General features: G+C 45.1%; 1 protein-coding gene across 3 annotated transcripts; it reads right to left on the reverse strand.

The window, feature by feature from the left end:
- Positions 1-16,563: 16,563 nt before the first annotated feature.
- RNF19B (ring finger protein 19B) lies at positions 16,564-40,375 on the reverse strand. 3 transcript variants are annotated; one of them, XM_059918384.1, is made up of 9 exons: positions 39,598-40,369; positions 27,403-27,608; positions 25,689-25,833; positions 24,160-24,322; positions 23,595-23,709; positions 22,475-22,615; positions 21,322-21,529; positions 18,412-18,543; positions 16,564-17,379 (listed from the first exon to the last, which is right to left on the reverse strand). In XM_059918384.1, the coding sequence occupies exons 1-9, from the start codon at positions 40,227-40,229 to the stop codon at positions 16,923-16,925; spliced, it is 2,199 nt and encodes a 732-aa protein (XP_059774367.1). In that variant the 5' UTR covers positions 40,230-40,369; the 3' UTR covers positions 16,564-16,922. The 3 variants fall into 3 exon arrangements, with proteins under 3 accessions (XP_059774367.1, XP_059774376.1, XP_059774383.1); XM_059918393.1 differs by having other exon boundaries at positions 25,689-25,830; positions 39,598-40,361; XM_059918400.1 differs by having other exon boundaries at positions 17,341-17,429; positions 25,689-25,830; positions 39,598-40,375.
- Between the last annotated feature and the right edge of the window lie 31,714 nt (positions 40,376-72,089).

Raw genomic sequence — 72,089 nt, forward strand, 5'->3', positions numbered from 1 at the left:
ATGCAGCCTAGTGGTCAGGGACAGCCAGCTGTGCCTTGCCCCCATGCCTGGTGTTCACAATTGCCTCAAGGCAGAGGTGAAGCTGGAGGCCCTGAGCTGAGGACTGGGAGTTCCTGTTGCTAAGACCCCACATGGTAGTTTTCAACTACCCATTCTAAGGTCAAACCCTTGACCTTGCCATCTTCAGTAACTATACTACCTCTAAGACCTTAACGTTTCAGCACCCTACTCCCTGACACCTATCTCCTATCTTTCCAGATTACTTTCTCTATTACCTTCTCAATTCTTCAGCTTCTTAAGAGCCTCCACTCTCTTGACCCTTCATGATGGCATGCCTAAGAATTTGGGCAAAGGTCTTTTCTCCATCTGCACCCTCTTTCTGAGTGATCTCATCCAGTCTCTTGGCTTTTATACTATCAACATGTCAATGATAATGTCAGTAACAACAATATATATCTCCATCTCTGACCACTTGTGTACCCAAATGCCAAACTTGTGTACCCAAATGCCTCCTTGTCATCTAATGGCCATCTAAACTGAATATACCCAAGAAGAGCCCTTAGTTCCACTCCCCTGAATTCATTCTTCCTCCAGTATTCCCCATCTCAATAAATGGCACCATCATCTACCTAGTTGCTCAAGCCAACAACATAAAACGCATTTCCGATTCCTCCCTTTTTCTCATTCTCCATATTCTCTCCATCGACAAGTCCTGTCATCCTATCTCCAAAATATATCTTAAATCAAACAGCCTCTTTCCATCTCCACAGTCACTCCCTGCATCTAGTAGCCTCCTAACTGGCCCCTCTACATCTACGCCTAAAATCTATTTTCTACACTGCAAAGAGAGTGATCTTTCAAAAACATAAATCAGGTCATATCAACACCTCCCTGGGAATTCCCTGGTGGTGCTCTCACTGCCAAGGGCCCGGGTTCAATCCCTGGGCAGGGAACTAAGATCCTGCAAGCCATGCAGCATGGCCAAAAATAAATTAAAAACAAAACAAAATAAACACCTCCTTTTAGTGGCCTATGTAGGGCTTCACCACAGCTTACAATGTCCAACATGCCGAGGTCCCCCCACTCATCTCTCTGATACCACATCCTACCACTCTCCTCTCAATCACTGCACTTCAGCCACCTGCTCTTCTTCCTTTTCTTTCAAGGCACTAAAGTAGATCTTTGCTCTTGCTGGTCCCTCTGCCTTCAATACTCTGTCCTCAAATCTTCAAATCTTTTCTCTGTCTGTCTAAATCAGTGCTGTCTAGTAGAACTTTCTGTAATCATGGAAATGCTCTATACCTGCATGGTCCAATAGGGTGGCCACTAGCCACATGTGGTTACCGAACACTTAAAATGTGGCTAGTATGACTGAGAAACTAAGTTATTTAATTTACATAATTAAAATTTAAAGTTAAATAGACACAGGGTTTAGTGGACACCATATTGAACCGTGAATGTAAATTACCCCAAAGCCTCCTTCTATTAAATTATCCAGTTTTCTTTTCTTTTTCCCCCTAAGTTTTATTGAGAAATAATTGACATTCATTACTATATAATGTTCAAGGAGTACAGAGTTTTATTTTTCCAAGGTACTTTTCTCTAGGTGAAATAACCTTGTTCATTTATATATTAATTTTCTGCTCTGTCTACAAGAATGTAGGCCATATGAGAGCAGAGGCATTAAGTAACTCATATAAAGCTCACTACTCAAAACTCAGGGCCTGGAATGGTGTTATTTAGGGACATGGTAGATGCATGATACATATTTGTTAACTGATGAATAAAGCATTGGTAGTGGTTCTCCAAGTGTGGTCTGCAAACCTCTGAGGATCCCCAAGACCTTATCGGGGAGTCTGTGAAGTCAAAACTATTTTTATCATAATTCTAAGATGTTATTTTCCAGTTTTGATGGTGGAAAAGCAATGGTGGGTCAAACAGCCGTCCCCTTAGCACTATGAAAGGTAGGGACTCCAGGATACCCTCGTAGTCATTGTATCCGTCACTGCTGTGCACACACAGCAAAAAAATTAAATATACCAGATTCACTTAAGAATGACTTGATGAAACAGTAAATATTATTAACTTTATTAACTCTCTACCCTTGAGTATACTTCTTTTAAATATTTTGACAAAATGGGAAGAATTCTGCCGTCTGCCTAAGTACCATGGTTGTCTCCAGGAAAAGCACCTGTGCAACTGTTTGAGTTACAAGATGAGCTAGCTGCTTTTTTTCATGAGCACCATTTCTACTTGAAAGAAGGATTGAAAGACATACTGTGGTTATGGAAATGTAGGTTTTTTTGCAGGCATTTTCTCTAAAATGAAGGAAGTGAGCCTGTCAATTCAAGGGAAAAAAATTGACAATATTTGCTGCCAAAGATAAAATTTGAGCTTTTGAGTGAAAATTAGATGTTTGGAAAATTGGTCTCCACTGCCGTGAGCTTAGCAGCTTCCCAATATTAAAGACTTTTAGTGGTGACATTAACATATATGATTTTTATATTGTATAATGAAATGTGTCAACATTTGGAAGATCTGTATAACTCAGTGAACCAATCAATACTTTCCAAGTGACCAACACACGACTGTACAAAATCATGCACAGGTTAAGGATGAATTCAAAGTGCAAGATAGACCAATGTATTTTAATGTAATGGAAAGTTGACAGATATGGTTTCAGATTCCACATTGAAACTAAATTTTACAAAACTATGACTTGTCAAGTTTAGGTAGAGTATCAAAGAGGAATATCCACAATTATCTGAAAATCCTTTTAACATACGCCTCCTTTTCCCAGTTATATACCTGTGTGAGGCTGAATTTTCTTTCTGTACTTCAACCAAAACAACATATCTCAACATATTGAATAAAGAAGCAGATATGGGAATTTAGCTGCCTTTTATTAAGTCAGACATTAAAGAGATTTGCAAAAATGTCAAACAATGTCATTCTTTTCACTCATGTTTTCGATTTGCAAAATGTAATTATTTTTCATTGAAAAGGGTATTATTTACTTTAACATTGATGGGTTTATTATTTTTTAATAAATAATTATTTTTAATTCTTAATTTTAGTTTATAATATTGCAAATATCAATAATGTAATCCACATAAACAAAATCTCTTTCAGGTCTTCAATTTTTCAGAGTGTACAGGGATCCTGAGACCAAAAAGTTTGGGAAACACTGCTATAGATAAACAATAAAGTTAATCAGCCCCTAATACCTTGGTGCATTGATGAAGGGAACACAAGGTAATTATAAATAAGCAATCCCATTTGGAACAGGAGAGGAGGGGAAAAAACACCCAGTGGTCCGTGGTGTGTATTGTATCCTGCAGAGTGAGAACAGCAAGGATTCCCTGCTTTGATAAAATGAGGCCAGTCTGGCTGCTCTGCCAGGTTGGGGGAATCTCATCTAACCATTGTAACTGTGGCCACATCTTGGAAGAATTTTGAGGATTTCCGATTGGTATTGTTTGGGGCCAAGACATTGCCCCCGGGGTTGATCAATTACAGGATTCCACGTGCCAGGATTGGGTTTCTCTCACAGAACCACTCCCTTAAAAGCTGTGTAAGTTTTCTGGCTATTCACATTTGGATAACTCCATGAGTTAATAACCAAGTCAGAAGAATGATGAATTATGGTCCCTAAATCTAGACCTTGATCTCGGTATGCAGGGTCTTAGCAACAGGACCTCCCAGTCCTCAGCTCAGGGCCTCCAGCTTCACCTCTGCCTTGAGGCAATTGTGAACACCAGGCATGGGGGCAAGGCACAGCTGGCTGTCCCTGACCACTAGGCTGCATCCCAGTGGGAGGCTCTTTACATAGGGTCACTGTCCTCTTAGTGGGAACAGGTAGGAAGGGTTTGGGAGGGGTTGGGCTTCCTACCTCCCTGCCTTTATTCCCACTCACTTTAGCTTTGACGTGAATAGATGAGTTTTTTCAATCTTGCAAAGCATGTGACCGTCAGACTCTGCATCAGCTTGGATTGCTGGCTACAGGCTATCTCTCTTAGCAAAGCTGTAGGTACATAAGCTCAGAGGTCATGTTGCCCGGATTCAAGCTCTATCCCTGTCTAGCTTTGTGATCTTGGGCAAATTCTTTCGCGCCTCAGTTCCTCAAATGTAAAATGGGGAATAACAATGGTACCCATTTCTTTGTGTTATTGTGAAGATTAAATGAGTTAATATGTGTAAAGCCCTGAGAGCCTGGCACATGATGAGTGCCTCAGATATGTTAGCTTTTATTCTTCATTATTCTTTCTGCAAAATTTATCCCTTTGACTCTGAACTCAAGGCTTGGGAAAATAGCCAACGCACACAACCCCCTGATGAATTTTTATCAAGTCCCCTAAGCATCCCACCTACGTCAGGTACATGGTCTGAGCTTCAGGAGACCCTGGCCTTGAAGCTGCATCTCAGGGAATGCTGACCTCCTAGCCTCCTGGGAATGGAAAATCCCAGGATTCTCGCAACAGTTGGAAAATCCTCACTGTTCTGTACCCCACCTCAACTCAGCCATTTCCACATGTTAGGGGCATCACTGGCAACACCCCACTTCTCATAGCAGTCAGAACTTCAGTTGCAGGTGACAGAATCCTAACAGAAATGGGCTTTGGGTAGCGGGAAGGAATTTGTTGGATGACGTTCTGGGAAAGTTTGGAGGCCTTAGGCGTGGTTAGATCCTGGCATTAATGTCACATAGGGAGTTCCCTGGTGGTCTAGTGGTTAGGATTCGATGCTTTCACTGCTGTGGCCCTGGTTCAATCCCTGGTCGGGTAACTGAGATCCCGCCAGCCACGTGGCGTGGCCAAACTACAACAAGAACAATAACAAAAAAAACCCCAATGTCATCTGGTATGTTCAAAGGTGCTCTGTCTCTTGTCTTCGCTCCATTTCTCAGCTCTGCCTTCGTCTGTGCTGGTTTCAGTATCAGGCAGTCTCTGTCCATGTAGAGGAAGAGCCATGCTTACAACTTCCCAGCTTTGGAACCTCAGGAGAAAGCAGCCTCTACTCCCCTAGAATTCCAGAAAAGCTTGGGATTGCGTTTAATTTCTCCAGCTGGAGCTGTGTTCTTTAGCCTTGAAACACCCCAGAGTGACGTCACATGTGGCCTCAGGGGACTGAAACCGCACCGCCAGGGAAGGGAGGAAAGGCTTGATATTTATCGACCATCTGTTCTGTGGCAGGCATTTTATATCTTCTCATGGTGAAGATTATCCCTTTTGGGGAAGGAGTCTAGATCTCATGGTGGTCTCCACCTCCCTCCAAGCTGAGAGCAGAGGGGGTCCTTCTCATGTCCACAGCCAGCCCCTCTGCCTGTGCCCTTGATCCCATCCCTCTATCTTCCTAGAGACAAAGCACCATCTAATAGCTTCCTTTCTCTTATATTGTCACTCTCTCCATTTCTACCCTATTTTCTCCTGAGCCTCCAAACATGCTTGAATCTCTTGTACTTAAAAAAAGACAAACTCCTCTTCTTAGCAGTACCTCCTTACTTTTCACTCACACCTCAACTAAACGAAATCAGTTTTCTATTGTTGCCATCTTTTGAAACTGCTGTCTCCAAAGTTACCAGTTACTTCCCCTGTGACAAATCCAGCCCTTGGCCAGCTTGACCTGTTTCACATGTCAGCTAACCCTGTTTTCCTTCCTGAAATCCTCACCCCATCATTTCCTTCATTCCCGGTTCTCCTCTTCCCTTTCCTGGCTGCTCCGTTCCTGCACTCACTGGTTAAAGGTTTATGAAAAGAGAAGGCCAATTTCCCTTTCATTCATATCTATGATTTCAAGAAGCGTTTTTTCATTGGTGATTTTCCATCTCCAGGGCCTGGGTCTGTCTCCGGGTGTCGGTTTCTGTGCCCTGACACAGAGCCTGAACAGAGCAGCTGTCCACATATGGTGAGCAATGAGTGGATTTCCTCAAAGGCTGGTGCCTAAGGAATGACAAAGCAGTATCCAGAGCTGGAACTATATCCCAAGCCACTCACAAAGGCAGACGCACAAAAGTAAGAGGAGGGGTGGTTATCCCGCCCTTGCTGGATCCTTGTGATGACAACTCAGGCCTGATAATTCAGCCACAAAGAACCAGCAGTCTTCTCTCTTTGTCACCCTCCACTCATGAAGCCCTCTCCCTCATGTCTGCATGAGGTACAGCCATATTGGAGTGGGAAGAGCATGAATTCCAGATCGGGGTTTGCGGACTGCTTCTTTTTCGAACAGGCTTCGATCTCCAGAAAATCAGTGGCCATGGCTGGGTACGTTCCTAGCTTCTTCAGGTGTTCAGATGACTTTCAGGAATGGGGGCCATGGTACGGACTCAGAGGATGTGAGGTATCAGGGGAAGCCATCTCAGGGGCCCCAAGCAGGTCCCTGGAGAACAGGAACAATGATCTGGCAACGTGCTCTGGATGTGCTCCTAGCACTTACGTCTCTCATACCAGACGGCCTCACACGGGTGTGTGGCCTCCATCACATCCATGTTGTTCACAGCAGCATTTGGCTTGGGCCCAAATCCTGTGTCCAATCAGCTGCAGTAAGGTTGGCAGGGCTGGCCTCATTGGATTTACGTGACCTAGATCCCGCTGATTTCATGAAGCAAGATCAGCTCAGGTCTGCTGGCCTTGGGAGATGGGAGAGGGAGGTGCAGGTCCTCAGCTTCATGGTTTTTGTGTCTTCCTCACTGTGCCTCCATTTCCTTCCTTCATTTGACAAATGAAGGGATTGGCAAAGGTGTGTCCAAATTTGACTTTCCAGGAATTTATTATTATTATAGTTTGGCTGCACATCAGCTCTAGCAAAATGACACGTCACATCCTTGCTCGAAGTTTTCAAGTTGTGCTGTTTACTAGTCAGGGATCAGTTGCAGGAAACAGAAACCACTCTATTTTAAGCAGAAAAGGATTTGATACAGGGAATCAGGTTTAAACAAAATAGTTGGGAGGGCTGGAGGAGTGGGCTCCAGGAATGACTTCCAGAACAAGACCCCAGAATAGCTGCTAACTGGCACAATCATGAAGGTGATGAGTTAGGCGGCTGCTACTAGAATTCTTGCATTAAAGAACACACCAAGTAAAAAGACAACCCACAGAATGCGAGAAAGTATTTGCAAATCATATATCTGTAAAGGGACTTATAACCAGAATATATAAGAAGTCTTTATAACTCAACCATAAAAAAGACAACCCAATTTAAAAATGAGCAAAGGATTTGACTAGATATTTCTTCAAAGAAGATATACAAATAGCCAAAGAGTACATGAAAAGATGCTCAACATCATTAGTCATTAGAGAAATGTAAATCAAAGCCACAATGAGGTACCACTTTATGCACAGTAGGATAACTATAATGAAAAAGACACAATAGCAAGTGTTGACAAGGATGTGGAGAAATTGGTACCCTTGTGTTTTGCTGGTAGGTAAAATGGTATAGCCTCTATGGAAGGAGGATGGTAGTTCCTCAAAAAATTAAACATAAAATTTCCATATGATCCAGCAACCCCACTCCTGGAGTATATACCCAAAAGAACTGAAACCAGGGACTTGAAGATATCTGTATATCAATATTCATAGCAGCATTATTCACAATAGCCAAAAAGTGGAAACAATCTAAATATCTATCAACTGACAAATGGATAAACAAAATGTAGTATATCCATACAAAATCCTTACAATATTCAATGGAATATTATTCATCCAAGAAAAAAGGAATGAAGTACTGATACATGCTACAACATGGATGAACCTTGAGAACCTTACGCCGAGTGAAAGAGGTCATATACAAAAGTCATTTTGTATGATTATACAAAATGTCCAGAATAGGCAAATTCCATAGAGAAAGTAGATTAGTGGTTGTCAGGGCTGGAGGGAGGGGGGAAATGGGACTGACTGATAATAGGTTTCTTTCGGGGGGGTGATGGCAATCATCTGGAATTAGACAGTAGTGATAGTTGCACAACTTTGTGAATACATCTAAAATCTACTGAGTTGCACACTTGAAAATGGTGAATTTCAGGACTTCCCTAGCAGTCCAGTGGTTAAGACTCCGCGCTTCCACTGCATGGGGGTACAGGTTCGATCCCTGGTCAGGGAAGTAAGATCCTGCATGCCGCACGGTGCGGCCAAAAAAAAAAGTAAAATGGTGAATTTCATGTTATGTGAGTTATATCTCCATAAAGAAAGAAGATGGTTAAAAAACACACACACCATGTGGCTGCCATCTAAGGACCAGGGATCAGAAATCTACCTCTGCTGCTGCCACCACTGCTTCTCAACCTCATGAAACTAGTGCTTGGACATTGGAATGCTGCTGAAGTAACTCAAGGTTGCCACAAACATGAAGCAACAACCACACAGCTGGGAGATGGCCTTTGCCTTACTTTCTCCTCCCAACTCTTATATAAATGGATGCAATTTATAGACCCTAATTTGCATGCAGAATGTTAACTGCAAGGGATTCTGGGAAGTGTAGCATTTAACTCTGGCCTTGGCACTATGAGAAAGAGATTGGAATGGATGCTGACAAGCAATTCACCACATCTACACAATTTCACCCTCCCTAAAAGGAGAGATCCAAAATCTCATTAGCCATGTATCCAGCTCTGGGTGATATTTATTCCAGTTCAGTTACCATCCTGTCTCAACAACCTGCAACCTAATGATTAACTGATCAACTTACCAACACACCTTATGATACTAGGGAAAATGTGGGAGGGGAAGAAATGGGATGATATCTATAAATATATACATACCAGAGCAAGGGAAAAATATGAAATGCTAATATAGTTCTCATCTCTCCACCTTTCAGGAATTACTTATATTCATAAATATCTTTCTCTACTACTTATGAAGTTCATTTTCACAGCCAGTATCTCAGCCAGATGAGGCTCTTTATCTGGTGTGGTGACCCAAATCTTCATTCCTAAAGGAATTAAGCCTTCCCTGGAATAGCCTTTTAACCTTGACTCCTGCATACAGCAGTACTAGAAGTAGCCCAGAGCACCCTTTAAGTTCCAGGCACACTCATTCTTGCCCCCATTGAGTAACAATAAACCTATCTCCCTTGATAATCAGGATCAATCTCTCCATCTAACACAATTGCCCCCTTTTAGGCTATTGGTTCAGTGGATGAGGAGCCCCAAGTGGCCAAAAACTTCCAGTTCAATGGACTCATTGTTATGTGCCCTGGTGGAAGTACTTCTCCTTTGGGTATTGAGACTTCTAAACTAACAAAGACCAAAGTCACAGGGGCAAGAAGCAAAACTTTTGTGAATGGGTTATATATAGGTCACTGTTTCAGAACGTATACCTCATCCTATAGGACAGAACTTCCACTGCATGAGATGCTGTCTTCCAATAGTGCCATTTGACTGTTGTGTGAGGCCAGCTGCTTTGGATGATCCCATGGGTCTTAGCCCATTGCCTCACTTGATGAGAGGCAGTGTTGTGTGGAATACTATAAGATGAATAGACATTCAGTAAGTTCATGGATAGTAACAATGATGATGAGCATGATAATAATAAATGAAAAGGATGACACTAGCTAATCCATATAGCTCTTACTACAGGCCAGGCACTGTCATATGTATTCATTTAATCCTCATAGTCCCAAATGAAGAAACGGAGACAGAAAGGTTAAATAATTTGCCCAAGGACATAGCTACTTAAATAAATGGTGGAGTTAGAATTCCTACTCAGGCATTCTGGTTCTGTTGTCTGCCCTCTTAACCACTATGCTTCTCAAAGTGAACATATAGTCAAATTTAGAATGGGGGGATGGATGTCTTTGGCTTGATAATTGTTATTTTTCTCATTTAAAGTTTATTCTTTATGAATATTTTAGGCTTGGCATACATGGAAACAATTCATATCTTGAGTGTCTTTTCCAGTGAGGACAAATCCCTGTCTTCTGTGTGGTGGGAGGGATCTGATCTGATATTAAGTGCCCAGCTGGTCCCTCCAGAACATGGAGCAGGGCTCAGCTGTAAGCCAACATCAGCTTCTCAAAAGAATTGCCAATGCCAAAAATAGCCTGGCTTGACTCCGAAATCTGATGGCCCTGTGCTGTTTTTCTCTTATGGATGTTTGCCACAGTGTGTGTACAGTAGCCTCATTTGCCAAGGGACTTTGCACACCACTGGATCTGCTAGGTCATAAAATTCCAACTGCTTACATTGCAGCCTGTACCAACTGGTGACCATTCTCTTTCTCTGGGCCCATCAAAGCTAGTAGCCCTTGTGGGTTACTTGGAAAACGGGTCAGTGCAGCATAATCAAATGGGGTATGCTACCTTCAAAATCAAGAAATCCACCAAATGCTCAGGATTTTTCTTAGTGGCGGGGGGTGTACAGCTCATCGATCACTTTAGATAAACTGCCATCCTCCAGACTCCTGCTCTGGATCCCGAAAAATTTCATGGAGCTGAAAGTTCCTTTAAGCTTCCGCAGGGACTATCCCCTATCCTCCAGAACACCTGTGTTTTACCAAGGCATTTAGATACCTGCTACTTCTTGCTTTTTATGTCCAAAAACATGCCATCACATATAGAGTGATGTTCTGGGAAATAGGAAATGACTGAAGTGCCTGCACATTAGATTTCAGCAGAGCTGGAGAGGTGATACCGCCCAGAGGTAGGACAGTAAGTGGTACTGTTGACCTCGACAGGTAAAAGTAATCTACTTTTCATGTTTTCTGCTATTTGGGTTAGAGAAAAAAAGCATATTCCAGGTCAGTAGTTGCATGGCTGCAGGTGCTGGGGCAGGTGTTGACTTGCTTCAAAGTGATTATATTTGAAATAACAGCTACATGTCAAGTCTTCTACCGGGCAAATAATTTAAATGTAGATATGATAGGGATCACCACTGTGGAATTTCTCAGTCTTGGATGGTGGCGGTAATATTTATCATGCCCTCAGGATGCACTATTTCTTCTGGCTTATGATTCTGGTGGAGGACTGTGCAAGGGGCTTTCCTCTGCTCTTCTTACCACAATAGCTTTCACTCTACCGGTCAATGTGAAGATTCTGCCAGGTGCCAAATACATCTATTACAACTGTGCTTACAGGAACTGGGAAATAACCACAGGATGAATATGTGAGATAGATACAGGCCAAGATTCCTTTTAAGTTACATGATCCCTGTGTATTAGTTTGCTAGGTATGCCATAACAAAGTACCACAAATTGGCTGGCTTAAGCATTACAAATTTATTGTCTCACAGTTCTGGAGACTAGAAGTCCAAGATCAACGTGTTGACAGGGTTGGTTCCTGTTGAGGGCTGTAAGGGAGAATCTGTTCCATGCCTCTCCCCTAGCTTCTGATGGTTTGCTGGCAATCTTTGGCATTCATTGGCTTCTGTTGCATCATCCCGATCTCTGCCTTCATCTTCACATGGCATTCTCCCTGTATGAGTGACTCTTTGTCCAAATTTCCCCTTTTTATATGGCACCAATCATATTGGATTAGGGGCCCACCCTACTCTGGTATAACCTCATCTTAATTACATCTGCAACAACCCAATTTCCAAATAAGGTAACATTCTGAGGTATTGGGGATTAGGACTCCAACATGTGAATTTTCAACCCATAACACCCCAAAGGCTTCTATTTTTAACTAGTGGTCCACAAAGACCTTTTAGGTCCCTTGAGATTAGTACTGGCTTAGGGTCAGTTTCCAAGTATTCCCTAAAGGCCTGGGTATTTCCATTTCCCTAAGCACAGGAACATAGTTAATTGACTTAAGATTCCTTTGGGGAAGATTAGAAAATTTACAATTTAGTTATGGTAATATTGCTGGGTGCTTTCTCCAGGGTACTCAGCATTCCTTTATTCAAGGGCTTTGGGTCTGAGAATTTAGTGAGTGTCCATAACTCTCCATTTTGGTGACTTAAAACAGGCTTCTCTTTGCCAGACCTGGAGTTTTGCTTTGTGTATACAAACCAAGTATTCCTGCTCTGTTGCCTTGGTACTGCCCCTTGGCCCCTGCCACTCCAGGATCTCCGTCATACCTACTGATATCAGGGATTCCATTTCAATGGCAGCACCTCTTAGCTTCACTTCCGACTATAGAGGACATACATTACAGCACTTTCAAGGTATGGTGTTCCCTTTATCTATGTACTTTCCAATTCCTTTGTGAGAGGAATGTCCTCTGAGCAATTTTAGAGGGCAAAATTAGGAGACGAGTAGGTCACACATATGATAAATCTACACCAACACTTCTATCTTCATATGTTTCTGGATTCATCTTCTAACTCTATACTAAGGAATTTCTAGCATTTCAATTTGAGTGTAGACCACTGTTAAGTCCAGGTTTCATCCAACCAACCAGCTAAGAGCTACTCTTAGCTGCTAAAGTCAGTATACTGATTCCAGAATCTCTATCATGCCCATATTAATAAGTTCAACCCAAATGAAAATAAAATTATGTTCTTTTCTTCCTGGTCTAATACCTTTAGAATCCAGTCCACATACATTCCCCAGGTTGCTGCTGATTCAAATTAGCAAAATCTCACAATTCTGTAACCTTTCTTTCTCTCAGGTCAGATTTTGTGGTTGCCTTTCTGAAGCATACTGGGATCTGACTCTAGTCACAGATTTGGTAGCAATAAGGGGTAGTGGGTGGGACATGAGAAGTACATGAGAAGGGACACAAAAGCCTTCCCTTTCAAGGCAACTACCGCAGGTAAGTTGCCCTATCAACGGGGGAAGACAGGACCAGCCCTATCAACGGGGGAAGGAGGGAGGAGGGCTGCTTCTGCTGGTAAGAGAAGCTAACTGTAGTCTGTGGGTTCAGAACACTAGGATTTACCCAAATCTACTCACATGTCCCCATTTCACATCTTACTCTTTCCTAAACAACATCCTAATTTTCATATAAGAGACCTGGTAAGCTAAGAATTTAACCCAGAATCTCTCCTTGATTTTCATGTACATCAGCCTTGTGGCTACAAGAGACAGCTTTGAGCTGAAAATTTTAAACTCTTGAGCCTTTCATTTTCTTTCTTTAACCTCTCTAGCATAAGCCACCACCATTTAAGTCTTCATTTCTTACACGATGGTCTGTTGTGGCAGCCACTTGGTCTATCAAAGTCTTTTATCCAAAAGACAATTCATTTAATGTGACCACAGATGTAAGTCATCTTTGCCTACTACCTTACCATTTTCAATGGCAACTAGATTCTCATTTCCTTCAAATCCAACTTAGTCATAACTAATCAAGAATCCCATCTTTGGGCTTCCCTGTGGCGCAGTGGTTAAGAACCCGCCTGCCAATGCAGGGGACACAGGTTTGAGCCCTGGTCCGGGAAGATCCCACATGCTGCGGAGCAACTAAGCCCGTGCGCCACAACTACTGAGCCTGCGCTCTAGAGCCTGCGAGCCACAACTACTGAGCCTGCGTGGTACACCTACTGAAGCCTGTGCGTCTAGAGCCTGCAACAAGAGAAGCCACCACAATGAGAACCCCGCGCACTGCAATGAAGAGTAGCCCCTGCTCGCCGCAACTAGAGAAAGCCCGCGCGCAGCAGCGAAGACCCAACGAAGTCAAAGATAAATTAAAAAAAAAAAAAAAAAATCCCATCTTTGAGGGCCTATTGTCTATAACCAAATTTGGAACCAAATACCATATCAGTTAGGGTTCAGTAACTGCAGGAAACAAAACCCTTCCACCTATTTTAAGTAGAAAAGAATTCAGTACATGTAAATTAGGTGCTTACAAAGGAGTTGGAAAGCTGGGCAAATGGGCTCTAGGCTGGACCTCCAGGAAAGACTCCCAGATCGGTCCACTATGGGAGACACTACCTCTGCCACCATCAGGAAGATGAGGAACCAGGAGGCCAGCAGAGGCTGACTACTAGAACATGTATCACGAACGGTTATTTATGGATCAGGAGTCCCTTCAACATCCACACAACTATTGATGGATACTGGAATACCACTGGAGGGAAACCTAAGGGCTCTATACTTTTGCAGGAACAACAAAGTTGCTGAAGATGACCCCTGAATCATTTCCTCCTTCCATATCCTTGTTTGTGCATCTGGCAAAATAAATTACATTCAGAACCTTGGTTGCAAGGAAGTGTGAGACATGTTGTTTTAACTTTCCAGCCTCTAGAGTATAAGACAGTACATTAGAAAGAGGTCAGAATGAATAAGTATCCATTTAGCACTTCCACAAATTTCTTTCCATTGGCCTATCTAAGTAGGACTGGTGACCAGACATGCCCTCTCCCAGTTTTAGCCACTTTTAAAGTTGACCACAACACCCCATCTGTCTGGCTTTGAAGATTACCTCTCTTCCTGGTCTCAGAGTAACCTAAAATGTCATTGTCTGCAGAGTTGTTTTGATAATCTACACAATCTTGTCCTCAGCCACCTCTTCAACCTGATCTACTACTCTCCTCCTTGGTCCACTCTGTTCCGGCCATTTAGGCCTCTATGCTGTGTGTGTGTGTTTAAACAGACTAAGGATGCTCCACCAAAGGGCCTTCATACTTTATTTTTCATGTCTGGTATGTTCTTGCCCTAGAAATCCACATGGCTCTCTCTCACTCCATCAAGACTCTAATAAAATGTTACCTTTATCAGAGAGGCCCATAGTACCCACCTAAAGCAGCTCTCTTTTCCACTTTCCCTGCTTTTCTTCATCGCACTTATCCTCATCCAGATTATACATCTGACCGTCTTTTCCCACTAGAGTGTGACTTTCACAGGAACAGGAATTTTGTGTTTTCCTTATTGCTGCGTCCTATACCTAAAACGTAGTAGGTATTTCAGAATGAATGAACGCTGTACAAGTAAGAAATTAAACTTTCCCCATTTTCTAAACGGAGAATCAACTTTTCCCACGCATTACTCATGTTCTCCTCCAGGTGGTGCTGACGGGCCTTTTCATCTAATGTCTAGGAGATACAACAGTGTTGCAAAGGATTAGAAGCAGCTTAGTTTTTCATAGCCTCTGGTCTAGAGCTCTGGGCTTTTTTTAGATGGCACCCATAACCTCCCTTATTTCTTCTTATTCCTGCAGGAGAAAAAAAAATATGGGCCTTTAACAAAAGCATTTTCAGTACGCCATCTCACTTAATCCTTACAACTCCATAATTAGGATTATGATCCCCACTTTGGCTAAGTGTAAACACACTCAGAGTAAGTAGCCCAACTCTCGCAGCAGTAAGAACTGGAGCCTAGATAAAAATACAGGTTTGGCTGCAAACTCCTGCCCCTCCAAAAGACTTCCTTGATTTTATCCAAGTTAATTGCTCTCTTCATGCTGCTTCAAGAGAAATACAAGTCTTGAGTTGATAATTTGCATTTCAGAGATTTCCATACAGTCTGCCCCTTTTCCCAACAAGTTCCCTTTTTCACACAAAGACACCCTCTTGGTCATTCTTCTCGAGACCACTTCAAAGGTCATTCTTCAAAGTCCACTAACAGCACCTCCTGTCCCAGGTGCAGGGCAATGTGCTAAGTCTGGTTGCAGTACCCAAGATATAAGAATCTTCCAAGATGGCTGTTGTCCAGACTCATCATCCTCATCGTAGTAAAGCACAGGCCAGGAAGACAAAGAGCAGGTGCATCTGTGAAAGGAAACAGAAAGCCATCTGGTCCTCAGGGAAAGGATGTTTTCAATTCTTCCTCTGGGCCCAGGCCTAAAGTGACAGAGAAGTTTGGCATTGGAAGCTCCTTAAATACTGTCTGAGAGTTGGGGATATTAGCGGCATGAGAGAGTAACTGACTCACACAGTCACAGAGTAAATTACTGCCAGATTTGGAATCTCAGATCAGGTTTCATGAATCTTTTAATTTTTCTGCTATACTATGTATGAGCTTTGATTTCTAAGGCCATTATTCTAGACACAGCCAAAACCCCAAATAGCACTAACTTAGCTCAATTCTGACAAAATTATAAGATCAGATAAAATTAAATATGTTGTGATTTTGATGGCATGCCTCCTCTCTCCTTTCATTACAAATCCTAGTCAGATTCCTTAGTCCCTCTTACTTAAACTAGATTGGCAAAACTAGAGAGTTTTTTGGAACAGGGAATGTGTACCCGGGAGCATAATAAACACCTAGGATATTGCTTGGTGATCATGCAGAATAAGTACATTTCTTTATCCAGTAAGAATACTCTGTTCCCCAACTTATAACCATGCAACATTCACTGGGATTTCTGAAGAGCCACTGGAACTGATACCCCTTCCCTCCTCTGAAGCACGTTTCTAATAGTGACTATAATGCAGAAAGGGGTAAATAAAGCTTTAATAGGAAAACTGCACAGCTGCCTCTAGAGGGCAAACAAGGCTCATTTTAATCTCCAGCTTCTCTATCTGGCTGACTCAGCTAATTCTTCAGTCTGACTACACAGTCCAAATTAAGCTTGGCTTTGCTTCCTGTCATACTAGGAGTCATTGGTTTACAGATGACTCCACTGCAGTCTGGTTAGAATACCATCCTTCTTCCCTGGGATTAGGAAAGCTTAGATCTAGAGACTGTTAAAGATGTAGTGGTCTGTTTCAAACACTTGGCTCTGGAGAACTATCCAAGCCAAGGAAAATGAGAGGAGTTGAATTACGACAGAAATCTTTATTAAAATGTGTCCTTCAGTAATATGTTAGCATACATACAATATACACACATACATCTGTACACTCTTTGACACACCTCACAGATTGCCACCATCAGTTTAACCAATAAATTAAAACTAAAAAAGGGTGGGGGGGCAAAGGGGACGGGGGATGGAACTAAGGGCAAAGTTTCCACGTTTCCTCTGGTAAGAAATTGCAAATTTCTCAGAATTTCCCTGGGGAAAACCTGTGACCAGAGAATCTTTGAAATAAAATACATAAATCCCTGCCCCCACAAAAAGATTCCAAAAGATGCAGTTACAAGTGTGCTTCTCAGAACAGGAGCATTTATTCCACTTCATACTCTGGCTTCTGCATCTTCCGGCTTCAAGACAGTCGTCCCCTCAGCTGGGGCAGAGAGGTTCATATGGGCACTTGGGCTTGGTGCACCTGGGGCTCTGGGTGTTGAGGGGCAGGCTGCAGCTTGGGAGTGAGGGGAGCCACACTCATCCGAGGTGATGTCTGGCACATCGTCGGACTGCGTATCAGAGCTCTCCAGGTCACTGCGGATGCTCTCGGGCTGGGCCAGGCTGATGTCCCAAGGTCTGCTGGCCTGGCAGTCTTTCTGTTCACAGCTTTGGTGTTTGCAGGGGGGATCCTCTTCATTGCTGCCGCCGCCACCACCACCGTCTTCTTCATTCTCCACCATCTGTGCGTGAACATGGAGTGAGTCCTCCGTGCTGCTTCCACTCACCAGCTGATAGTGGCTTGGTTTGGCTTCAATGTCCACTTGGATTTCCATATTGTTGCATTCTCTGTGGAGACAAAATCCACTTTGCTGAATCATGCATGGGTCATGCTATACCTGTTGGTAAAAGCAGTTTGTGGGTTCAGGATTAGAAAGTCCGAAAATATAGGTAAATAGTAGAATAGAGCTCACTTTTAGAGAAAATAAAATTTAACCTAACACTCAAATAAGATGGAGAAGAACAATTAGAGCTTTTCGTTGATTTAAAATACGCACACAAACACAAACATCTCTGCCAATTTCTGTATTTCTTTATTTTTTAATTTTCATTGGAGTATAGCTGATTTACAATGTTGTATCAGTTTCTGCTGTACAGCAAAATGAATCAGTTATACATATGTATACATATATCCACTCTTTTTTAGATTCTTTTCCCATATAGGTCATTACAGAGTACTGAGAAGAGTTCCCTGTGCTATACAGTAGGTCCTTAATAGTTATTCTGCCAATTTCTTTAAACAACTAAAAATGAGCTTCCAAAATTCAACTAAGGTTCAGAGCCTCACACTATCTTACTCAAAATATGAAAGTGAAAGAAGAGTCACAGCTCTTTACTTCTCTGCCACAATTAGAAGAAACCAGAATCTCTCCAGTAGGGAGTGCTGCAGTCACACCACACCAGATACACTAGCTTCTCAAATATAAAGAGAAATAGGCTACAGGAGCCACATCAAGCAAAGAGCAACATGAGAGCAGAAACCATAGAGCCACATACATACATCAGTGGACACCAATCTAGCTCTTCAGTTCCATGTGAATAATTACACTGTTGCAATAGCCAAGAAAAGAAAAGGAAAAAAAAAGGAAAAAGAAAAGGAAGAAAGAAACAACCTCTAAAAATCAAGTGCTAACAAGAAAAATCAATCAAGAGATGCCAAATACTCCCATACCAAGAACTTGCTTGATGAATTCACAGGGTATACACACTATGTATCACACTAGATGGTACACAGAGCCCTAACATGAGGCATTGAGCTTCTAAGGCCAAAACCCAACCAAAAAAATGCAACCTCTCCTAGGCTTCTGACTGTTCACATACCTGTCCTGTGGGTTGTAGGAACTGATTATGGAACCGGCCATAGCACGAGTGCTTGCGTTGTCACTAATTGCACCAAGACTGGCTGTGTCTTTGGGGAAAATTTCCTTTTGGACATCGGCTTGGACTTCTAACCTGTGTAAAGAGGGGACGTTTAAGTTAATGCGAGACCTGGGTATTCTGAGACAGTCTGCTTCCTGGCACATGCCTCTTCCATTATTCTCTTGCAAATTGAGTTGATCTGATCTTCTCCAAATGTCAAAGAGCTCAAACAGATGCCCACACATCTTCTCTCTTAAATTTATCTATTGAAATCGTCCCCTCCTTTCCATCCCCACTGCTACTGTTTAACTTCAGGCCCTCAACAGCTCCCGAGTGGGTAACTGCAATTGGGCTCTTTCCAGTAGCCCTAAGTCCAAGTCAAACAACTTCCAGATCAGTGCCAACGTGGACAAAAACCTGATCACTCTAACAGCCCTCTCTTGGCTCCCTCTTGCCAACAGGCATTTAAGGTCTACTGATATGCCTCCAAGCTCTCTCTCCAGTTCCATCTCTCACCATAGGTCCTAAATCATAATCACACTGAATTTTTTTCTTTCCTTACGCACCTATACACATTTTATACCTCTATGGCTTTGCATATGCTAGTCCCTCTCTCTGAAAGTTTCCTTTCTCTATGTGACAAACTCATACTCAGTCCTTAACAACAAAGGAAGTATCATCTCCCTTCATTCTTCTATCAAACCAGTCACTTCCTGCTAAGTGCTCCCACAGCACCTACCTATTTATTAAATCAATTTATGTACCTCTTTCCCACTCATCTGTGAACTCCAAAAAAGGAGAGACCACACCTCATTCACACTTTACCCTCCATGTCTTGCACATACTAGGAACTTAAACATTTAGCAATCAAATTACCCCCAGCCTATGAGCTTAAAGGACATAATAAGAGTCAACCTCCGACAAGAGCAGCAAACTTTCCCAATGGTGTCTCAGAGGACCCATAGCTTTTCCTTTCTTGACTCCAATATCATTTGGTTGCACACTTAAGTATTTCCTCATAATGGGTTTCACAGTCAAACCCATCTGACTCATTCACTTCCTATAAAAGGCTTTCACAGAACTGGAACAGCTGGACTGGCTAAGTTGCAGTTTCAGCAAGTCAGTCTCCAATTATGTCTGCTTATTTACAGGGGTGTTGGTTTTAAGAAAGCACAGCAGTGAATTCTCCAGCATGTGCAGGCGGCATCCCCTAACAAGAGACAACCAGAGTCATGAAACGCAGATAAGTCGGCAGCAGCCTGCAGCTGCACATTCAATCAACCTCCATCCTGCTGCCTGAGTCTTTGCTCTGCTGCTCCAGTCTTAGATGCCCTTCAAAAATGTGCCATGGCTCAGGAAAATGAGGCAGTGCAATGGAAAGTACATTGAGTCAGAGACCTGGGTCCTAGTTTCAGCTCTGCCATAGAATCACAGTTAGAATTGGAAGAGGCCTTTTACAAAGGCCATCTATCACCTTAGGTGGTTTGCAGATGCTAGTCTGTGCAATGGCTATGCTAAAATCACCTGGGGAACCTTTTCAAAACACAGATCCCTAGGAGATTAGGAGAGAATCTGGGAGATTTTAATTTATTAATTCTGGGATAGGGTGCTGACATCTATTTTTAAAAGGCTCCCAAGTAACTGACAAGCACTCAGGTGTGGGATCCAGTCCATCTGCCATCTGTTGCTTGACTCCTTCTAATAGCTAAATGGCCCTCTGGTCTCACTTTAAACACTTCCAGGGATAGGCAGGTCAGTTATCTACTAATGTAATCCATCCTTTCTTTGGACTTTATATAGATTTTTCCTATAGTCTCTATAATGAAACAAAATTAGTTTCCCTCTAGCTTCTGCCAAATCGTCTTAATCTATCTCTTGGCATGAGGCAGAACTCTTAATCCTTTTTTCCAGTTCAAGGCCCTTCAGATATCTGAAGGCAAGCATCTCCCCTACCTCCCTACTTTGTTTTGTACCACCTTTACCCCTCCCTAGGGCTCTCTTCTCCAGTGCGTTCAAATAACTGCTTCTCATGTAACATCTGCTATGCTCCTCTGAATATGTTCTGTTTTTCCTAACTGGTAAAACGACCAACCAAGTCATAACCTTTTTAGTCATAAAGCTTTGCATATTCTCAACACAAGTTTATGGAATTGATTTACCTTATCTATCAAATGGGAATCAGAATAGGAAGGTTTTAAGGATCACAGCACCAATAAGCCAACAAGATACAGTATAAACGCTGTTCAACTAAAAGCCAGTGATAAGTCTAATGGAGGACACAGTCTTGGGAATTCTACAAAAATGCATGCTTCCCCTTCCTGATGGAGGCAGCCTAATGTAGTAGAGGGAGGATCTGAAGTCAAGATTATCCTTTATTGGGACTTCCCTAGTGGTCTAGTGGCTAAGACTCTGTGCTCCCAATGCAGGGGGCCCAGGTTCGATCCCTGGTCAGGGAACTAGATCCCACATGCATGCTGCAACTAAGAGTTCACATGCTGCAACTAAAGATCCCATGTGCTGCAGCTAAGACCTGGTGCAGCCAAAATAAATAAATAAATATTTAAAAAAAAAAAAAAAAAAAACCAGAGAGAGAGATTGGCCAGGAACACAGGATTATTGTGTTGAAAAAAAAAAAAAAATTATTCTTTATATGGAGCCACTATGGTGCAGTGGGAAGAAACACAGAACTTTTAAGTCGTTTAACCTTTCTAGCCTATTTTCTAATTGTAAAAGTTAAAACAAAACAAAAAAACACCATTGATGATTAAATCAAAATGAGATGCTATATGAGACATGCCTGGCACAGAGAAATGGCTCAATATGATATGTTACCTCTTATAATTCCAGCTGGTTCTGTCAGAAATTGCTTACCTGCTGTATTTTCCCTTGCCACTGGAAAGAATGCCACCACTCAGTGTGCCCCCTGAGAGGGCTGCAAAGCTGGCTGTTTCGCTGTATGGACCTTGCACAACACTGAGTCCATCTGTAGGGCTTCCACTGGTGCTCAATACGCTAGTTAGACCTTCAATGCTACTTTCCCCAATGCTGGGATTCTTGAGGGCTCGCCAGGCATCTGCCACTGGGGATGGAACCAAACATCTCAATTGATGATAGCACAGCATCAAAACAGAGTCTGGCATTTTCCTGCAATGACTCTTCAGAGTAGAGAATATTCATGTAGAAAAATACTCATTTATTCACTTAATGAATAGCTACTACAGGCAGCCACCACATATCCGGTGTTTTAACATATGCTCACACGTAATCTTCCCAATAACTAGGAACTAATAGCCCCAATTTTAGGTGAGGAAACGAAAGCTTAGAACTAAATGCCTTGTCTGTGGCTAGTCACACAAAACTACAATCTGATTCTAAGTCTCCTATTCTTTCCATTACACTATAGATGTCATCTAATTAAACATGAAAATTTCAAAGTACACTTAGGTTGTGTGCTGACTCTAGTAGGAAGTTTGAAAGACCTTTGGGGATCTCTGTGTCCCAGGTTAGTTAATATGGTAAAGTGGAAACAACATCAAAGTATAAGTCAGAAGACTTGCTATAGTTCCAGCTCTGCAGAAGCTCTTAAACCCATTTAACAGATGTTGAGACAAAGGCTTAAATAGGTTCCATTAATTGGGGATAATAACAGCCCTGGCCCTCTCTCTTCAGAGCTGTTGTAAAAGCCAAGTGAAAATAATAACTGTGTAAGTCTTCTGAAAATTATAAAGTACCATGCAGATATAAGACTTTATTATAATTATAATTATGTAATTTACTATTACCAGCATACTTAAGAGTTACTTGGAGTCCTACTAGTTTGTACCTGCCACACAGAGGCAAGTACCAGGGGAATTAACCTAATAACTCTGGAACAAAGAAATGAAAAGCTAAAAATACTTTACCTCCTATAAAGCTCATTAGCCAACATAATCCAATGTCAATCTCCCTGTAAAATGTGCTGAATTTTACTGACTTTTATCTTGTGTTCCATAAATTCAAAGGGAAATTAAAATTCTCCTTTTACCTGTGATTGGGCCATCATCTTCATCAAACTCAATTTTCACTCCCTTTCCATTGGCCGTACTAACTCCACAGCCACCTCCACGACAGAGAGAAATGGGCACAACCCCATAAACATAAGCCAGCATAATAGGGACACCAATACCTGGGGAAGATAAGGAAACATGTCAGCAGGCCATCAGGTTGCAGCTGCCCTGAATTCTCCTTCCCTGGGCTGAACATAGACAAACCACTTTATAAAGGGCCAAGGAAAGACAGAATGATGACTGGACTTGGAATCAGAAAGGCCTGGATTAGAATCTTGTCTCCAATTCACCAGCTGTTATAACCTTGGACATATCTTCCTAGAGTTGCCAATGATCAATGTATGTACAGTGCTCAGCACAGTAAATATATGTTGCTTTCATTTCCCCCCTTCCATTCACTGCTGAAGTGCTAATCCAAGAACCAATCAATAATCAAACATTAAATAAGTGACTCCTAGGGTTTAGGATCCCCCCAGAGTGTTAATTCCAAAATCTTGCTGCTGTGGAAGGCAGAATGGCTTAGTTGTTAAAAGCCCAGACTCTGAAGTCAGACTGCCTTAATTCATGTCCCAGCTAAGCGACCTTGGGCAAATTACTGCACCTTTCTGTTACAACTGGGCTACTGTGAGGATTAAATAAATTAATACAGGCGAAACACTCAGACCTGCTCCTGGCACATGGAGAGTCTCAGAAAATATTATATTATTATTATTCTAAAACACACCTTCATGCCTCCCAAAATACTGTGAGGCATTAAGCAAATCAAAAGTAATTTTGTTTTGTGGGTTCCGTGGCAAGTGGAGAAGGAAGAGGAAAGGTGAAAAACTAGGCCTTAAAGTAATAGTTTTTAATTCAATCTTTTTTATGTGCCAGATGGCATTCTAGGCACTAACTTACGAATGAAAGATCCCAAACTCTGATACTTTAGTGTGGCTGATAATAATAATAGTGCCTAATAAACTCCCAAGGTGGGTCTGACATAAAATGCAGGAGCATCCAGGGTGAAACATCTGGCCAGCTGGCTAAACTGCAAGGCCAGAAAGCTGATGGGAGTGGGTCGTGTAAGGGGAGGAGTCATGGTCCTGGCTAGCTTCTTACCAACACTAACTGCAGCAATAACTGGGGACGCAATGACCGACAAAGTCACTCCTCCTGTGATAGCCAAATTCCTCTTATGTTTGGAGGTTTTCCTTCCCTCATACCTGCTATGAATCTAAGAATAAGAAAGAAAATCCAGGTCAGCAGGTTAGGACATCAATCTTTTTGCTAGGGAGAAAAAGGATAAGTGAATATTCCCTTATAAGTTATCTATATTAAAACATATTCCCCCATGTCAAAGAGACATCTTTCTCACATTTTAATCTAACTCAGACCAGGATGATATAAACTAATACAGAAAAAGTTAATATAAGAAGAGACAAAGTAACTCAGGGGAGTGAAGTAAGCATTTTACCTTTAAGTCACTGAGACAAACCGGGCCCAGGATGTTAATAAGAACTTTCAGATCTCTTGGGGATTTATGAAAATCCATTTAAGAAATTATTTTTATTTAAGAACCAGCTGGTTTTCAGGCAGCTCTGAAACATAAGCTCCTCTCCATTTCCTTCAAACCTTTACCAACAAACCTGAAGATGGAACATGCACAGAGCTCAACATATCTTACCTTCCTGCCAACATAAACAGGAATGCCAATGACCATGGCAGGAATGGCAATGCCAGCAATGAGGGATATCCCCACTGGAGCGCCAATCAATGTGCCCAGCTGCCAAAGAATTTTCTTCTTACGGCTCCATGGTTTCTTGCCCCAGAATGTACAGCCAGAGGGGCTACAGAGGAAACATGCTGAAGTTAATGTCAATATTACAAATGCAGCTATTGTCATCAGAGAGCTTGATAAGAGCAAGAGCCTCCTTTTCTATAGGAGTGATTAACAGTTACAAGAGGTTACAAGAAATGAATTTATTACATAAGGGGGAGCAAAGGACAAGGCCAGACTATTAGAGTTCTGGCTCTTTACTTTTTTTCCTTTTTTCGTAAAGGCAGGCCTCCAGACTTGAAACCTCTTTTCCATTCTTTTCTGCTGCACTCTGTCCTCTCTAACCCACCAAACTGAACCTACTTCTTTGAGTGATACTACGTGGGATCCTGCATAGTCTATGCACTTGACATCTCATCCAGACATACTGTGTCCTGCAGTTAATGAACTCTCTCTGATTTGCATAGTTTTCCTGGCATATGTAGATACTGCAAACCATCTTCCTGGGATAGGATATAAAAAGACTTCATCATACCCTTTATGACAGTTTCATACTCTGAGTTTGGCTACTTTTACACTCAGCCCTTCTGAGTCCAACCACTTTTGTCCACTGCCTTTGTACTGTCTTCTCTACTAGATAGAGTAAGTAATTTTGAAAGTAGGGATCATGTCTTACGCACCCCTGTGTCCCCAATAATTGGTATACTGTAAGTAATCAAATGTTTGCTAAATTGGAAATGAAGATGTTCCATCTACACAATGAATGTTAAGTTTGTAAATATTAACTCCTTCAGGACAATATTTTAATGACTACTACATCCAAGGAACTGTAAAAAGGTAATACTGGCCTGAAGACTCTTAATATAGTTTAACAAAATGAGACACGTAAATGAAGTAAAAGTCATGACGATGTTTATAGAACATTTAAAGAATGTCAGTAAAGAAGAATGAGGCAGAAAAAACTGGGGGAAGGCATCAGGGATGGAATGGCATTTAAAGTGGCCCTTGAAGGCTGAATAAGAACTGAACAGTTGAGATAAAAGGGGGTTGCTGGGGGGTGAAGTGATTAGAAAGCATTCTAGGTGAAGGAAAGAACATGAAGAAGTATGGAGGTAAGATAACACAGAAGAGACACAGATAATCTGGGACATAGCATTTATGAAAGCAAAATGGAAAAAGGTATATTGGGGCCAGACTGCAGAAAACCTTAAAAGCCATGCTAGGGAAACTGAACTCTATCTGGAAGGTAATGGAAAACAGTCACTGGAAGTTGCTGAGCTGGAGAAAAACATGATTGGAAGGGTGTTTCAGAGGAACTTTTTACAGCTTCCTTATGCTGTAATGAGAGGACAGACAATGATGTTTCTTTGACATCCTTTTCCCTAAATCAGTAAGAGAACAAGACTATAAAAACAATAGACACTTTCTCATCTCACCTGAGGTAATGCAAGTCTGAGATCTCCTTCATACAAAGCCAACAGAATTCACAGCCACACACTGCACAGGTCATATGATTACAGCTTCCATCATTCATCTTGATAATGTAAGCACTGCATCGTGGGCATGGCTTGATGTCATCTGCTAAGTGGGGGAGGAAGAATAGGTAGAAAAATATCCCTAGTTAAACCTCGTTTGATTTTATTATTCCTAGGAGTATGCACAAGAAATGAAGAGGCAGTCAAGAATTCTTGACTGAGGATTCCAAATTGTGCAACCCACTTCACTGGAAGGCTGGCTATGTCTAGACCTCAGGAAATTTCATAAAATGGATCCTGTCTCATACTGAGCTGCCTATCCCCCAATCTGGCATCTTACACAGCACTAGAGCCACACTCTGAGCAAGGAGACTTCCCTAGAGAGAAAGATGGTTCCAAGAAAAATGGAATTTCAGCAGCCAATAGGCTGGCAGAATTAAAAGCACAGTCCTACAGGAAGAACAGTCTGCAGCCTGCATTTGGCTTTAAGTCTTGAAAAATTTTAGTTCAGGAAACTCATTTCTCAGGTACAAGTATCACTGTGATTTGCTGTTAACATAATCCACAGTTCCTTCTCATGATACTTTAAAATTCAAATCCTACAAACAATTGAGTATGCTATGTAGCATACACCTGGTAATTTTCACAGCAAGCTAGGAACTACCCTATTACAAAGAAAATTTAGGAGATTATACTGTGCCAGGAAAAAGTGAATGGTAAAATCTTTCCTACTAGCTTCTCTCAAATGACATCAGTGAAATAAAGCACACTTACAAAAGGCAATAAACCCACTGACATTTTAAAAGAGGTTCACTCTGACATGTCAAGGTTGGAACTGAATGTGTGATATTCCTCCTTTTAAGGTTAATCATTAATCCATACTAATATTATTTCCTTTCCTTAAATCTGTACCCTATTTCCAAAACCAGTGATGTACTTAAAGCTGGTAGGAAAACAGTACAGTTCTAATACTAAACGTCTTTCTGCTCACAGTGAAAGTTCTAAAAAAGCCCCTAGCTAAAGGACCCAACTACTCTCCAATCTGAGACATATTACTAAGAAGGTAGAAACTACAGAATTCAGTTTTGCTTTATTCCAATTTCACCTGGGTTGGACAACCTCTAAATGGTCAGAGAGAGACGCTACATACCAAATACAGTGTTGAAAGTATTACCAAATAGTTTCTGCACTTGGGACTTCCCTGGTGTCGCAGTGGTTAAGAATCCGCCTGCCAGTGCAGGGGATACAGGTTCGAGCCCTGGTCCGGGAAGATCCCACATGCCGCAGGGCAACTAAGCCCGTGCGCCACAGCTACTGAGCCTGCACTCTAGAACCCGTGAGCCACAACTACTGAGCCCGTGTGCCATAACTACTGAAGCCCACGTGCCTAGAGCCTGTGCTCCACAACAAGAGAAGCCACCGAAATGAGAAGGCCGTGCACTGCAACGAAGAGTAGCCCCCCGCTCGCTGCAACTAGAGAAAGCCCGAGTGCAGCAACGAAGATACAATGCAGCCAAAAATAAATAATATAAATAAAAATAAATTTATAAAAACAAACAAACAAAACACAAATAGTCTCTGTTCTCTAATCCTTGAGTAAGGTAATCTCTCCCAGCTTTGGGCTCACATTATGAAATATCAATAAAGAGACAAATGAGACAATGCCAACTCATACCTGGTCCAGATTCTTGCCCATAACTGAGACCTGAAGTGTGCTTGGTCCGAACTCGCAATGTCTGCGCCCTCTGCTGACGGGCCATATCGCATGTCTGATTTGGATGCCATATTTGCTTGCAGTGGTAACAGAACTCAGTCTGGCAGCCTTCCCTCTCACAGGTCAGCTTTGGGCAGCTGGCACAGCCATAGGCAATAACAGCATACCTGGGTAAGGAAACAGGAAGAGATATAAGTAAGTTAAGACATGCCTCAGTCCCAGTGGGGTAACACTGTGTGGTATCCCCACCACTTCATACGATGCAGAGGAAAGAACACACATATAACAAATAACACATGCACGAGCACACCTAACAAACTGTAAAATATTCTGTGTGAGAAAGTAAATTGTTTCTTGAGATTCTAAAAACACATATTTACCTCCTGAAAAAGTAGGGGAAAATATCATACTTAGCCTGAATTTTTTTTTTTTTTTGGCCGCAGTGCATGGCATGCAGGATCTTAGCTCCCCGATCAGGGTTCGAACCTGTGCCCCTGCAGTGGAAGTGTGGAGTCTTAACCACTGGACTGCCAGGGGAGTCCAGCCTGAATTTCTAGCATGTATTCAGTCATAGTTTAAGCTGCTTTAGGAGCAATTTGTCCCAGCAAGTTTCATAAATAAGGGTACAAAACTATTTCCTTTTGATGATTTGATATATTTAGAGAAATTAGAATTTGTTTAAAGGATAGAACATTTATAAAATAAAGTACAATAGCAAAAACTAAAGCAAGTATACTTTTTTAAAATTGCAGTTTAGTTGATGTACAACATTATACAAGTTTCAGGTGTACAACACAGTGATTCACAATTTTTAACGGTTATATTCCATTTATAGTTATAAAATATTGGCTATATTCCCTCTGTTGTACTATATATCCTTGTAACTTATTTGTTTTATACATAGTAGTTTGTACCTCTTAATCCCCTACCCCTATCCTGTCCCTTACTCCTTCCCTCTCCCCACTGGTAACCACTAATTTGTACTCTATTTCTGTGTGTCTGTTTCTTTTTTATTATATTCACTAGTTTGTTTTATTTTTTAGATTCCACATATAAGTGATATCATCCAGTATTTTTTTTTCTCTGTCTGACTTATCTCACTGAGCATAATACCCTCCAGGTTCATCCATGTTGTTGCAAATGGCAAAATATCTTTTTTTTTATGGCTGAGTAGTATTCCATTGTGTATATATACCATGTCTTTTTAATCCATTCATCTGTTGATGGACACTTAAGGTTGTTTCCATATCTTGGCAATTGTAAATAATGCTGCCATTGGGGTGCATGTACCTTTTCCAATTTGTGTTGGTCTTTTTTTTCTTTTTTCAGATAAATACCCAGGAATGGAATTGCTGTGTCATAGGGTAGTTCTATTTTTAATTTTTTGAGAAACCTCCATACTGTTTTTCATAATGGCTATACCAATTTACATTGCCACCAATGGTGTATGAGGGCTCCCTTTTCTCCACATCCTTGCCAACATTTGTTATTTGTGGACTTTTTGATGATAGCCATTCTGATAGGTGCGAGGTGATGTCTCACTTTGGTTTTAATTTGCATTTCTCTGATGATTAATGATGTTGAGCGTCTTTTCATGTGCCTGTTGGCCATCTGTATGTCTTCTTTGGAGAAATGTCTATTCAGGTCTTCTGCCCATTTTTCAATTGGATCATTTTTAAAATTTTTGGATGTTGATTTGTATGAGCTGCTTATATATTTTGTTTTTGTTTTATTTTTTATTTAAAAAAATTTTTAACATCTTTATTGGAGTATAATTGCTTTACAATGTTGTTAGTTTCTGCTGTATAACAAAGTAAATCAGTTATATGTATACATATATCCCCATATCTCTTCCCTCTTGCGTCTCCCTCCCACCCTCCCTATCCCACTCCTCTAGGTGGTCACAGAGCACCCAGCTGATCTCCCTGTGCTATGTGGCTGCTTCCCATTAGCTATCTATTTTACATTTGGTAGTATATATAAGTCCATGCCACTCTCTCACTTCGTCCCAGCTTACCCTTCTCCCTCCCTGTGTTCTCAAGTTCATTCTCTATGTCTGCATCTTTATTCCTGTCCTTCCCCTAGGTTCTTCATAACCATTTTTTTTTTTTAGATTCCACATATATGTGTTAGCATACGGTATTTGTTTTTCTCTTTCTGATTTACTTCACTCTGTATGACAGACTCTAGGTCCATCCACCTCACTACAAATGACAGTTTCGTTTCTTTTTATGGCCGAGTAATATTCCATTGTATATATGTGCCACATCTTCTTTATCCACTCATCTGTCAATGGACACTTAGGTTGCTTCCATGTCCTGGCTATTGTAAATAGTGCTGCAGTGAACATTGTGGTACATGTCTCTTTTTGAATTATGGTTTTCTCAGGGTATATGCCCAGTAGTGGGATTACTAGGTCATATTGTAGCTCTATTTTTAGTTGTTTTTTTTTTTTTTTTGGTTGCATTGGGTCGTCATTGCTGCGTGCGAGCTTCCTCTAGTTGCGGCGAGTGGGTACTACTCTTTGTTGCAGTGCGCGGGCTTACTGCGGTGGCTTCTCTTGTTGCAGAGAAGCACGCGGGCTTCAGTAGTTGTGGCATGTGGGCTCAGCAGTTGTGGCTCGCAGCCTCTAGAGCGCAGGCTCACTAGCTGTGGCGCGTGGGCTTAGTTGCTCCGCGGCACGTGGGATCTTCCCGGATCAGGGCTCGAACCCACGTCCCCTGCATTGGCAGGCGGACTCTTAACCACTGTGCCACCAGGGAAGCCCTATTTTTAGTTTTTTAAGGAAGCTCCATACTGTTCTCCATAGTGGCTGTATCAATTTACATTCCCACCAACAGTGCAAGAGGGTTCCCTTTTCTCCGCACCCTCTCCCTGCTTATATATTCTGGATATTAACCCCTTATCAGTCATATCATTAGCAAATATTTTCCCTCATTCAGTAGTTTGTCTTTTTGCTTTGTCAATGGTTTCCTTTGCTGTGCAAAAGCATTTACATTTAATTAGGTCCCATTTAGTTTTGCTTTTATTTCCTCTGCTTTAGGAGACAGATCAAAAAAATATTGCTATGATTTATGTCAAAGAGTGTTCTGCGTATGTTTTCTTTTAGGAGTTTTATGATTTCAATACTTTTTCATTTTTAAGTTTCATAGTGAAGCTGGTCTGACGACAGACTGAGAGACAATGAACATAGATGGGTTCGTGATCAACTTCTATTGAAAGCTCATTTTATCTTTCCAAAAAAATTTTTTCCCCAATTTGAATGTATACCTTGAAATCTCTTCTTTCTTGACAGGTTCCAGAATCCAAGAATACCACTCATCTATCTTATGAATTAACATAGAATATGGCCATATCTCCCCGCAATCCCTTCTGACACATATTCTTAGTAAAGATGGACAATTCAGAATCTATCAGCACCAGTATCAACTGCTTCTTATAATTGTTTATTTACCAAGAATACTTTCCTACAAACAATCCAATATATTTACAAACTATTAGCCTTTCTGACTAATTCTAAAAATGTCAACTAAATGCACAGACTAACAAGTAGACACTTGTTTAAAATAATTCTTTTTTAAAAAAAAGTAATTTAAACAAACAAATGAAGAATGGAAGACAGCAGCTGTGAAAGTTCAAACAATTTTTAGGTCAATGATTTCAGGCTTAGGTGTTGCCATCGGGGCTTTGTCACCTATTCCATGTTCTACTCCAATAGTCAAAGACCTCAAACAGCTTAAACAAAAGACTAATAACACTTTCTTAGATTTATTCTACGGTTTGTTTGCTTATTTGATTGTACATTAGATGTTCACGATAGCAACTTAAGTTCTCAGGTTCATCATAGATTCTGCAAGCTGATTTGAGAATGACACTGAAATTACCGATGACAAGGTATCATCTATGTTACATAATACAGGCTGTATTAAAACTCTTCTCAGAAAGAGCAAAGTGAGAAGAGGTCAATGTATGAATGCAAATGATTCATATCCTGTAGGAGTTCTGAGCAAATTTATCCCACCTAGTTGTAATATAACTACTAAAGATAAACAACGTTTCTCCTGAAGAAAGTGACTTGCTTGCTACTTTGTGTTAAATGAGAAAGGTACTGGATGATCTCAGAAAATTATTAAGTCAACTTCTGACAATACATATTAGATAGACTGCCAGTCAGGAAGCCTTGAGCATTTCATGATCCATTCCTACCTCACATGGTGGAAGTAAATATTTATTAACAGATTTTTCTTTTTTTTCAAAGAACATTTGATAGTATTGACAATGTCAATTTTGGGTGTGGAATTTGGTTCCAAGGAAGTAAAATAACCCCAAATACTCAAGAACCCCCAGCAACCTATTACCATGACACAGAATTACTCAGGGCACGAGACTTGGCATTCCTGTTTTTGGGTGCCTGGTCTGGGCTCCTTGCCCCTGACTCATACTGCATGACACTGAGCTAATTAAAATCTCCAAACCTTAGATTCTATCCCTAAAATGGAAGTATAGGTGCTTGCAGCCTTCGAGTTTTAAAACTAAACATGTTTTAAAACTAAACATGTTTTAAAACTAAACATGTTTTGGGACTTCCCTGGTGGCGCAGTGGTTAAGAATCCGCCTGCCAATGCAGGGGACACGGGTTTGAGCCCTGGTCCGGGAAGATCCCACATGCCGCAGAGCAACTAAGCCCGTGTGCCACAACTACTGAGCCTGTGCTCTAGAGCCCGTGAGCCACAACTACTGAGCCCGAGTGCCGCAACTACTGAAGCCCACGCGCCTAGAGCCCGTGCTCCACAGTAAGAGAAGCTACCGCTATGAGAAGCCTGTGCACCGCAACAAAGAGTAGCCGCCGCTCGCCGCAACTAGAGAAAGCCCATGCGCAGCAACGAAGACCCAATGCTGCCAAAAATAAATGAATTAAATAAATAAATAAATAAATAAATAAATAATAAATTTCTATTAAAAAAAAAACTAAACTAAACATGTTTTAAAACTGCAGTTGTGGACTTCCCTGGTGGTGCAGTGGTTAAGAATCTGCCTGCCAGTGCAGGAGACACAGGTTCGAGCCCTGGTCTGGGAAGATCCCTCATGCCGTGGAGCAACTGAGCCCGTGCGCCACAACTACTGAGCCTGCGAGCCACAACTACTGAGCCTGCGCGCCACAACTACTGAAGCCCGCACGCCTAGAGCCTGTGCTCCACAACAAGAGAAGCCACCGCAATGAGAAGCCCACGCGCTGCAACAAAGAGTATCCCCCGCTCGCTGCAGTTGGAGAGAGCCTGTGTGCAGCAACGAAGACCCAACACAGTCATAAATAAATAAATAAATAAATAAATAAATAAATAAATAAATAAAATTTTTAAAAAAACAAACTGCATTTGAGATCTTGCCCCAAAAGTTATGCTATAGATAAACAGCGCGTTTTGTCCTACTTCTTGGCCTTTGCATATTCTATTCCTTTCAGCCTCGAAACGTCCTCTCCTTACTTCTTGTCCTGGCAAATACTTATCCATTTAAGAACCAGCTCAAATGTCATCCTCTCTATAAAATCCACTTAACCTCTCCAGGCAGTTGGTTGCCCACTTTGTGTCTGTGCATAATTACTTTACAATACTTAACACATTATATTGTAATTATCTGTTTATATGTATGCTTCCCCAACCAGACTAGACAAGGGAAAGTATCAACCATCTTTTAATCTCCAGGGTCTAGCACACTGATTCATGCTTAAAATACCTGTGTGGAATGAATGATAGAGACCCTCTCCTGTCTGGGTTTTTTACTTTCCCCAGGTCATTTAGCTCTTCTCCTGGGCCATTACTTTTCCCTAAAGCAATCTTTTAAACTTATCCATGTATCTATTGGCTTTCTTTATGTCAAGCAGTATAACTTAATCCTAAAATTCTGTTTAAGCCCCTTTGCGGAGCAAACTCCTAAATTCTGAATAGGGCAATCTTCTACCCCAGGCAGTCAAAAAAAACCCTTCATCCTTGAGACCAAAACTGCCTTGACTATCTTGTTCCCTCTCTTCCATGTCCTACACTGGAGCCTCTCTCCTACTCTGCCTTCTTAGCTGAACAGAGCATTCAGGTCTGCTAATTAGAAGCTAAATGGAAGGTGTAGGAAATTGCATGATGCTAAGAACACAGAAGCATCCTTTCCTCCCCCCCTTAAGTTCATACAACTTTTATTAATTTTGTTAATTTCCTATCTTGAGAAACATTATAATGTGTGACAAGCTAGACCACAGCATTACCTTACTCCAGCCCTGGGGGAAAAATTCCCAATAGTATGAATTTGATTATGCTCCAACAAACCCTGGGAGTTAAAGAAATGTGTTCCTATATTATGTCTGTACTTCACTGTTCCAGGCCATATAATCACTTACAAACAGACCCTGAGTGTATATAAGGGTGGAAAACATGGGCCAAGTTGTCACAATGAGCCATACTCTTACTATCTTCCTTTTTACTGCGCTAGTTCAAACCCATGTCATCTCTTGACCAGACAATTGCAAGAGACTGCAGTCTCTTTATTCCCTACTCCAATCCAAATTCTAGTTCCAGAAGTTTATCTATCATGATGTTACTCTTTTGCTTAAAATCCTTCAACAAAAAAGAAAAAAGTCCTTCAAACTTACACTTCTTTGCATGGCATAGATAGACCTATAAATCTGAATCCAATCTACCTTTTCAGATGGATCTCAAGTCACTTCCCAGATCATGTTCCCCATATTGTACATCTAGAGGCTAACCAAACAAGACTCCAGACTTAGTCTTGAATTTTTATACCTCCATGCATTTGCTCATAACATTCTGGTTTAAGACACCTTTTTCTCTACCCTCATCTTTGTTTGTCTGGTATAAATTTCTACTCATATTCTTCAAGCCCTGATCAAATATCACCTCCTCCACGAAGTCTTTATTGACACCATCATGCAAAACCTTCCATCCATCTTATAAGAACACTTGTATTTTCTTTAGTATATATTACATTGCATTTATAATTATCTTCCTACTTATCTATCTGTCTCCTCTACCAGGCCAAACTCCCTGTCAAGAGGCCCATGTCTAAGTCCTTTGTGTAATACCCAGTACTCACCTAAGTTTCAACACCATATGATTCTGAAAAGTGTCTGTTTAATGATTACTTGTCTGTCCTCTTCTTGCACACCCTCCTCTTTTCTGTTTCTCCTCTCAAAACTGTCGTGTTTGTATTCTTTATCTCCGTATCAAAAATTTAACTATTCATCCCATTCTTCTGGGACCTAATTGAAAGATTTTGTTCAGAGTTGTAGAAAAAGTTGGAATATAGATATCTTAGTCTAGAGGAGCTCTCAATTTACTCAGAGCACAAGATTTAGTGTTAAATAAGGACAGTAACAGAAGGCAGGACAGAATAACTATTCAAGGAGTTTAGAAAACTGCAAATAGGGAAAGTTTCAGGTATGCTTTAAAGATGTCATCGAAACAAAACAAAACAAAACATGTTTCCTGGTGATCTCAGTTTATTGAAATTACACCAGACTGAAGATTTGCATATTAGCATTAACAAGATTTACAGTGTATATTAGTATTTTTTAAAGGGTCTAAGGAGCTCAGAAATAGAGTTGCTTTATTTTGTTCAATCCAACATTTCCCAAGCTTATTCAATCATAAAACATTTTTCTTTTCATTAGTAATGCCTATACCTTGGGAAATACTGATGTTGGTGAAAAGTAGAAAATAAGATCAAAAGATGGTTGGAGACCATAAAGGGTCTTAAATCATAAGGATAGATCATATAAAGAATAAGTTCTTAAAAACATAAGAAGTCATCTTGTAGGTCAGGTATGAGCAGTTTTAAGCAGGGGAATGATATAAAATGTTCCACTTTAGAATGAGTACTCTGGCAAACATGAGAAAGACATATTGGGCTGTAGGATGATGTAAATGGCGAGAAGCGTTGTAGGGGGAATAAAGAGTTATGAAAATGAAGGTACAGAGCTAAATTAAGAAAAGAGGTCCAGGGGACTCCCCTGGTGGTCCAGTGGGTAAGACTCCGTGCTCCCAATGCAGGGGGCCCGGGTTTGATCCCTGGTTGGGGAACTAGATCCCGCATGCATGCCGTAACTAAGAGTTTGCATGCCACAACTAAGAGTCTGCATGCCGCAACTAAGAAGCCTGCATGCTGCAACGAAGATCCCACGTGCTGCAACTAAGACCCGGAGCAGCCTAAATAAATAAACATTTTTAAAAAAAGCTCCCCATCTCCACCTTTAAAAAATAAATAAATTAATTATATTTTTAAAAAAAAAAGAGAGAGAGAGAAGAGGTTCAGGAAGGCTTCAGAAAGGAAAAATCCTCCCTCACTGACTGAGAAATCTGTCCTGCTCAGGGAGCTTGCTCTTCCCTCATAAAAGTGTTAAGAGACAAACAGAAGCTTCCTGTTTATGGGATAATCCAGCTCAGTTATCTAGGAAGGCCAATAAATGATACTACCTTCTGGAGTCAGATGGGACGGGGGACTCTGCAGGAGACAGAGGCAGCAATGACAGGCTGGAGTGGTGGACCTGCACAAAGAATTTAGGTCAAGACAGCCTTATCTCCTATTCATCTGTACAGAAGATCTGCCCCCTGTATGCCAGGAAATATTCTGTCGTCTCCTTTGCTCACCCCTCAGTCTTCTAGAGATTCTGAAGGGGTTTAAAGATAGGCAACAGGGCACTTGAGAGGAAAACATTACATGTTTACATGATTTGGAGGTTTCTGAAAAGACCTTGTGCTTAAGTAGAGACTCTAAGGGGTAGCATATCAACTGTACCATTTATCAGCTGTGAGACACTGGGTCCCACACTTAAACTTTTCTGAACTGGCTTTTCTTTTATAAAATGAGTTTACCACCATCTACCTGTATGGAACTAAAATGAAATTATTTCTGAATGAAGTTATAGTCTGAAGATTATAAAGGACTATAAAAATGTCAGTTATCTGTATTCTGAGTTAATTTTATCTCATTTGAAAGTATGTTTTAAAGATTACACTTGGTGGGAATTCCCTGGGAATCCAGTGATTAAGACTCGGCGCTTTCACTGCCGTGGGCCCAGGTTCCGTCCCTGGTCTGGGAACTAAGATCCCACAGTCTCGTACAGCAAAAAAAAAAAAAAAAAATTGCACTTGGTAATATTGTACTTAATAATATTAATAATAATGTGAATGTTTTCCCATAGAAATCAGTTCCCTTATTTATGAATAAAATAAAATTGTATTTAAGTATGAAAAAAGAAAAATTCAAGATTCTTTTCTCTGTTCCACAAATATTTTATAAACAAATAATGAATTGTTTAACATATAGTGTTCTTATTATCATGAGTAATCACAGTAAAACTAATGATCAGATCACTTATATGCTCCCCTCACCCTGCCAAATACACACATATACACACAGAGAGCAAAAAAGAACTTGATAAATTTGGCTGGCAGGAACTTAATCTGCAGGCAGTAAAGATGGTCAGGTATGAGAAGAGACAACTGGGGTCTGAGGCTTCTCTTCTAGTTCTCATCCATGATTTTTACCTGACCCAGAAGAATAGAACAGTTTGATTAAAAGAAAACAAAACAAAACAAGCTATTTTTCTCATGACCTTAAAAAGAGGTGGCAAAACCACTGGCCACATCCCCACTTATTTGGGAAGTGACAGAAATTTAAAGTTACTCCCTGTTTATCTAACACATTCAACTGAATTCTCAAAACACTCTGAAAATATCAATTAGGCCTCTCAAGTAAGGAAAGGATTAGGCCTATTTCAGGTAAGAAAAATAAAGTAGGTAATAGGCTGTTAACAATAAGAATCAGAAGAGAAACCAGATTCTAGCATTTTTGGCTCTCTCAACACTGTCCTTAGGCCACACTTGATGAAATGACCCAAACAGTAGCATCCCCAATAATGCTGATAAGCCTATGCTTTTTTAAAGCTTTTTATTCTTTGAGAGAAAAGAATACTGGCCTTGGTTGGAGTTAAGACCAGTGTTCCAAGCCTGATTCCACCACCCACTAGTTATATGACCCTAAACAAGTCACTCAATTCATTTAAACTTCAGTTTCCTTATCTGTAAAACGAGATCAAATCTATTTTACAATGTTGCAGGGATCAAATTAAATTATGTATGCCTGACACATAGATACTCAGATGCTAGCTTGCTTGCTTTTCCCAGACTTCACCTTCTTTAAACCCACAGATAACACATTTAAAGATTATATTAAAATTGTTACAGTTTTTTATCTAATTAAAAAAAAAACCTCTGGATGGTAGTAATCCAATACTTGGCTAATATAAGAAATGACCTAATTTTTTACTAACTTCCAAATCAGTAATGGTTTAGAGTTGTCATCATCAAGATTGTAAATTAATTCCTGTCCATTTTTATTGATGTGAGCAAAGACAGAGATTGACTTCAGAGAAATAAAAACAAAAAGAGAACTTTTCCAGAAATATAATCAGTGATGTCACATTTCTCAGTTAAAATTCAAGGAAATTCACATCTGAAAAAGGAGTTAATATACTATTCCAAAGTTAATCAAGCAGTGTTCTCTTAAGTAAATATTCCTTTGGTTCAGAAAATAGATCAATAGTGTCTGTAAAACGTCACCACGTAAATTAACCTCTTAAGGCTAGGAAGATCACCAGATCTCCAGATATAAGCAAACTTTTCCAAGAGCCTAGGAGGTTCTTTCTGATACTTATTAACTGAAAGTGAAAGTGACCTACCATAGTTAAATGCCCCAACCTTTGACCATAACACTTCAAAGTAATTTAGAAACCCCAACTCAGTGAGCTTAAATAACACATCCATCTCTAAACAAGTTTGTCAGAACAGAAAAATAGAAGAAAATAACTCATCTTACTCCCCTAGACACTCTAAGTCAGCTTCCTTTGAAGGAGACAAAAAGCAGAATCATGGAAATCTTAAAACAGCCTTGATATACAGACTACAATTAAGAGCCTTTCTTAACTCCTTTGAAAGAAACGAACACTCAGCTTTTTACTAGGAGTCCCTAGCATCTTTTTGTCCTCAAAACATGACACACAAGAATAAAATGATCTGTCCTAGGTCGCAGAGCAGGTAATGGCACAGTCTGACGCCCCTCTTTGCTGCATGCAATCGTTCATGGGATGTACTGACAGTAACACACAATCAGATTTTAAAAGGTAAGGGTCGGGGGGCGGGTGGGGGGTGGGGGACGGTCTCCACTGAATGCTCCAGCTGGTGAAATCTGGTAGTAGTATGTCTCTGCATCTACTGCCTATTTTCTCACTGACCTTAAAAAGTCAGCATACATGGTGCATCGTCAAGAACTCAAGATCAGAGGAGCTGGGAAACACATTTTCTCCTACCATGTCAACCTCTGGGCATCCTTTTCAGTGCCCCGTTGCTTCTCTGGACAAGGAAAGGGTCTGTCTACTCTGCACCCTGCCCAGACAGCACTGTAAGAACCACAGGGGCCCCCCCAATAGCTTGGCACAGAAGACACACCACAATGCCCAGGGTGCCCCCAGAGCGCTGCCTGGGAGCTGTCCTTTGCCGTTAGTGCCATTTCAGTCACCTGCATTCCAACTTTCAGCAGTGGTGGGCAGAAAGAACACCCTTTCTCCTGAAACGCTGCAAAGTATGCCCCTAGCCAAATGGACACACCCCTCCAAAGCGCTGCCCCCTCAGAATGATATTCTCATTCCACCCTTTGCCAGATATCCCCTCCCCATCCTCATTAAGACATACCCCCTACCTCTGGACAGAGGGGCATGCATCCGACCAAACACGGCCTCTCCCTGCCTCCTGACTTGATGGACAGCTCCCTTCTCTCCGACTGCTCAGCCCCCACTTCAAGCCCTCGGGCAGGGGTGGGGTGTTGGGTGCGTTTACCCTACTCTCTGGGCATGCGGATGGTTAGCGGTTACCGGCTCGCCGCAGTTGCCGCCTGGCCCTCCCTCCCCCTGGTCATCCCTCACCCCTCCCTCCACGCTGGGACACACACACACACACACACACACACACACACACACACACACACAGACGGTGCGCAGAGGACCTCCCCTGGGGCCGGTCACACGCGGTGACCAGCCCCAGGCCCCAGGTCCCCACCGCCGCGGCCACCGCCCCCGGGCCACGCCCCCGCTCTCACCCGCAGTCCGGGGCCGGGCACCAGCGGCAGTCGGGGTCCGAGGCCAGGTAGCGGCGCAGCATGAACTCCTCGTACTTGTGCATGAGTGGTGGGTCGGCGAGCAGCAGGCGGATGTCGTGCGGGTTGAGTCGCTCGCTGCACTCGGGGCAGCTGATGGGGACCCGGCTCTCGCTGATCTCCAGGCGCAGGTAGTGGCGGAGGCAGTCCCGGCACGAGCGGTGCGGACAACTGAGGAGGCGCGGGGCCCGCTCGGGCGGCAGCCGCACCAGGCACAGCGGACACTCCACCTCCTCCGGGCCCGAGCCGCCGCCCTCCGCCGCCTCCTCATCGTCTAACCCGGGCCCCGCCGTCGCCGCGGCCTCCGCCTCGGCCTCGGCGGCCGGCTCGGCGGGCAGCGCCTCAGGCGGCGGGGCCTGGGCCGCGGCAGGGGCCGGGGCGATCGGCGGCGGCGCGGCCGGGGGTGGCGGCTCGGCCTGCGGCTTGGCCCGGGCGTGGCGGCCGCGGGCCGAGGCGGAGAAGACACTGTGGAAGGTGAGGCGCCGGCGCCGGCCGCCGCTGCGGCACTTGGGGTCGGGCGCAGCCGCGTGCAGGGATGTAGACCGCGGCGACTCGGAGTCTTTCTCGGAGCCCATGGCCCCCAGAGGCCGAGGAGCGAGGGGCGCCCAGCGCCGCCACAGCTCACGCCTCAGCGCCCCTTCAGCCGGCGTCCCGACCGCTGCCGCCGCCTCAGCCGCCCTCCCAGAGATAGAAACCGAGAGTCAGCGACGAAGTGGTTATAAAGCCTCCGCCCCGCGCGCCGCTGCCCACTGCGCAGGCGCCTCGCGAAGAGGCCTCACAACCCGCGCCGCCCCGCCCGGAGGGGGTCGCTGGGCGGGGCCAAGCGGGGTGGGGCGTGCTGGGCGTGCTAGAGCGGAGCTCCGCCTCCTCGGGGTCAGGTGATTCCAGGACCTCCATCTTGAGGAGACGGTAACCCGACTGCTTTTTAGGCCTCCTCCTACAATACCTTCGCCCCGACCCTCATCATCCGCAAGGTGGAGTTTTCGGTTTGCCTTTCCTCAAGGATGGGCCGATTGCCACTTGCAGCAAATGATACTTCAGTTACTCCATCTGTAAAAAGCAGATAAGGGTAAATCAGATGGTGACTCCGAGCTGGTCCACCTTCCAACACTTATTTTGTTGTTGTTTATTAAGCTTTAATTAATAAAGAATATATTCATTGAGCATCTGTTAAGTGGAGGCATTATTAGATAAGACAGACGGGGTCCCCCTATCTGCAAGAGAATTATAGAACAAAGTCCAAATCCCTTAATCTAACATTCAGTGGTCTCTGTGAGCTAATAAACTATTCCTAGGCCCACCTCCCATTCTTACCTCCTGGTAGCTTCGTTACTTACAATTTGTGGAAGGAGGCCCAGCATTTTTTTTTGCCTGAAAGTGCCTTTCTTTTGCTGGTTCCCCACTGCTTTGACCGGGGGAAGATCTGGATTCAGACTTACAAATGCGAGGCAAGCAAGCCACTTTAACAGCAATGGGAATGTATCAGTTAGGATTATACTCAGTTGCAAATAACAAAAGAAAAAAAATGGCTTACGATGGAAATTTATTTCTCTCTTCGTGAAAACTAAGTCGCAAAGTAGGCAGTTCAAGGCTGCTCTGCCGTCCTCAGCACTTGGTTTCTAATCTTAAGATCACCTCATTATGGTCCACATTCCAGACAGTGGGGAGGGAAAAGGGAAGAAAGGTACACTATTTTCCTTTTAAGAAGACTGCCTGGAAAGTCTGGCACGTTTGTGCTTACATCTCATTTGCCAAAGCATCGTCACATGGCCATACTGGGACATGTAGTTTTCTGATTGGGCACAAGGTGCCCCTAGAAATAGGTGCTCTATTATTAATAAAGAATGGTGGAATGAGTACTGGAAGGTAACCAGCTGTCTTTTTCATGGGTGGTATTTAAAACCATGAGAAAAGTCCCCAGGAACAAACCCTGAGAAACTTCAGACTCATGAGGTAAAACAGTGGAAGAGGAGCCAGCAAAGGAAACTGAGAAGCAGGGGTTGTGAGACAGGAGAAAACTCAAGCTGGCGTGATGTCACAGACACCTAAATAAAATGTTTCCGGGGGGAGTGGTCAATTGTGACAAATCCCACTGAGAAATGAAGAAAGATAAGAACAGAGAAATGACTGCTGGATTGGGCAATACCAAAGAGTCCCATAAGGAGGAGAAATGTTTCTCCTCAAGGAGGAAGGAGATTTGATGCTGGATGGCTAAACAACAATTAATTTCTGTATATTGGTCAGAGTAGGCTAGGCTTTGCTGTGGTAACAGCTCATATCTCAATGCCTTAACACATTGATATATTTTCCCCAGTCATACAAAGCCTGCTATGAGGCAAGGCAGTCTCTGGGTCACTCAGAAGTCTGGGCTCTACCACCTCAATCCAAGGCTTTCAGGATTGCTTCAATAGGGGAAAGAGAGCTGGAGGGTTGTGCACCATCAATTCAATACTTCAGCCTGGAAATGACACGTGTTACTTCCACTCACAGACTATTAGGCAGAAAATGTCATACAGGCCCAATTAATTGCAAAGGAGGCTGGGAAATGTAGGGGGGGAGGCATGGACTATTTAGTAAGTGATGTTATCTCAGCCACAGTTCCCTATAATCACTGTTGACTTTGTTCTCGGTGCCCAATGTCCTGAGCGGTTGCAGAGCCCCCTTCGAGGAGGTGTGTGCCTGTGGTAGGGATGAAAGATGGGGGAGAAGGCTGCCTTGTTCCTTGGGTCAGGTTGTGCTGAAGGAGATGCGGACCCCTGATTCCAGGCAGACCCAGCTGGGTTTGAGATGCTTCCTCCTGTGCAGCTGACAGAAACAGCTGTCAGAATCCTAGCTTGCTGAAAACCTCAATGCACCGAATGTTTGCTTTTCTTGGCTCTGGTTCCCAAACAAACTCTGCCTCAGCTCAAAGCTGCCACCATCAGTGCTTTGGCAGAAAACTGACCTCTCATAAATGCCACTGGACTTTGCTATGGCCCCATGTCTACTGGGTTTTGTCTCCTGAATCCATCACCCGTGAATCAAGGGACTAAAGCAATTCCTCCCACTTTTTCCTCTGTGTCTCCACTTGATACAAGCTGAGCAGTGACTCAGGGAGATGACATGAGAGAGAAGGATTCTCACTTATCTATTCACTCATTCAGTAAACATTTATACTTACTTTGTGGAAGGCTCTTTGCCAGGCACTATGGTCATAGAGATGAAGCACAGTCCAATAGGGGTTGCAGACAAGAAAGCAGGTCATTGGGATACTAAGTGATAAGGTCATGTACAAAAAGCTGTGACAGGCCAGAGGAGGGCATGGTAAGCCTTGCTGACAGTGGTGAGGGATGGCTGTCCTGAAGAAGAGCCCTTTGGATTGGGTCTCAAAGGATGAGTTAGAGTTGAAAAGTTGTAAGAAAGAGAAAGGACATTCCAAACTGAGGGAGCCTGAAAGAAAGGCATAGGGGTACAAAGGCTGGATCAGCCTGAGGAAGTGTGAGCAACAGGGTGTGACAGGAATAGAGAATGTTTGAAAGCATGTGTAAGAGAAGAAAAAATGGAAAGTTTCCGTATTATGACTCCATTGGATGCAAGGAAAAGAAGCACAACATAAACTAGCCTAGGCCAAAAAAGTGATTTGGGGCTCATGTAACCCTTTGAGACGAGTACTACAGCTACTGGGCCCTTGGTCATGGGGGATGGGATGCCATGATTGAAAGTCCCCACCTGGAACATATGGTAGGACCAGGGGAAAGGGCAATTCTTATGTTTTCACAAGAAGGGAGGGGGTCAAACATGAGCAGGTAAAATATGAAATGTTCACCAGAGATAGGTTGGGGCCAGGTCACCAGGAGCCTTGAATGCCAGCCTGAGAACTTCAGCCTTTATTCTGTTAAGTAGTAGGGCACTGTGGGAACATTCTGATCAAGGAGAGCCATATGTACAATGAAGGTGGCCTGTAAAACCTGCTCTTTCTTGAGGCTCTACTTTTGAGCTTTCTCTTGCCTTTCCAGGTTGCTTTGAAAGCTAATTTTAATCAGATGTCACCTGAATACTGTTGGGCCCCAGCTCCTTCCTCTGGCCTCAGGAGTGATCTACCTGTTGTTACCCCTAATTATTCCCTCTGGATCAGGAATGGTGAATGCCACCGGCCTAGTCAGTCTGATCTGGGTGGCCTCCTATCTCCTAGGTTTCCTGGCCCTTCCCCCTCCCTACCTGCCTCAGTGAATGGCTTCCCCATCCACCTGGAAGTCCTCCTGCCTCTGACCTGTCCTCCAACCCCCATATCCAAGTCTTATTTACTCCAAAGTGCTTATGGAACCTCACCCTGGTTCAGGCCTCATCACCTCTCTTGCCTGGACTTTGGCCCCAGCTCCTCAATTGGTGTCTTTTGTGAAATCATCTGCTCATGTCAACCCCTCCTCAAAAAACTTTCTAGGGCTTCCCTGGTGGCGCAGTGGTTGAGAATCTGCCTGCTAATGCAGGGGACACGGGTTCGAGCCCTGGTCTGGGAAGATCCCACATGCCGCGGAGCAACTAGGCCCGTGAGCCATAACTACTGAGCCTGCGCGTCTGGAACCTGTGCCCCGCAACGGGAGGGGCCGCAATAGTGAGAGGCCCGCGCACCGCGATGAAGACTGGCCCCCGCTTGCCACAACTAGAGAAAGCCCTCGCACAGAAACGAAGACCCAACACAGCCAAAAATAAATAAATAAAAATTAATTAATTAATTAATTTTAAAAAAAGTAACAAATGTTCAAGTACAATTGGTGTCTTGAAAAAAAAAAGAAAAAAAAAAGAAAAAACTTTCTACAGTTCCCACTGCCAGCCTCATCTCCTTCCATGCATCTTGCTTCTTTGCAAATACTAGTCCCTCTGCTTATAATCCCATGCATAATTCCAGGTTCAAATTTCATGGTCACCACCTCCCTTTCTACTTTCAGACTCACCTCCCTCCCTCTCTTGTGTCCCCAGGGCATGATGTAGATAACACCAGTGTCACACCTATTACTAGGATGACCACATGATTTACTGTCCAAACCCAGGACACTTTTGAGAATGAAAGAGAATGCTATTATCAATTGCCCTGGTTCAACAGGTGTCGATCAGTCTGTTCCGGGCAAACTAGAAGGTGCAGTCATCCACCTACACCCAACATTGTCATAAAACCTGGCACGTGGTGCTTTCATATCTCTCAGCCCTTTGAGATGATATTGTTATCCCCATTTTTAAGATGAGGAGGTGAAGCCTCAGAGAGAGAAGAGACTTGTGGTCACACAGCCAGAAGGCAGCAAAGCTGGCCAGGGAGGTCAATCATCAGATTTCAAATCCTGAACTCTTCTGACTCTTGAGGTTGGTATGGGCCACCACCCCTGACTCCCCAGTACCACAGCATCTTACTGTCTAGGTTAGTCATGTGTGGTCCCCCTTCCCCAGATGTAGGGGGAAGGTAGAAATGCAGTCTTACTCATCTTGTGCACTGGTCCCCCCAGCACCTGGTGTGGAGAAGGTCTCAGGGTGGGTTTGTTGGATAGATGACTTCTTGAGGCTAGAGCTGTGTTTCATCTTAAAATCTGAGCCCCTTTTCCACACCTAGTACAGTACTTGCTGTGCATCTGTTCATTCAGTTAACACTTATTAAGCACCTACTATGTGCCTGGTACAGTGCTGGTGATACAGCAATGAGCAGAATAGATAAGGTCCCTGTTCTCATGGAGCTTGCTTACAGTCCAGTGGGAAAAACTGTACAAAAACAATCACAGATAAACATAGTTACAAATCAGGATAAATACTAAGGAAAAATGCTGGGGACTGAGTTTTAAGAACGATTTTGGAGGTAAATTTAACAGGTTTTTGTCATAGATTTGATGGAGGACAGTGAGACAGAGATGGCTTTTGGGCTTCTTGCCTGAAACAGAGATGAAGACAAAAAGAAGGCGCAGTTTGGAGAGAGAAAAATGTCGGTTTGGATGTGTAGGGGCTGGAAGTGTCTGTGGGATTTCTGTTTTAATCTTCGCCGCCTCCAGCCAGGTTAATTGATTTACCCCAAATTGCAACATTGCGGCCAGTAACAGAAACCTGCTTCAGCCAGCCTAAACAAAGCTGGTCTCCAGCTAGCATGGTAGTAAGAGGGGCAGACGTGGGAAGGCGGGAGAGAAGCAAAGAAGGGATGTGCTCACGGAGACAATGATCAGACCTCCCAAGATGCAGTGAGGACCGTGGCGAGCAGCCAGGCAGCAGGCTGCGCTACACCCTGCGGAGGGAGCAGCGTCCCCACCCCACCCTCCTCCGCAAGAGACCAGCGCACCCCGGAGCCCTCGAACGAGGGGAGGGGGCTGCTCCGTGCCTGGAAACCCAAGCAGCCCGGGTGGCTCCGCTGCGGGACCTGCCAATCGGACTGTGCCTAGTGGCGGCACCACGTGACCAGCCTCCCCATCTCCTCCCCTCCTCGCCTTCCGGGGGAGACTGGCATCCCCGCCATCCTGCCACCCCCGCTCTCCCGCCCCCGCCCCTCGCGTGCCGCAGCCGCGCGGGAGTGCGCTCCGGCGAGGGGCCGGGATTCCGCCGCAGTCCGCTGCGGTGCGGGGGAGGGGCGGGGAGGCGAGTGAGCTGCAGCCGCCGCGCACGCAATGTTTTCCGTCAAGGTCAAGCATACCCACTCCGGGGCAAGGCTGCCTCCGGAATCCCTCCCAGCCATTACTACTGCCGCTGCCACGCCGTCAGGCCACAGCATCCCTGGCCCTCCTGGACCACTGCCCCAACCTGTCGCTGGGCTTCCTGCAGGGACAGCGGGGGACAGGAGGGTTTCAATCTAGCCTGCCCCACGAGCTTCCCAGCCACTTTTCTCTTACGGCGCACCTCATGATGTGTCGCCCTGCTTTAAACCCCACACTGGCTCCCAATAGCCCTATAGGAGAGCATTAAGGCCCTTCATAACCAAGCCCCAGCTTAACCCTTTCCAGTCCCACTGCTCTCTTGCACCAGAGACCCAGTCCCTCTGGACCTCTTGCCCCTCCAGGAACAGCCATCACTTTCATACTCAAGTGACTATTCTTGCTGTACTTTTCGCCTAGGGTGCCCTTTGCAAACCTAGCACGTTCATAGACCCAACTTTATTATAATAATTCGATGGGGGGTGGGAACTGCTGCTGAAATGCTTCTTAACAAAGGTCACAAATTTGAAAGATTACGGGGGTCAAACAGGAGAAATAAATAGGGCCAGTGGGCAGGGGCATAAGAAGAACTTGGCTAGAGGGCAGGGACGCTGCTCTCCATTGAGGCCAACATGCTTCTTGCGGGGACTGTGGGTCCTATGACGTCAGATATTATGAGTGTACAGGAAAAGCTACAAATCCAGATTTTTATGTGTAATCGCTCACTTTTTAAATATTGATTTGATTTTTTAAACATCCTGTGGACCAGATGCAACTCATAGACTCTCAGTGTGTGACCTCTTCTCTTTAGGAAAGAGGATGGCTTTCACTGGGAAAATACTTTGAAAAACTGTTTAAGGTGAAGGTGTGGTCTTGAAACTCCCAGAGGCAGCTGTTGTGGAGGGAACAAAGAAGAGGAATTGGATTTGAATTTGTTCTTAAAATGACTCTAGACGTTTTAAGCTACTGAGGACTCTGAGAATCTACCAGAAACTGGAGGACTGGGTTTGGGAAATGGGTAGGAACCGAGGCAGGGGGAGGGCAGAGGCAGCAGAAAGCCAGCCAGGACACCTACCCATCAGCATCAACTGCTGTGAATGATGACAGACATTTCCTCATTCATGGGGTCTACATGAAGGCCAGGGAGGGGCCCTGTTGTGCTTGGACTTGCAGGGGGTGAGGGAGAGCGTGAGGGGGTGACTGGAGACGGGAGGGGAAGCCAGCCCCCCAACCCCTAAGGCTTCACACAGTGGGATAATGCCTGGAAGGGAAATTGGAGAGCTCCTTAGGAAGTGAGAGTAGAGACAATAGCCAAATGGCAGATATCCATGGCCAGGAGACAGGAGCTGGCCACAGCTGAGGGGGTAGGAACAGTGTAGAGGGAAGCAGAAGAGCCGCTGATGCTGTCTTGGGAACCAGTGTATTTTTTTAAAATTAATTAATTAATTAATTAATTTATTTATTTATGGCTGCATTGGGTCTTCGTTGCTGCCCGTGGGCTTTCTCTAGTTGCGGTGAGCGGGGGCTGCTCTTCATTGTGGTTCGCGGGCTTCTCATTGCGGTGGCTTCTCTTGTTGTGGAGCATGGGCTCTAGGCGTGCGGGCTTCAGTAGTTGTGGCACGCGGACTCTAGAGCGCAGGCTCAGTAGTTGTGGCTCACAGGTCCAGTTGCTCCGCGGCATGTGGGATCTTCCTGGACCAGGGATCGAACCTGTGTCCCCTGCATTGGCAGGCAGATTCTTAACCACTGTGCCACCAGGGAAGTCCAAGAACCAGTGTATTTTTAGTTCACCCTGAGGTCTTTTGTAACTGTGATGTGGTCTCTTCCTCTGTCTCCCATTCCTGGAAATCTTCAAAAAAGTCTTCTATACTCACTGAGGCTGCCCCGACTGGGGTGTTTGTGAAAATGGCTGAAGGGGCCAAGTTTTACATCTGTTTTGGCATAGTGCTAATCAAAGATAGTGCAGGCTGAATCAGGAGCTGGACCACGAGATATCAAATCTCCCAAGAATTCGCAGTAATTTTGGAGAGGGTTTTGGAATGAGTGCTTGGGCTCATCCCATGATCTCAAGGGGTCAGGAGGGCCCTGGCTGACATCTAGGTTACAGTAATAAAGAACCAGCTATAATTTACTAAGTGCTTACTTGTGCCAGACATTGTGCAAATACATACATTATCTCTGTTATCCCCACAGTGATTGTATGAGAGGGATATTATTATCATAATCCCCATTTTACAGATGAAGAAATTAGAGCCCAGAGAGGTGCAGTAACTTGCCCAAAGCCACAGAGATAGAAAATAGTGGACTGGACTCGCTCTCCAGCTGATTGCCCCCAGCAGAAGAAATAATCATCTTCTCTGGAGTTTTCCTGGACAGCACTTACTATGCAGAGTTATAATTATTGTTTTAACTTGCATGTCTCTCCTTCCCACTCATCTATAAGGGGACAGGAGCCAAGCTGCTAATTTCAAGTGCCTGGCACACAGTGGGTGCTGAGTACATGTTAAATCAATTAGTTTAAGGAAGGCCAAAAGCAGCACCTCAAGTCTCAGGTCTTTGTGCCCTTGGACAAGTCATTCACCCTCTCTAGGCCTCAGTTTTCTTGTCTGTGGAATGGGAATTATAGATCTCACAGGATTATTGTGAGATTTAAATGAGACCAGGTCATGGAATTTCTGTAAATTTCCATTCAACCAGCAGCTGTTGTTGCTGCTATAAAGATGATGATGATGATGACGACAATGACATGACGATGACTGAGAAAGGAGCAGGGGAAAGAAACCAGGATCCAGAAATTCCAGAACTGTATCAGTTCAAACAGGGAGGCCCAGCCAGTGTGCAGCGTTTCCAAGACTACTGTGTCTTCATTCATTCATCATTGCTGGAACACCTACTATGTGCCACCGCTTGATCATTCAAAACTCTGCAGAACAGAAACTCAAATTATCCTCATTTTTCAAGTGAAAAAAATGAGGTAAGATATATGACGTGACTTCCTCAAGGGGAACACAGCGACAAAGTGGCAGAGGCAGGATTTGAACCTAGATCTGTGTGGTTCTAAAATCCTTGATCTTTCTGCTTTCGATTCCACAGCTTCTTCAGTCTTCACTCAATTCACCAGAACATTTAGCAAGCATCAACTAAGTGCTCGGCCTTCTGCAGAGGTAGGGGATACAAGGCCCAGACTGAAAGCCATTTCTAGGTCAAGCTGGCGAGGCAGACAACTCAGCAAACATTTCCAATTCACCGTGATAAGCTCTGTGCTGGGTGAAGTGTGGGTGATAGGAGAGTGTGCCATTGCCTTAGACTTGCCTTTCTCTTTGGTCTGTGGACCCCAGGTACATCTCAAACTTGCCAAGTGGTTCCCTTCAAGTCCACCTCTCTGGGGTGGAGGGGGTTTTGCAGTGGGGACCAAACAATAACCAACAGTCCTCTCCATAAGAAATCCCTCCCAACCAGCCTCTCCTCTCTCTTCATCTCTGTCTCTGTTTCTCTCACAGACACACACACACTCCGTGATGACCGGAGGTGGGTGATGGGGTAATGCTGGTAGAACTGGTTTCTCCATCCTTCGGCATGCTCTGCCTGGGTGGTCCATGGTTCATGGCATTTGTTACCTCTGCCAAAACAACAGGGACATCCTGTTACACATTCATTAGAAAGAAATCAGGGAGGAAAGTCACCCAATCAATAGTGATTATCTCTGGGTGGTGAAGTTATGTGTAATCTCTATTTTCTTCTTTTTACTTATTTGCTTAAAAATTTTTTTCTAGCATGGATTTATTACTTTTGTAATCAGTAAAACTATTTTAACAGTTATTTGTGGCCTCATAGATGTGGGAGAAGGTCTATGAGAAGCAGTCTCAGAAGGGGCTTTGTCCTGAGCACAGCAGGGACTGGACAAAGCAGCACACAGGGGAGAGGTGAGGAAGTGAGAGGTCATCGAGGATTAAAAACAAGAGCCACCATTCCTGAAGGCTTGCTCTGAGCCTAGGTCCTTCCTGGCCTTGATGTGCATTTCTCGGTTAACCCTCAAAACCAGTTTAGGAGATAAGCTATTATTTCACAGCTGAAGAAACCAAGGGCCCATTTTATAGAAAAAGAAACCAAGACTCAGAGAGGGTCCATTACGTTCCTAGGAACACACAGCTAGAAAGTGATGGAGGCAGGATTTGAATCCAGATCTGTGTATTTTTTTTTAGTAGAGGGAAGGATTATTTATTTATTTATTTATTTATTTTTGGCTGTGTTGGGTCTTCGTTTCATGCGAGGGCTTTCTCTAGTTGTGGCAAGCGGGGGCCACTCTTCATCACGGTGCGCGGGCCTTTCACTATCGTGGCCTCTCTTGTTGCGGGGCACAGGCTCCAGACGCGCAGGCTCAGTAGTTGTGGCTCACGGGCCTAGTTGCTCCGCGGCATGTGGGATCTTCCCAGACCAGGGCTTGAACCTGTGTCCCCTGCATTGGCAGGCAGATTCTCAACCACTGCGCCACCAGGGAAGCCCAGATCTGTGTATTTTTAACTTATGGACTTAGGGGCCATTCCAAGGCCTCCCGGCTGCACAGTGCTTACGTATTCCCAGCTCCTCACACATAGTCATTGATACTAGTACAATGCAGAGGGGCAGGTGAGATAAAGATCGTTGTCCCATTTTCCAAAATGAGAAGATTAAGACCAGAGAGGAGATTTGCTCAGCATGGAGCCGAGAAGTGGTAGCACTCCTAGAATCCTCCTTTCTCTCTTCTGCTACCTTCTGCCTACTGCAGGGGCTTCCTTCGTGAAACAAATGACTCAAGGTAAATTGCTGGCTGGACTTCCCCTTTCTCAAAACACAGGAAGTCTGTGTTGTTTGCCATTGTGAGAGAATAATTTCAGGTCAGTTACAATATAGGCCACATAGAGGATTGGGTCCTGGGGTGGGGGTGGCAGGCAGGGCTCCCTGCGACCTGGGCTGTCTGGAGACACCTGTATTTTTCCTTCCTGAGGTTCACGTCAGTGTGTCTGCCCAGGCTTGAAGTCACACCCCAGATAGCTGACGGAAGTATTATGGAATTTAGAAAAATGAGCCCATGAGGAGAGAAGGGGGGACCCTTCAATAATAATAATAGTAAGAGTGATGATGATGATGGCAGCCCACATTTATGGTACAATAACCTTTGTACCAGGCACTGTGCTAAGTGGCTAACACACGTGAACTCATTTGAGCCTCGTTAACAGGCCTAGGACGAAGATGCTATAGCTTTGGAACCAAATAAAATTGAATTCTAATCACAGCCATGCTGCTTCCCAGCTGTGTGACCTCAGGGACATTATGTACATTCATTCAATGAATATTTTTGAGCACCTACTATGTGCCATACTTTGTTCAGTGAACAGAGCAAAGATCCGCGCTCGCATGATGCTTACAAGGGAAAGCAGACAACTTGTAAACATAATAAGTAAGTTATGGGAAAGCAGACAACTTGTAAACATAATAAGTAAGTTATGTCAGAAGGTGATAAGGGCTAAGCAGAGTAAGGAGGTCAGGGAGTGCTGATGGGGTGGAGGAGGAGGAGGAGGATGCAACGTTAAACAGTGCTGTCGGGGAAGCGAGCCTGCAGAGCATCCCTGGTGCATGCCGCCCTATCCGTGCCGTGAACTTGCATTCTGGGCTTGTTGTTTTTCGCTGTATAGCCTCTCAGCCTGATTCTCTGGCCCTTTTCTGCAAGATGACCTAGAGTGGACTTGTTTGCAATTGAGAAAGCTAACTGATCCAGTGCTGATACTGAGTGCCCACTTCTAGGCCTGGTACTTTACATTCATTTTTTCATTTGCTCCTTATCCAGACCTGAGAGGTAGAAATGATGAATCCCACTTTACAGATGAGGCAACCAACTCAGAGAGGTGGAGTGACCTCAGGTCACATAGCCAATGAGTGGCAGAGCCAGGGTTTGGGCCCAGGTGTGTCTCCAGATTACTCTCTTAAGGTGCCTCTCAGTGGTGATGAAAAGGCCCCGGCAGGCTTTTCTCCTCCAGCACTTGCTGCTGTGTGTGCTGACAGCCCACAGCTCAGCTCTGCCTAGAGAGAAGGACTCATGTAACTCTGTCCCTAAGCTAGAAAGATAGACAAGTTTGGGCTGCCTGGGAGGACCTCTAGGACCTGGAAGGGAACTGACTGTGCCTCGCCTGGGTCAGTGCTTCAGAAGGAGAAGCCTTCCTCCCTACTGCCCCATAAGCCAGAGACTTTTCTCTCTGAGGTCTGAGCCCAGTTGTCACTGGGTGGCCTGATTCCCAGGGAAGTCTGGAGATAGAAAACATCTGGGGCTGCTGCAGTGGCCAGGCAACAACCAGCTACTCACTCACTTGACCAAGTCTTGGATCTGAGTCATTTTTTCATTTGCTCCTTATCTAGACCTGAGAGGTAGATATGATGAGCCCCATTTTACAGATGAGGGAACCAACTCAGAGAGGTGGAGTGACCTGACTAAGGTCACATAGCCTTAGAGATTCTTGGATGCTGTCAGAGATTCTTGGATCTGAGACCTGGAGACTTCAATTCTGGTTCTGATTTGCTGTGATCTTGGGCAAGTCCCTACCCCTTCCTGGGACTCAGTTTCCTATCCCTTGTATCAAGAGCAGTCAGACTGTCTAAGCTGCAATATGAATAGACACCAGGTGGTCAGAATCAAAGTGGGGCAGGGCCAGAGGCTCAGGGGCTGGTCATAGGTGAGGGAAGACTCAGTCTTCCTCCTGTCCATCCTGTTCCAGCCTGTTCTGACCCTGGTTACCAGCTGAGGGCAAAGGACATTTCCCTTCCCACCCTGAACTATTTCAGGCTACCCAGACTCCATCCCAGGCCTACTCCTGCAGCTCAGTCTGGGAATCATCTTCGTACTCACAAGTTAGTACAGCCACCGCCCACCTGTCATAACTCCCTGTGGGGAGTTTCCTCAGTTCCTGCCAAATGCAGCTACCCAGTTCTGGGTGTTTCCCTGAACACCCATCAGAGGAACTTCTGACGCTGTTTGCCGAGATTGCACTGGTGGTAAACCCTGAGGGTGGTGCATTCTGCAGAAATCAGCAGAGTTAACTCGTTCCATTTCACAGCCATAACAAAAAATGACCACAGCTGCAACAGCAACAAATGCTTTATGTCCCTGATCTCATTTAATCCTCGTACAATCCAGAGGGATGGGAACGAAGGCATCATCTGTAAAACAGATGAGGAAATGGAGCCTCAGAGAGGTGAAATGACTTGCCCCAGGTCCCAGTAAACTGTGGAGTCAGGACTCCCACTCAGAGCTGGTGCCACAGTCTGGGGTTTCAAACCACTGTAGGGCGCTATTTCTCCACAGTCCCAGAGGGACTGTGTCAGGGCTGGAAGGGCTCAACCCACTTTACAGATGGACAGATCAAGGCCCAGAGAGACCTGACTTGTCCAAGGTCACACAGCAAGTTGATGTCAGAACAGATTCTAGGACCACTCCCTGCAAAGCCTCACCACACTGTTCCAGAAAACAAAAAGTGCCCCAGGCATGAACAAGAAATCCCAAATCTTAAGAAATCCCCAGCATTTTCCAGGAAGTAGAATTGTGCCTAGGGTTCACAGACAAGGATCTCTTAAAGGTCTCAGGGTTAGGGCAGAGAGTCCCAGGGTATCTTTGGGCAGCAAGGGGACTGTGGGTGTCACTCTCTTGGGTCTACAGAGGAGGTCTCAACTCTAGCCACTTACTGAGGTAGTTTGCATGCCTGGAATATTCTCCCGGTCAGCCGTCTTTCCTGGTTAATGTTCACCTGTCCCCCTGTCCTGCAGGTGTCAGTTCAATGTCACTTCCTCTGGGAAAACCTCTGTGGGACCCCGTGTTCTTCCAACCATAGCTTCTCATGGGTTCAGCTCTTTTCCATAATAATACTGCCCACAGTTTGCCCTGTGGATTCATATCCGAGGCATATTTAAATAATACGAACTTATCCTCCAACCACTGACCTCCAAAGATGCAGCTCCAGAATTTGTATTATCCTCATAAAAACAAACTAATCGGGCTTCCCTGGTGGCGCAGTGGTTGAGAATCTGCCTGCCAATGCAGGGGACACGGGTTCGAGCCCTGGTCTGGGAAGATCCCACATGCCGCAGAGCAACTGGGCCCGTGAGCCACAATTACTGAGCCTGCGCGTCTGGAGCCTGTGCCCCGCAACGGGAGGGGCCGCGATAGTGAAAGGCCCGCGCACCGCGATGAAGAGTGGCCCCCACTTGCCGCAACTAGAGAAAGCCCTCACACGAAAACTAAGAGACCCAACATAGCCATAAATAAATAAATAAATAAATAAAGTATTAAAAAAAAAAAACAACTAATCTTTTAACGTGCACTAAGATGATACATGTGTAATATAAAAGCAGACTGGAATCACCTTGCAGGTGCCAGGAGCACTCCCAAATTCTCTGCCCAACCTCAATTCATCCCTAGAGATGGGGTCTTTTTCTTAAAGGCAGAGCAGCTTCAATGTACAGATATCTCAAGACAGCCTTTCCTTTAGTTATTCCCTTCAGCCGAGTTCTCAGACCCAAGCATGCAAAAGAATTATTGTGCATTATAGGTAATTTAAGAGCTTTCAAATGTAATTTTTTTTTTTTTTTAAAGAAATTCACGTTCTTTTATTTATTTATTTATGACTGTGTTGAGTCTTCGTTTCTGTGCGAGGGCTTTCTCTAGTTGCTGCAAGTGGGGAACCACTCTTCATCGCGGTGTGCGGGCCTCTCACCATCGCGGCCTCTCTTGTTGCGGAGCACAGGCTCCAGACGCGCAGGCTCAGTAATTGTGGCTCACGGGCCCAGTTGCTCCATGGCATGTGGGATCTTCCCAGACCAGGGCTCGAACCCGTGTCCCCTGCATTGGCAGGCAGATTCTCAACCACTGCGCCACCAGGGAAGCCCTCAAATGTAATTTTGAATGATACACCCTTTCCTCCTGGGTGCTGACTTTAGAACTGAACCCCCTTCTGAGACACTCACACTATAATTATGAATGTGAAAGAGCAGTGAATTTCTGTGCCCCACCCCCTGACCAGAAGCCCCATGAGGATCCGTTTGGCTCATCTTTCATATCCATATCTGGCACCAAGCTGGGCCCAGAGCAGGTACTCAGTAAATGTTTATTGAGGAAATGAATCACCTTTGCTTACTTGTGGAAGTAAGCCCAGAAGTGGTCTGTGTGGGTCTAGGTGGCTCCAGGTACTCTCACTCTTTGAGGCCGGATGCCACTGAGGCCATTGTATGCACCTGCTCCCCTGCATGCACAAGGCAGAAGCAGTGTGAGTGAGAATGTGGATGTGTGCGTATTTATTGGCTCACACATTTATGGAACAACTAGAGGCAGTTTTCTATTTTTGGCACATATTCATACCAGTTTCCTATAGCTTCTGTAACAAATTACAATGAATTTAGTGGCTTAAAACAAGACAATTTTATTATCTTATAGTTGGAGGTCAGAAGTCCAAAATGGGTCTTGCGGGGCTAAAATGGGTCTTGTAGGGATTAAAATCAAGGTGTTGACAGGGCTTGCATTTCTTCTGGAGGCTTTAGGAAAGAATCTGTTTCCTTGCTTTTTCAGCTTCTAAAGCTGCATCCCTTGGCTTGTGGCCCTTCCTCCATCTTCAAAGCTAGCAGCGAAGCATCTTCCACTCTCTCTCTCTGTGCTTGCCTTCTCTCTTATAAGGACCCTTGTGACTATATTGGGCCCACCTGATAACCCAGGATGATCTCCCCATTTTAAGTTTCTTGATGTAAACACATCTGCGAAATCCCTTTTGCCATATAAGGTAACATTCACAGGTTCTGGGGATTAGGACCTGGTATCATTGGGTGGCCATTACTCAGCCTACCCTGCTCTATCGAACAAGATGCTCGATACGTGTTTGGTCAATTGCATCCTAAGAAAGGGAGGAACGACTGCCCCAGCAGAGAGCGCCCAACGTGAGATCCTGAAGCTGTAAGAACTGAGAAATGCTGGGCAAGGTATAATCCAAAGCCCCTCCCACATGGAGGGAGGGACTGAATCATCACTCCCGCCTCCCCCGCAAGGATTTGCTTTTTCTCCGTCTCTGGAATACTGGTAACTCCTGCCCAGCCTCTTCCAGGATCAGAATTTTTATTTCTTTAATAACTTGAAGGAAAAATTTACAGGTTTGTTACCAAATAAGAAAATCTTTTTAAAAAAATGTTATTGAAGTATAGTTGATTTACAATGTTATGTTAATTTCAAACACTAGAATCTTGATTTCTATTTATTAGTTAACTGAAAAAAAGAACTGATTGTTTTGGTTAAGTCTGAAATTTGGAGTCAGAAAAACCTGGATTCAAATCTAGGCTCTGCCACTTACTAGCTATAAACAGTAATTTTACCTCCGTGAGGAACATCGGATGTGTCTTGTTTTGTTTGTTTTTTGATCTGTAAAATGGGGCTGATAACAGAACCTCTATTGTAAGGCGGTTGTGACAAATAAATAAGATAATGTATACTGTGGTTCTCAAAGTGTGGTTCCCAGACCAGCCGCATTTAATCACCTGTGAATTAGCCCCACCCTTGACATACTGAATCAGAAACTCTTGGGGTGGGACCCAGCAATCTGTGTGGCAAGAGGCCTTCCAGAGGATTCTAGTGTAGCTCAAATTTGAAAGTCACTGGTATATATATCACCAGGCTCTTTATGCCTATCTCTCTCTCTATATATATATATAGTTATATTATAAACATTATATTTTATATTATATAATTATATTATATAACACACCATATATAATAATTGACATAATTTATATTATATATTGTATATAATTACATGTATTACAATATATATTACATATAATGTGCTAGGCATAAAGAGCCTGGCACACAATAGGCACTCAACAAACAATTCTCATTATTGTTATCACTATTGTTTACTATTGATAGGTCCAGCATATTCCCTCTGAGATGTTGAGTTGGGGATGTATCTCTCTCCCTTCATATCTGACTAACATTGTACATATTAGGGAGGTCTCCTAATGCGATCTATCACCCACACAGCTACCCTTTAATGAGACGGTCTTCCAGCCTCTCCTTGCTTGCTATTTCTCCAGACAAGTTAAGCCCCCTGGTCGCCCTGCTCATACCTGCACGCCAATTGTGTGTGTATTGTGAAGACCTCTCCCCAGGTGCCTCTTCTCCAAGGTCCCTCAACTGCGCTTAGGTCTCTCCCCAGCTGCGGGGCAGCTCTCCAGCTTGCCTGAGTCTCAGATGAGGTCTGACCAGCCCTGAGGCGCAGGGGAGGTTTCCTTCTCCAATCTGGGGCTCGCGTTTCTACTTGTCTGCCCAGTGTTTGGCAGCTACTTCACTGAGATGACTCACTCTTGTCTGAGGTCAACCAATACCCCCAAGCCTTTTTTTCAGGAACTGCCTGAGCTCTGGTGGTTCAGATCATTGAGTCCTTGAGGTGTGCAATTCATTTCTTAAAAATAGCATTTACTTTCGAATTACAAAGGTAATTCATGCTTGATGCAGTAAGTTAGGAAAACACAGAGGGAAACTAATCACTGAAAATGGTTATTTTTAAAAGGACTGATTTTCAAAAAATGATACTATATTTTTGTAATCAAGGAAGAAAAAAACCCCCACAGTCAAGCAATTTCTGTTTCTGGGGGAAGAAAAAGAATAGGAGAAAACAAAACTAATCTGCCATAGGGAAATTTTGAATTCTAACTGAGATATCTCGTCTCATACATAATTCAAATGCATAACAATGTAAACTCATCTCCCAGAGACTACCGTTGCTAATATTTTGGGTATAGCCTCCAGGCCTTTATAGTTAACATTTGGTATTTTTAAACTTAAATCTAGGTCTAAACTTGGAGATAGACCTGGTTCAGATTCTGGCTTTTTAAAAACTTATTGGTTGTATCACTTTGGACAATTTATGTAAACTCTTGAAGCCTCAGTTTCCTCATGTGTAAAATGAAGGTGATAATATCTACTTCCCAGGATTGTAGTAAAGATGAAAAGTAATGGAAATAAAGCAGACAGTAAGAGCCTGCAAAGAGCTTATATTTGGGTTGTTACTATTATTAACTTCACCTGGCCATCTGTTGCTCCCTTCCTGATCCAGGTCAGATGCCACTCCCCTTTGTAGCCTTGCCTGGCTGCTCTCACACTTGAGGCTCCCTCCTCGTCTTGTTGCTGTCCTGTGCCCATCCTTCTGTTATAGCATCAGACACACGCTGCTGTACCCCTTATACTCTTTTTTTTTTTAAATTAATTAATTTATTTTTGGCTGTCTTGGGTCTTCATGCTGCGCGAGGGCTTTCTCTAGTTGTGGTCAGCGGCGCCTACTCTTCGTTGCGGTGCGCGGACTTCTCATTGCGGTGGCTTCTCTTGTTGCGGAGCACGGGCTCTAGGCAGGCGGGCCTCAGTAGTTGTGGCGCAGGGGCCCAGTTGCTCTGCGGCATGTGGGATCTTCCCGTACCAGGGATCAAACCCATGACCCCTGCATTGGCAGGTGGATTCTTAACCACTGCACCATCAGGGAAGTCCCTCCTTACACTCTTAAACTCCTCCAGAGCAGAGACCATGTCCACCTTGTTCATTTCTGTGTCCCCAGAGTCCAGCAAAAGGCGTGACCCAGTGTGGCTGTCCGGAGGAGTCTAGTGAGAGAATTAGAAGGTTCTGGGATAAGAATTTGCTGATGGAGTGCACGAATGAACATCAGGGAGGTTGAATGCATGAATGGATGAGTGTATGAATGAGTCAGTAGCAGCAGGCGTCGCCCACCAGCCAGACCCTCTTTCTCCTATGGGGAGCGAACCTTTCACCTCCCAAGGTGGGACTCCTCAGGTAGAGGTGCGTGGCTCCCGCCTGGCCCCGCTGGGACGAGAGGCTCCGCCCCTTACACCTGGCGCATCTCTGGGGGCGGAGCCTTTTAAGTCCTCTGGTGCTTGGGGTACAGGGGGCGGGGCTGGGGCGGGGCTGGAGGGGTCCGGGAAGCTAGAGGGGGCTGAAGGAACTGCCCGCACCAAAGGGGGCGGGGCCAGAATCTCTGCACCCACGCAGATAAACCGGTTTCCGCAGACGCAGCTCCCATAGTCTGCGGCGCCACCGGAGGCATGAGCTCTGGAAGGGCTCCCCGCTTAGAGAGCTGAGAAGCTGAGGCCTTAGGGATGGGAGGCAGCAGCCCTGGTGTCAGGGTGCAAGCCTGTCAGGTGCTTCCCGCCGCCAAGTCTGACCCCAGCCAGTTAGTCAGTTCGCTTGCCGTGTGACCTTCCCTAAGTCAGGTCTCCTTTCCCGCTCCAGTTTCCCCAACCCCGGGGGACCCTTCCGCTTTGGCGCATTGCGAAGCTTAACTCTTTCCCAGGCAACTTCCAAAATAACCTCCGAAAGCTAAACAGAACTCAGAACGTGATACTCGACACTACTGAGCAGACCCTTAGGAAGAGTAGATTGCTCAGTCAGAGGGAAAAGTCGTTACTCGGAGCTCTTTCCTGCTTTCAGTTTCCTTACCTGTAAAAGGGCCATTGATAGTAAGTGTTCCCACCCCCACGGGCTGGCTGTGAGGATTAAGTGAGCTGTTGTGTGTGATGTGTGATGGCTTTGCAACAATGGGAGCGTGTTACTCTGAGGCCAACCCTGCACACACCCTCAGCTGTGGCAGTAGCAGAGGCAAGAGGCCTCCTGGGACATTCCTGAGCCTGGTGTGGCTACAGCTAGAGAAGCTAGTCTGGGTCCTCCATGTTGACAGCCTGGCTGGCCTCAGAGCCTGTGGCGAAGAGAGTTTTTAGAGAAGGAAATGGTTGTGGTGAGACAGGGTGATGGAGCAACTTCTCTCAGAGATCTGGGTGGAAAGCCCCTCGCTCCTGGTGTGCTTTCATGGTGGGATGTGGGGCAGGCACTGGGGCCCAGCCCATCCTCCATCACTGCCAGAAAGTACCTGGTGTTCGCCAAGTGGTGTGATAGGGCAGCAACAGGTCTTAGCTCGTGGAGCCTCAGGCCAGCCCCTTGCCATCTCTGGGCCTCAGAACCTTCCTCTCCACAGAGAGGTTTCCCATGGTCACCCAGAGGCTGGTCCCACCACCAGTTGAGCCTCTATTCTGCCAGTCCAAGAGAAATAGTTGGAGTCAGATCCTGATTTTCTGGGTGACGTGGGAGGTTGTTTCCCCTCCCTGGATCTCAGTACGGAGGGTAAGGTTGCACCTGGCTCCGCAGTGGCATTATCTAGAACCGAAGATATAGTGGCCAAGGCAAATATTTTGTAAACTCTGGGCTTGGGGACTGTAGAAAGGCCCAGTTCTGTGGAGAGATGAAAAAATACCTAGGACAGGTGGAGGGCTTGACCACTATTTACTGAACAGCTTGGAGAAGACCCAACCTTCCTGTGTTTCTACTTCCTCATGGGCAAAATGGGGATATTCCCCTCTGGGCCTCTCGTTCTTTTTCTGTAAAGTAGGAGGGGGATGGGCTCCAAGTGATTCTCTTCCCAGCTGTGACCCTGGGCACACACTTCACCTCTCTACGTCTTAGTTTCTCATCTGCCCAAGGGGCATTTACCCCTCCCCACTCTCAGGGTTGCTGAGCTCAAATGAGGTGAACGGGGAAGAAAGTGGACACTGATGTGGGCACAGCCCGGCTTCATCTCCCCCTACTCTCTGAGGAATCTGAGGGTGCTAGTCCCATGGTGCTTGCTGGAAGTGCCCTTGGGAATCATCTCTCCGAGGATCTGCTTACAGACCTTCAGTGGCCCTCCACTGCCCCGAGGGAATCAAGGACTAACCTCATCCTCCGTTCAAAACCGTCTACCACTCATACCTAATTCTTCCTGCTCTCCAAGACACACCAACAGCCTTCCCCAAACAAGCCTCTTACTTTTCCTTCTCCAGACCTTTACTCATGAGTTCAAGGTCCCAACTGTTCTTGTCATCTTCCCTCTAGATCTGCACTTCTTCCAACTGTCCTTAAAATTAGAGAAGGATACCCCCATGTACCCAGAAGCTGAAGCCTGGAACCTGGGATGTATTATCCTCAACTCCTTGTCTCTTACCACCCACCTTTATAGTAGCCCCATGTAGATTCTGTTCTCTGTGTCTCTCACAGGTACCTCAGGACCTTGTGGAACGTGTGGGGACACTACTGAATAGCCCCACACCTTCTCTACGCTAGGCCCTGTACTCACACTGGAGGCCCAGAGGTGGGTCCATTTTTATTCCTTAGGGGCTCCAGGCTGGTGGGGGAAAGGGTCACTTAAGCACACTCCTGGACTTGCCTATCCAATCCCTTTACCATTTAAGCCCCTACACAATGGAACACAGTGAGACCTATAAACGTGGGTTGACAAGAACTGGATTCGCTGAGTGGGAAAGCCCTTTGGACCTCTGTTTTGCCATCTGCATAATGGTGTGGAATTGATTTGAAGAAGGGAAGTTTGGGGGCTTTTCCAGTTCTAGCAATCTTGAAAACAATGGCTCTCCAGGCCAGGGAGCAGGGGGAGACGGGAGACAGAGGCATAGCTGCTCAGATGCCTGACTAGGGCGGAGCAGGTCCTGCTCCTGCTGGGCAGTTTCTCTGAAGCCCCAACCCCCTTGTCCTCACCTTGCCTCCCAAGAGGGTGTAAAACCCTTTGTAAAGCCTTGCCTGAAACAGAGAGGCTGTTGTTTACTCCTTCCTTCCCCAAGTCCTGCTGGGTTATCTGACTGGCCCACGGCCTAACCTGGCTGGTGACTGGCTGCTTCTTTCCAGCTGGCATGGGGCTGGAGACCAGGCTGGGGAAGGAGAGCCCTGGATCTCTGCCCAGAGGCTGCCGCAGCAACGGGTTCTTGAGTCAGATAGTCCTGGGATGGAACCCCAGCTCTACCACTATTTAGCTGTGAGGCTGTGATAATTCTATGTGTCAAATTGACTGCTCACAGGGTGTCCAGATAGCTTCAGACTTGGACTGGAATTAAACCATCCGCTCTCCTGGGCCTCCAGTTTGCCGACTCGCCCTGCAGATCCTGGGGCTCGCTGGCCTCCATAATCGCATAAGCCAATTTATAAAAAAATCTCTTTTATATATATGTGTGTATATATATATATATGTATATTTATTATACATATATGTATAATAAATCTTTTGTAGGTATAATATAAATATATATAAAATATAAATATAAGTGCATACATACATATAAGTATGGAGACATACATATCTCCTATTAGTTCTGTTTTCTTGACAAATACAGAGGCTTTGGGCAATTTGCTTGCTCACTCTGAGCCTCTATTTTGAAATTTGTAAAAAAAAACCGAGTAACTGTTTCTTGCATAAGTACCACTTGCCTGCTTTAGAAGTCCCATTATTTACTGAAAAGGACTCCAAATCTTCTTGGTAAGCACTTCAGCGCTCTTCTTTGCCCCGCCCTGGCCTGCCTTGCCAAGGCTCGTTTGCCCCATCGCTGACTGGACTCTCCTGCTCTAGCTGGACACCGTTCCCTCTCCAGGCCCCCCTGCCTTTGCACCAGCTGTTCCTGCCTTTGAAATGCATGTCTTTTGTCTACTTGGTAAACTCTCACACATCCCTCAGGGCCCATCTCCAAGGTGTCCTCCGCTCAGGGCCTTCCCCTTCTTCCTTAGGAGTTGTCCGTGCCCTCACAGTGCCCGGCACATCTCTTGGCCGGCACACTAGTCATGCCATATTGAGGTTGTGGGTCTGTGTGTCTGTCTCGCCAGACCGTGAGCCCCTCAGAGGCACAACTCCAAACCACCCATCTCTGTACGGAGCAGAGTGGTGATTTCCCCTTCTTTGTGTTGGTTCAACGTTTTTCAGTTTACGAAGCACTTTCAGATCCACGATTTCACTTAAACTCACCGCAATGCAGGGAAGGAGGCAGAGCCAGGATTAAGGTCTCTGGTTCATCCTACCTCCCCAGACAAGGCTTTTTCAGAAAGGAGAACTCAGGTGTGGAGTGGGGATTGGTTCTTTGGCTTCTAAGGCCTGCAGCTCAGCAGAGGCTGGAAAGGCAAGGCCAGCTGGGTTGGGGGAGGGTGGGCGGAGGATGGGCAGAGGGTGCAAGGGCAGATGGAGGCCACAGGAGAGGGTCAGGTCTGATTCTCGATGTGTCCCTCTCTGTGGGGATTTGGTCAGCTCTCTTTATTTCTCCATCTTCAATCTCTTTTGCTCCATAAGATGAAGCTCTTAGGGCCAATGTGGAACACATAAGATAATCAACGAATGAGTGCTCTGGGAATGAAAGGGACTGAAGCAACTCCATAGATACACAGCAAATATATACACACAAATATATTCAAACCCTCAACTGTTCCCATGTTTCTGACAAGTGATCTGTTATTGTTTGAACCCCCTCCCCAGGGTCCACAGTATCCAAAGACCCCTCATTAGAACCCCCAAAAGATATTCTCTGTAATGGCCTACAGGTCTTCGCACTGGGACCCAGAGTTCCCTGAATGGGAATGAGACCCCCTTGGGGTCCAAAGATACCCATCCCACTTCAGGGCTTGAGGGCCCAGTGCTCAAGGGCTTAGAACTTCCTACGGTTCACAGGTCTTTCTGAGGGTGGTGCCCACATCCCCTAGAGGCCTGTCCAGCCCTTGCTTACGCTCCATTTCATTCAAAAGCAGTCTGTTTGCAACATCAAGGGCAGAAAGAACCATGGTCTGAGTGTTTGCTCTGAGCTCTGGGCTACCAGTAACGGGTTCCTGGGCACCCTCTTGGGCAGCTCTCATGTCCCTCAAGGAAGTTGTTTCCCAGGAAAGTCCCTTGGGTGTCTGTCATCCCAGGGATGGTCTGGTCCAAGGCAATGCTGGGAAAGACAGCGGCGATTTTCCTCCATGATCTCACTGGGTATCTCAGAGCCCAGACATGTGGGTTCTTGTCCTAGCTCTGACTCGCTGTGTGGAAGTGGGTGAGTCATTTGGACTGCCTAGGTTTCAGTTTGCCCCTAAATGGGCAGGTGGGCCCTACCTCAGGGAGGATCCAGCAAGATCAAAGATATGGAAATTCTTTGCTGTTGACATTTGAATAATGTGAGAAAAATACTGACGGGAGGGGACTGTGAGGCAGTGGGCCTGGAATCAGATCCCCCTTGTGGCCAGATGACCTGGGACAAGTCATCTGGGACTTGGTAACATTCTTCCCCCTGATGCTTCACTGAGTAAGCCAGCAACTCTGCATCCTCAGGCTCGGACTGCAACATCACTTCCTCAGGAATGCCTTCTCTGTCTCCCAGAGAGGTCAGCTCCCTATTATAAAGTTCTCCAGCTATGTATATTTTTCTAAACAATCCAAACAACGGTAAATCATTAATTATTGGCATGCTCACCTGTTTAGCATTTGTCCTCCCAGCCAGACTGTAGGCTCCTTGCAGGCATCCTGTCTGGCCTGCTCTCCAGAGGTCAGCGTGGTGACTGACCCACAGGTGCTCAGTAACTGTTTCTGCATCACCTGGCGGCTTCTTTGAGCCTCAGCTACCTCACTGGACTACTGGAGAAACCCAGAAGCTAGAGGATGAAGCGCACAAGGGTGAGGTGTTTGGGATGAATGGGCAGCTCTGTGAAGGGCTTTATCTCAGGTTGGAGGGGATGGAGTGCCCTGAACAGCAAGGCAGGATGGCCTTTGGCCTCGGGAAGGGAGGAGGTGGTATGGGCCACCTGGGACTCCAGAGGCTCCTGGCCCTCCCAGCTGCCCACGAAGCCTGTGTGTGGGCCCTGCTCTTTCTGGCCGAGGAGCCTTCAGCTGTGCCTTGGCAATTTGGTGCTCAGTGCAGCCCCTTGCTGCCTCCCACCTGCCCGTTCAGCCCCATTCCTCGAACACATACACACTGCCCTCTCCACCGCCTGCCACATGGCTCTCACCCTTTCCTCAACAGACCCAGGCTTTTCTGCCTCCAGGTCTTTGCATAGGTTGTGCCCTCAACAGGAACGCACCTCCCCCGCTTCTCCACCTGGAAGATGCAAGACACAGTCCAGCTCCATGGACTTCCTGTTTGGAGGCCTTCCAGGTCATTGCAGACAGAGTCAGTTGCTTCCTCCTTGGAGCCCCACAGACCCCTCCTTGGGTACCCTTCTCTCTATGCAGTGCAGTACCTACCACAGTGGGCTGTGATTGGTTTTCCCGTCTGTGCCCCAACCCCACAACTGACTGGGAACTACTTGGAGGCAGGGATCAGCTCAGCCCTGCTCTGTGGCCTAGGTACACAGCACAGGGCCTGGCACCAAGGAGAGATCCTAAATAACTTGGGGCCTGGCTTTCCTGGCAGGAGAGACGACTCTGTGGTACTCCCACTGCCCTGCCCATCACAGGCCATATAAGGAAGGAAGGTCAAGGACAGGGGCAATCTTATTCATTCACCCTCCAGGAAACTGAGGCCCATGGAGGGGTAGGGATTTGCCCAAGATCCCATAACACATCAGTGGCCAAGCTGGGCCCAAACCCAGGGGTCCTGATGCCTGGTCCCCAGTTATGGGCTGTAGCAGCCTTGACAGTGTCCTGGCTTTGAGCCAGGGCTCCTGGAGGCCCCTGGGGCCCAGGCCCTGCAGCTGCCCACCCCACACTGGCTCAGCCCTTCTGGCTGAGCTCTCAGCCAACTGCAGCACGAGGCTCTGGATGCCTCTGCCAAAGGTCGCTGTCAGCAATTTGGGGAGGTGGCCAGGTCCTCTGAGTGGCTCAGTCACAGCAAGGCCTGGGCTATGGGCTCTGGGGATGGCCTTCCAGCTGGACAGTGTCCTCCTTGCCAACCTGATTAGAACTTGATTAAACCCGAGGTAAGAGTCCGAAGTGCACAGAGCAGAGCCTGGCACTGAATATGCACTCAACAAACACTCGTTAGCATAGCATTATTATTATTACTATAATGATAGTGAGAACCCATATAGCACAGAAACTAAAAGCACGGGCCCTGAAGTGTGCCAGCCAGGGTGCAAATCCAGGCTTCACCACTTACCAAGTAAAGCAAGGTACTTAACTTTTATGCCTCAGTTTTTCGATCTTTAAAATAGGGTCCTTGGAGAATTAAATCAGTTGACTTGTATGAGGTAATTAGAATGGGGCGCATACAGAGTGATCGCTGAGTGTTAACCATTGTTATTAAGTGGCCCAAATCCCTGGACTAACAGAGCAGCCTCTCCCTGGCCTCTCTATCCCTTCTCCCCTATACATTAAAATTCAAACTGACCACATCATTCCGTTCCTGTCTGAAAATCTTCAATAACTGGATCTAGGACATGTATGTGTCCAAACTCTCTGGCATGAAGGTAAGGTGTGCTGCTCCTCGGCCCCTGCCTGCTCCCCTCGCCTCATCTCCCAGCCCCCGGCCATTGCCCCCAGGCCCCAGCCATAACGAATACTTGCTGTCCCTGGAGCATGCTGTGCTTTTTCATGCCTCTGTGCCTTGTACAATTTTTTTTCTTCTTTCACCACCCAGCAAATTCCTGCTCCACTTTCAAGGCCCAGTTCCAAGTTGACTCCCACAAACCTTCCCCAGTGCACCCAAAGTTACAGGTATCCCCTGCTTTTCAAAAGTTTGCTTTACACCACTTTGCTTTTTACAAAAGACCTACATTACATTAGTACCTGTTTTTGCAGGCCAAGAGAAATCCGTAGGGGATTTTTGCTTTTACAAAACAAGGCAAAAAGCGAAAATAGCATTCAGCGTTTGTTTTGCATCCAGCTGTAGGGGCAGCGTGCATCCCGAGCAGGGCAGTGAAAGTGGCACTGCCCAGCTCCTTCCCTGGGAACTACACTCAGCACCTCAGCATCAAGCCGCCATAGCTTTGAACTGTGTCTGTGAGCATCTGTGCTTTATTTTGATTTATTTTGTGCATCCTTGTGTCCTAAGGTAATTGCTTCTTTACCTTATGCCGTTTTAGCTTATGAAAGGTTGCAGTGGAATGCTCTGCTTTCGGATAGCAGGGGAAACCTACAGTTGCTCTCACCTGTGTTCCCACCATGTCACCCAACACTGTAATTACCTGTTGACATGTGTTTCTCCCTGGACTGTACCCTGTGCTTCTTGTATCCTCTATGCCTTGCTCAGCACCAGCAGGCCAGAGGCAGGAGCCCAGTGTTTGCTGAAAAAGTGGACTTTGAACCATCCATCCAGAAATGCAGCTCTGGATCAATCCCCGTGCTAGGCACTGGGGCAACAGAGGAGACTGAGACCTACTTTTTGTCCTTGAAGAGGGCCCAGTCATTTGGGGAGGCAGGATGAGTCCATGTATTTATAAATAAAAAGGTGCCTAGGTGGCTTCTGCACCCCATCATGTTTCCAGGAGATGAACTGGAGGTTGCCAGGTGGGTGTGGAGAGGGAGGAGACTCAGGGAGGAGAAATAGGGTGGTGCTGATTTCAGGGACCTCTAAGTGGTTCTGTTGTGCCAGAGCGTAAAATACAAGGGGAAGATGAAGGTGGACGGGCCTCCGTGTGGCAGGCTGGTGGGTCTAGACTTTGCCCTGCAGGTGATATGCCTCCCCTGCCCCTTGTGCTAGGAACTCTTGGCCTGGAGATGAGTTTCTAGGGCATTTCTTTGTTTCCCCCTGTGAGCAAGGTGGGCTGAGGTAGGAGCTAGTAGGGAAAGGCAGCCCAAATAATAAAACACATTTGACACAAAACCTGTCCCCAGTGGCTGCTTGGCAAATTTCTACTCATCTTTCAAGGTGTGACTCAGATGTCCCCTCCTCTGAGGGCTTCCCCAATCCACCTGAGCTAAGCTGGTCACTCCCTGCTGTGTTCTTACTGCTCCCACCATGTGTCTCTGATTTTACATTTGTCTCCCCTACTAGACTGTGAGGTCCTTGAAGGCAAGCAGTCTCATTCATCTTTGTTTCTTGGTCCCCAGAGCCCAGTACAGACAAGAGTGAATTTGTCGAATCAATGAATGTGTCTATTTTGCAGATGAGGAAACTGAGGCTCATAGAATGTGAATGATACATAAAGGCTGCCTAGTAAGGGGCGGAACCAGGACCAAGCCCAGGTGTTGGGAGTCCATCCAGTGGGTATGGAAGGCATGACTTCAGACAGCCGTGGTCAGAGCTTGGCAAACTTTCAAAGGAATCATGCCTTGGTTCTGATCCCTGCTGCCCTGGCAACGACACAGCTGAGAGAGGAGAAGAGAAACATATATTGAGCATCCACTGTGTGAAGACCTAGCATGGGACACTCTCACATATGGGAATCTATTTAATTCTGAAGAAGGCATCATTATCCCCATGGTACAGGGGAGGAAGCGCACAGGAGTGAAGTGACTTGTCTACCATCCCCCAGTCAGGGAGAAGCAGAACCTGGGGGGTCAGGGGCTCATATGCACAGGAGCAGGGGTTGGGTGGGGACTCTCAAAGGGGATTACCTGGTATGTCTTTTGGATGGGAGTCGGGGGGTCCAGCCCTGGGATTGTGCTCTCTGGCCCTGGGAGTACCTCCACCCCAGAGACAAAGGACCTCACATTCTGGGTGTCTGCCCAGTGCTGTCATTCCTATTGCTCTGCTGGTCTGGCGCAGAGCATGTGAGGGACCACACTGCTGCCGCTGCAGGCTGCGACTCTGGCCCGGCTCCAGCTCAAGCCCGCCCAGCTCTGCAACTTCCCCACACCTGTGCCAGCCTGAGGCCAAAGCAGCGGAGGCTCAGGGCCTGGCTTTGGTGGCCTCAGGCCAGTGGGGCAGCAAGGGGCAGGGGAGGGCTCTGACCTACAAGGGAGTCATAGTAGCCCAAGCCAGCATCCCAAGGGAGGGGGACTCTGGCCCACCCCCACCCCAAAGTCACAGCGACTTCCTTTTTGTCTCTCAGCTGCTCTGAAGGGAAGACGCGTGGACTAGGATGTGGAAGAGGAGAGAACTCCAAAGGCCCTGCTGGGTGGGGTTGGTGTCACCATGTCTCATAACTCCAATAACAAAAGCCCTCAATTCCTGCAGAGCCATCATGTGCAAGATTCTGTGCTGGAAACTCTATTAGGGCTATCTAATTTATTTCTCATAACAGCCCTGGGAGGTAGGCTCCATTACAACCCCACTACACAGCTGAGAGAAATGAAGCTCAGAGAGGTAAAGTAACCTGCCCAGGTCACACAGCCTGGGCACAGAGAAGCTGGGATTTGAGCTCAGTCTGGCTCCAGAGCTAACAATGTTCTTCAAGTCATATCATTTTGGAATCCCAGACTCCTGGGTTCTATACTCAACTGCTTCCTTGGGCAACTGCTTCCTGGCCTGTTTGTCTTCCTATAAAGTGAGAGGATTAGATAAGGCAAATCCGAGGGCTCTATCATTCTGTGTCTATGATGTCCCTCCAGTCCTCAGACGAAGTCACCATGGCAACTGTAAAGGGCAGTTCACTGTGTCAAGCCTCCCAAAAACAAAGATGAAGTGCAGTTTTTGTGAGGACCTCACAGAAGCCTAGTGGGAAGACAGTCTCATGCAATTCACATGGCTAGGCATTATAATGTATTATGGGGCTCAGGCCTTGAACTGGGCCATGAAGAGGTAGGATTTGAAAAGGTAGGTGGAGAAGGAATTCCAGGTAGAGGAGACAGCATGAACACAGGCTGGGAGATGAGACTCTGGAGCCTAGCTTTACACTCTTCACTACCTCTACGATGACCTTTGAGGTCAGGCCACTCCACTAGTGCACAGGGTTCTCAGGTGACTTGGTCCTTTTCACTCACTTGTATCATGGCTCCAGAGCCAGACAAGCTGGGTCCAAGTCCCAACTTCAACACTTACTGTGTGTCCTCTGGGCTTCAGCTTCTCATCTGTAAAATGGAGATGATGAAGGCACTAACCTTGCAGGTCGCTGTGGGGATTAATTGAGATAATGCCTACAGAGGGTTTAGCATGAAGTCTGGCACATGGAAATGCTCATCACATCTTCACGGGAGGTCCTTCCCTCCTCTTCACCCACCCCATTACTCCCCATTGCCTAAATCATTCATCTCAGGGTTTAGTTCCATCTCTTCTCCTCCTCTGTGAAGCCTCCCTTCTCTGGCTGCTGCACCCCTCACTCACTGCCTTCTCTTAACTTCTGCAGCCCTTGTCTATGCCACACAATTCAGCGATTGAGTCAGATTCCTGTTTGTTACCTCTCCAGGATCTAGACTGCTTTCCCTTTCTCCAAAGTCTCAGTATCCACTGGGAATACACATGGTTTCAGGGAAGCTGATTCTACTTCCTCCTGCCCCCCGTTCTAAGGGTAAGGCACATGATCTAAGCTAAGCCAATAAATAACCCCGGCCCCTAATGGCCGATTCACAAGTCGGCCAATGACCTTATTCAGTCCACAGTGAATCTTGCTGGAAATTCTGGGATACAGATTCTCTCTCTGGCTCCAGATGGTATAGAGCATAGATGTGAGATCTGGAACTGCTGCAGCCATTTTGCTGTCATGAGAGAAGTCAGCCTGAGGATGATACTGAGAGTACGGAGCTAGGAGACTAGCAGAGAAATAGAGTCCTGATCAAATCATGCCCGTCACGCTCCACTAGACTTTTCAGGTTGCACAAAACAGATTTCCTTTTTTTAAAAATTTTTAAAAATTTATTTATTAATTTATTTTTGGCTGTGTTGGGTTTTCGTTTCTGTGCGAGGGCTTTCTCTAGTTGTGGCGAGCGGGGGCCACTCTTCATCGCGGTGCGCGGGCCTCTCACTATCGCGGCCTCTCTTGTTGCAGAGCACAGGCTCCAGACGCGCAGGCTCAGTAGTTGTGGCTCACGGGCCTAGTTGCTCCGCGGCATGTGGGATCTTCCCAGACCAGGGCTCGAACCCGTGTCCCCTGCATTGGCAGGCAGATTCTCAACCACTGCGCCACCAGGGAAGCCCCAAATTTCCTTTTTAAAGCCAGTTTTCTGTTATTTGCAACTACAATCATCCTGATTCAAACACCATCTAGTTGAACAATTTTGTTTACCAAGAGATGTATTTATTCACTTACATATTGATTAGGCCCCTGCTACATACCAAGTGCTATGCTAGCTGTTAGGGATTTAGCAATGAACAGTACTAATGTGGACCTACCCTCCTCAAGTTTATAGTCTGATGGAAAGAATCAGGGATTTGAATGTGTGCTTTGGGAGCTGACTCTGAAGTTGTATTTAACCTGCTTAGCATCCATCCCCGCTCCTTTGGATCGTAGAACTCTGACTTTTCTTTGGACACCATCTAAAGGGCTGATCAACTGACCTAGGCCTGGCTGATTGGCATATTCCATGCCCCTGGCCACAGCGATTCATTCAGTAATGGGCATGAGAGTCAACTCTGGGACTGCAAACTTTAAAAAAAGGTCCAGTACTTCTGCCAGGGGTCACTTAACTGGAGAAACATAAGCCTGGGATTTCCTTGAGTTGAGAGTGCTAAGACTAGTTGTGAGAGTTGGTAGCAATAAACTTCTCTGACTTTACTCATTCATTCAACCAGAATTCAGTAATTTAGTGCCTCCACCCATGCTTCAAGATGGGGAAAGAGGGATGAACAGACACGACCCCTCCTTTTGAGGTCAGTCTGAAGAGAAGGACGAATGAACAAATAATCACAACACAGCATAGTCATACTAGGAGTAATCAGAGAGGGCACCAGCTCAGCCTGAAGGCATTATTTTTTTTGTTTTTGTTAAGTATGCGATACATTAAACACAGAAAAATGAGAAGACCCAGGAAAAACTTTAGAAAAACTCCTTAGTTCCAACACTCAGCTATGATCACAGTTAAAATATTTTCATCTATAACCTTCCAGATGCTTTTTCTATGTGTATAAACTTTAAAAACAAAAAACACCCTAAATGCAATGTGGTATATTGGGTTGGATCCTGAAACAGAAAAAAAAGAACACTCGTGAAAG

This window comes from Balaenoptera ricei, chromosome 1 (genome assembly GCF_028023285.1).
Source record: "Balaenoptera ricei isolate mBalRic1 chromosome 1, mBalRic1.hap2, whole genome shotgun sequence".
Taxonomy (NCBI): Eukaryota; Metazoa; Chordata; class Mammalia; order Artiodactyla; family Balaenopteridae; genus Balaenoptera; species Balaenoptera ricei.

Bases quoted from the DNA above. Each gene is read 5' to 3' on its own strand.
- RNF19B (XM_059918384.1), bottom strand. From the start codon at position 40,229: ATGGGCTCCGAGAAAGACTCCGAGTCGCCGCGGTCTACATCCCTGCAC. The intron at 25,834-27,402 runs GTATGAGTTGGC...TCCCCCACTTAG, and splicing joins TGGGCAAGAATCTGGACCAG to CAGATGACATCAAGCCATGC. The intron at 23,710-24,159 runs GTAAGATATGTT...TCTTATTCTTAG, and splicing joins CTGTTTATGTTGGCAGGAAG to ATTCATAGCAGGTATGAGGG.